The sequence below is a fragment of the Medicago sativa genome, chromosome 1, assembly GCF_051527215.1.
Source record: "Medicago sativa cultivar Bolivia chromosome 1, Bolivia_mono, whole genome shotgun sequence".
NCBI classification, from domain to species: Eukaryota; Viridiplantae; Streptophyta; class Magnoliopsida; order Fabales; family Fabaceae; genus Medicago; species Medicago sativa.
The window spans coordinates 28,490,431-28,554,989 of NC_140749.1; the positions used below are offsets into that span (position 1 = coordinate 28,490,431).

At 37.0% G+C, this 64,559-nt stretch overlaps 4 protein-coding genes, 1 long non-coding RNA gene and 1 pseudogene across 6 annotated transcripts; 5 read left to right on the forward strand and 1 right to left on the reverse strand.

Annotated features, from left to right (window-relative positions):
* The first annotated feature begins 15,054 nt into the window (after positions 1-15,054).
* LOC146954001 (uncharacterized) lies at positions 15,055-20,583 on the forward strand. Its single transcript, XR_015030669.1, has 3 exons — positions 15,055-15,390; positions 19,230-19,532; positions 20,253-20,583. It is a non-coding gene; the product is annotated as an uncharacterized LOC146954001 (long non-coding RNA).
* Positions 20,584-24,936: 4,353 nt separating this feature from the next.
* LOC146954002 (protein FAR1-RELATED SEQUENCE 5-like) lies at positions 24,937-28,365 on the reverse strand. The gene has a single exon (XM_085751391.1). The coding sequence runs from the start codon at positions 27,819-27,821 to the stop codon at positions 25,230-25,232; it is 2,592 nt and encodes an 863-aa protein (XP_085607517.1). The 5' UTR covers positions 27,822-28,365; the 3' UTR covers positions 24,937-25,229.
* A 731-nt stretch (positions 28,366-29,096) lies between these two features.
* LOC146954003 (protein NRT1/ PTR FAMILY 5.2-like) lies at positions 29,097-32,070 on the forward strand. The gene is made up of 4 exons (XM_085743451.1): positions 29,097-29,169; positions 29,256-29,378; positions 30,776-30,966; positions 31,459-32,070. The coding sequence occupies exons 1-4, from the start codon at positions 29,097-29,099 to the stop codon at positions 32,068-32,070; spliced, it is 999 nt and encodes a 332-aa protein (XP_085599577.1).
* On the forward strand, positions 31,458-33,300 carry LOC146954004 (protein NRT1/ PTR FAMILY 5.2 pseudogene; annotated as a pseudogene). Its single transcript, XR_015011618.1, has 2 exons — positions 31,458-32,024; positions 32,318-33,300. The product of XR_015011618.1 is annotated as a protein NRT1/ PTR FAMILY 5.2 pseudogene (transcript).
* A 9,045-nt stretch (positions 33,301-42,345) lies between these two features.
* On the forward strand, positions 42,346-42,738 carry LOC146954005 (uncharacterized). Its single transcript, XM_085743466.1, has one exon. It carries the CDS (start codon positions 42,346-42,348, stop codon positions 42,736-42,738), a length of 393 nt encoding a protein of 130 aa, XP_085599592.1.
* Positions 42,739-42,775: 37 nt separating this feature from the next.
* On the forward strand, positions 42,776-44,633 carry LOC146954006 (uncharacterized). Its single transcript, XM_085743471.1, has 2 exons — positions 42,776-43,526; positions 44,563-44,633. The coding sequence occupies exons 1-2, from the start codon at positions 42,776-42,778 to the stop codon at positions 44,631-44,633; spliced, it is 822 nt and encodes a 273-aa protein (XP_085599597.1).
* The last annotated feature ends 19,926 nt before the right edge of the window (positions 44,634-64,559 follow it).

Sequence of the window (64,559 nt, forward strand, 5' to 3'; positions counted from 1 at the left end):
TTCCCGACTTAAAAATTTCATAAAAATTATCAGAGTTTATCAACATAACGGAGCATCACATACATCAATACATCATTTAACAACAAATATAATACTAGGAAATACTATTTATTTAAGCAACCTGTCTTTATAAAATTCAATAATCAAATGCAGCGGAAATTTAGTTCGCAACGTCACATAAAATCTTTGGCATAAAAGGCCACAACTTAACATCTCAGATAGTCTTCATAAAAATGTTCATCATTTATTAAATAAAATACGTAACAAGGAAAACAAGCATCAGACAATCCCCATCCCGTTACGTATCAGAGCATCCTAGACGACACGATGTGAGGAGTCTACTCACGAACACAGCTAGTCTTTATTACCTGCACATTACCCACGGTCGAGGCAACATATACGCAGAAGGGGTGAGATTTCATAATCAATACATTAAGCATATAATCTAATAAAATGCATTTAACAACTTAAACATTAATAACATATCAACAATTAACAATTAGCATATTTTTCATTTCATAACAAATACAATCATCAAATACCATTACTAATTTTCATCGCAAATCATAATCAACTTAACACTCAATTTGACGACACAACTCATCTTTGACCATGCAACTCTATCAACTCAACAACAACTTGACAACACAACTCATCTTTGACCATGCAACTCTATCAACTCAGCAACAACTTGACAACTTGAACAACATGAAACTTCTTGATATGCAAATGCATGTGGTACCATTCAACAACAAAATGAGCATAATAAGCTCTTCAACGTGTGAGCACAAAGGCTGCCGGGCCTAAAGCCCCCAACTTTAATGAGCACAAAGGCTGCCGGGCCTAAAGCCCCCAACTTTAATGAGCACAAAGGCTGCCGGGCCTAAAGCCCCCAACTTTAATGAGTATGCAATGAACTCAACTTCCAACAACTTAGACAACGACGTGTACAACTCATACGACTCATAATCACGGACGACTTCTTAAATTCCAACAACATAGACCGACTCATGCAACCTCAAGACACTAACAGTCAACAACAGAAAACAGCAGCAACATACAACAATTAACAACGCTTGAATGTGTTAACATTCACATAAAGAATTAATTACATCAATATAAATATCATAAAACATCATTATAGCATTCATGCAGCAACACTTCTAGTTTCAGTCACCATAACAGACTTCTGGAGCTTATGAAAGCATCCTAAACAGCGCTCTAACTTACTTCTAAGGTCATCTCAAGACTACACGTGCGAAAGGATCGCATCGGGACAATTTTGGGCAACTAACAGCCTAACTCGCAGTGGCGAGTAACTTCACTCGCAATGGCGAGCAAAGTGTGCATTCTGGGTTCCTACGTATTTACTCGCAGTGGCGAGTTATTCTGCTCACAGTTGCGGGCTCACAGGTCACTCGCAGTTGCGAGTTGCATTGCTCGCAGTTGCGAGTTCTGGGTTCTAGCTCGCAGTTGCGAGTGTTCTTGCTCGCAGGTGCGAGCAATGAATGTCAGTACGGCCAGAAACCTAAAAATTCCAACTTTTCACTTAATCTCCTAATTCTAACCTCAATTCAACATCTAATTATCATCTTATGGTATATCTGAGTTCTGTACACTAATTTAGCATCAATCTAACATCTGTTCATGGTTCAATCATCAAAATTGTTCTTAAACCTAATTCTCAATTCTCACCAAAACTTAACCTGATCATGCTAAATTCATCCTATAGAATCATACTCTTAATAATATTGAAAATTAGTCTCACCCTTACCTGGTTATGATGAAATCGCAGCTCTCCCTCTAGTTCTCCTCTTTTCTGACTTTTCTCCCTTTTCTCCAAAAGCGTTTCACGTAAAAAAACGTTTCTAACTTATGTTTGCCCTATTTATCTTTTCGTATTACTCTTCTCACCTCTAAACTTACTCTTTACACATCACAGCCCAATTCTAATATTTTTATTTTATTTCTCATATCTTATTTTATTTAATAATAAAATAAGTCACACCAACATAACAACTTCACAACATCAATATACTTCACGTCATTCTAGAAAATCACATAATTTATCTATAAATCATGCAAACATATTTAAATTCTTAAATCATATATATATAAATAAATATATAAATCCTCATTAAATTAAGTAAATAATTAAGACGGGCGTTACACTTAACACTTTGTCAATTCACACACTACTCACCTCACAACAAACACTTCTTCTTTCAAATATGTTCTTGCGAAGTAAGCGCAATCTTTAACCCTAGAACCCTAAATCATCATCATCACCAAATGACATCATCAAGCTCGCAACAAGTGTGTTATCAGAATCTACATCCAACATGCAACAACAACAAGGTGATCGAGAATCAGGGTTAGTCATCAAACCAAAAACCATCTCCATACCGGTTGAATATCTAAATGTTCAAGTAGAGAGCCCAGTGGACTTCATCTCTCTTGAGAGATACAAGGTGAACATGGAGGCTTTCGTTAAACCTCAGAAGCTGTTTGGTTACTTCGGTATGTTAAATGGACCAACATATGAGAATCTGGTAAAGGACTTTTGGTTGAGGGCTGAAGTCTTCGATTGGGAAGCTGCTAATTTAGAAGAAAAACGGGATGTAGAGAGAGATTCTAGTCTGAAAGGAAAGACTAGAGAAGAAATGGGTTTGGTACCATTTGAGGATATGGAGATAAGGTCAGCTGTGATGGGTATTCCAGTAACCATCACTGAAAAAGCAATTTCCAGAGCATGCAGGGTTTCTGCTAAAGGCAGATTTTGGTGGGATGTCAGCAAGGATGATGTTCTGTTGGAAAGTTACGTTAGATTGCTGCTGAAGGGAAATCCTAAGGCTAAGACTATGGAAATGGAGGATTGTCACATGCTGCTCCTGAAGTTTTGCACTAATTGCTTCTTTCAAAGAGGAGGAGGGTCTGATCAACCTAATCAGGATCATCAACTGGCTCTGTACTTCATGGCCACTTTTGAAAGGATAAACATTCCAAGATACCTCATGCATCATATGTGTTGGGCTATCAAAGAAGGAATTAACAAGGGAAGAAAGCAAGTACCTTGTGGAAGGCTTCTGTCTGAAATCTTCCATCAAGGAGGTCTGTTGGAGATCCTGAGGAACATCAAGCTTGCATCTGACAGCTGCTTTAAGGTCACAACTTCTGACAAGATCTTAAACAACAAGACTTTGTATGCTATGAGAATCATTAATAATACATTGAGAATCAGCTTTGGAAGAGTCAGAACAAGAACAGATTCTGGGTACCTTATGGAAGATTGCTTTCTAAAATCTTTCATCAAGTAGGAATAATTGCAGCACTCAGTGCAACAAGGTTCTACACTGATACAATGTTGGATGCAGTGGTTGGCAAGGTGATCAATGGAAGAACCTTGAAGAGCATGAACCTGATTCAGGAGTTTACACCTCTGAAGTCAGATATCAGTGAATCCATGGTGGTCTCATAACTGAATGATGATTTCCCCCCAATCTATAAGAAGGATTCTCTTGCAGTTCAAATGGCACTTCTGAGTGATCATTATACAAGAAATGGTGTGTCTATTGGTTTAGAGGAAGTTCCTGAGGAGATGCCAGGAAGTAAACTACCTGTTGAAGGAATCAGAAAGAGAAAGAAAAAGAATATGTCAGAAGAAGAGTATTTGGAAGTGGAGGAACCTTCCAGGAAGACAAAGAAGAATAAAGCTTCTGATAAGCTGAAAATTGGTGGTTCTGGATTGCCATCAATTGATGAAGAAGTTCAGGACCTGGACACTGATGTGATCCTGAACAGGAATACCAGAAGTGGCAAAGCTGATGCTTCTGAAACTGGAACAGCTCCTGAACAACCTCATGTGCCTAAGAAGAAGAGGAAGCCTGCATTAAGGAAGATAAAGGAATCTCCTTATGTAGTTGAGGAAGTAGAAGGTGTGGAAGCCTCAACTGATCTAGTAAAAAGGGAACTAAAGAAGAAAAAGGAGGATGAAGCTGCTGCTCAGGCTCTTCAGAAGGCCTTGAAGCTATCAAAAGAGATTGAAGTTCCTGCATCTAGCTTTGTCAGAAAATAAGTTGGTGCTGTTGCTGCAGAAGCTATTCAAGCTACTGTGGATCTTCAACAACAAGTGACCTGAGAAGCAGAGAACTTATTGTTGACTGCAAGCAGATTGGTTCAGAAGGACTCTGATGCTAAGCCAGAAGAAGTTGTCAATGTAACATCAGATTCCTCATCCTCATCTTCATCCACATCATCATCATCATCATCATCTGATGATTCTGATGATGATATACCTCTAGGATAACGTTTCCCAAAACTTACAAAAAGCCAACCAACATCAACCAAGATCTACAAAAAGCCCTCTCAGACAAGCTCTTATGAGCCTATGGTCATTTGATTTATCAAAAGATAGGTGAAATGTCTGAGAGAAGAAACAAAATCTGTGAAAGATTACCCCTCTATCATCCACTTCAACCTCAAGTCATCCAACCTCTTAACATGATTGTACCTGATGAAATTAACCCAAATTCAGAAAAAGCCTCTAAAATAGCTTCTGAAGCAGTTGCTTCTAAGAAAGTTGTTTCAGAAAACCCCCAACATCAAGCACCTGAACCACAAAAGACTTCATCACTAGAAAAACAACCACCCAACACACAAATTAACCCACAAATGGCCCCCTCAACAAGCTCTAGCCAAACTGTTTCTGAACCTACTGTTCTTAAACAAACCACTTCTGAACCAGAAGCTCCTGAACTTACCGTTTCTGAGCAAACAAACTTCATTCAACCCCCAGAAACTGAACAAACTCAATCCCCATCTCCCAATCAGATTCAAACACTTATTGTTTCTGACCAACCATCAACCTCATCTGACATTGAAATTCTAGATCAACCATCCTTAAACATCTTGGAATCTGATTACCTTAACACTGAGTTGCTCAAGATTACCTCTGACATGCAAACTCTAGTGCAACTGAGAAGATTTCCCACTCTTTCTCTTGACTATGAGGCCAAATGGACATCATTGAAGAACAGAGCTTCTGAGTTAATAGATGTTGTGAGCGAGAAGTGTGTCAGGATTCAAGCTGCTGCAGTAAGAAAACTGTTGATGAATCTGCAACAATATGAGCAAACTAGAGGTTCAGTTCTTTGTCTAGCTTATGAGCCTTTCTATCTAGAATCAGAGTACATATCAAGAGAAGCAAGGGTATTCAAGACGCTTAAGAAGAAACTGGCATAATCAAAGGTTAAGGAAGATTCTCTTCTTCAGAGGCAGCAAGCACTTGAAGATTTTGTGAAGCAACAAGCAGAGCTACTGAAGAAACAGTCTGAAGAAATTGCTCTTATGAAAGCAATGATGCAACAACCTAACCATTAGATGCACACCTTAGTGTTTATTTTGTTGTTGTGTTTTATGCTTCTGAATGTTTATAGTATTTGAATTGTTTTGCTTCTGAACTTCATCATCTCTTATTCTATGTTTGCTCTAATCTATATTATTGAATTTCATGACATGATTTGCTTTGATCTATATTACTGTTCTGCCTGATACTTTTTGCTCTGATTGTTTTATTATAGTCTATACTCTCTCCATGTTTGAGTTTTTCTCACTATCTTTTTGTCTTTAGTGCCTATTTTTTCTTTTTGCTAATGACAAAAGAGGGATTATATGTGATAGTATTTAAAGGTGCTGAGCCCCATTAATGATATTTGAAAATTATTTTGAAAAATTTCTATCATTTTTACCTGAAAGGTATAAGCTATGAACAAAAGAAGGAGTATCAAATTTCAAATATCATTAAGTGAACCATTCTTCTTATCTATAATCTACTTCTTTCCATTTTGAAATATTTTTGTGCGTTAAAAGAATTTAATTAACTTGGATAGAACTTAGGGGGAGCTTACAAACCTCGTCTTAAAGACTATCAGACTCAGGGGGAGTCAGAGCTTACAAACCTCGGATTCTGAGCTTACAAACCTCAGAACCCCAAAGTCAACTTGTTAATTAGATTAATAACAATTTATCAAGTTTTAAATACTATTGTTTGTCATCATCAAAAAGGGGGAGATTGTTGGAACAAAATGTGTTTAACAATAAACCTTTGAGAGTTTTGATGATAACAAGGTATTAAAAAATTGACAATTGGACTAGCTAATATTTATTCAAGTGTACAGGATCATAGTTAAAAATTTACATCACATAAAGGTTCTGAAGAACAAATGAGAGCTAAGGAATCAAGAAAAGGAAGCTTAAATTGTCTGAAGAGAAGTGCTCCTGAAGTCAAAAAGTGCTCCTGAAGTAAAAGTGCTCCTGAAGAATGATGACGTCATCAGAAGCTGAAGTTCATCAGAAGCGAGTAGTTTAGAAGCGACTTCGTCAGAAGCTGAAGCTCATCAGAAGCTGAAAATCACCACAAGCTGAAGATTCAAGAATTAACATTTCAAAAGCTATCTATTCGAATCGAAAGCAATGCAGAAGACTGGGGATGAAACGCAACGGTCATTTTGGTGAAGATTCGAAGGCATTGGATGCTTATCTTCAAAGAGAGTTGACAAAGTAAAAACTGTACGAAGTGTACAACCACTATCCCCACTACTTTGCAGTGTCCACGCTACAAGACAAGAAAACAGCTTCAGAATACAGCTATGCCTGCAAAGATGTTCCTTCGCATTAGGAATAGATATCAAATTGGTTCTTCATAGGACAACAACCATATCAGGCAAAAGATCATTGGTGAAAGATCAAGCTTCAACAACGACTCTTTTGATGTGCTGGCAATTTCACAACGTCTCTTTCACACCTCTATATAAAGGAGTGAAGACTTAGAGATTTGGCAATGCTGAACGAAAGACTCAACATTTTTACAAGTGCCAAATCTCTGCAGAAATTGTTCTGCATTCAATTAAAATTTCTGTTTCTCAAGTCATATCCTAGAAATTCCTAAGTCTTTGAGTCTTATCTGATTTGTATTGTGAGCACCTCTGATTGTATATCAAGTGTTCAACCTCAAACATTTTTCTCTGTAATCTTGTTTGTTTAGAAGTCTCTTGCAGTTGTGCTTGAGCATAGAAGTCTCTTGATTGTGTTCTTGAGCATAGGAAGACTCTTGCGAAGTGTGCTTGAGCAAAGGAAGTCTCTTGCTGTGTGCTTGAGCAATTGTAATCATATATTACATTTTAGCAGTGAACTCTCCTTGGAAGTGCAAGGGGGCAGGACTACTTCCGGTTTGTGGAAGGAGCCTGTATAATTGTTTTGTGTCTTTCTTCTTCTCTCTCTGTTTTTATCCACAGCATTCAGATTATGATTATCACTTTAGAAGCTGTCTCACTTAGCTTCTGACCAGTGTGTTTCAGTTTTAAGAGAAATGAAGAATTTTTCAAAACACAATTCAACCCCCCTTCTTGTGTTTTTCTCACCTTCACGTCCTACATGCACCTTAAGCAAAGAAGATGAAGGATTAAAAGTAGATCAGAAGCTGTACAGAGGTATGATTGGTTCCCTGCTATACCTCACTGCATCTAGGCCAGATATTTTATTCAGTGTATGCTTGGGTGCAAGATTCCAATCAGATCCTAGAGAATCTCATTTGACTTTTGTCAAGAGAATCTTCAGGTATCTGAAAGGAACAACTAATCTTGGACTCCTTTATAGGAAATCCTTAGATTATAAGTTGGTTGGATTATGTGATGCTGATTATGCTGGTGATAGGATTGAAAGAAAGTCCACCAGTGAAAATTGTCAATTTCTGGGTGATAATCTGATATCCTTGGCTAGCAAGAAACAGGCAACTATTGCTATGTCTAGAGCAGAAGCAGAGTACATTTCAGCTGCAAGTTGTTGTACACAACTACTTTGGATGAAACATCAGTTGGAAGATTATCAGATTATTGCTAACAGTATTCCCATTTATTATGATAATACTGCTGCTATTTGTTTGTCTAAAAATCCAATTTTGCATTCAAGAGCTAAGCATATTGAAATCAAACACCACTTTATCAGAGACTATGTTTAAAAAGGAATTTCAGATATACAATTCATTGATATTGAGAATCAATGGGCTGATATATTTACTAAGCCTTTAACTATTGAAAGATTTGATTTTATAAAGAAAAATTTGAACATGCATTTTATGTCTGATTAAAGCTTGCTTGCTCCTGAATAGGATTTTACGTTCTGAAGTCAATTCAGAAGCTATGGTCCATCAGAAGCTCTTAATTGAGGTTCTAAGGAAAATGTGCTTCTGATGATGACGTCAGCATCTGAAGTCCAGAAGCTGGATTTTGTGCTTCTGAATAGCAGAGTTAGTGGAAACGTTGGAAGTTACTTTTTATGGTAACTTCTGGCCCACTAACTTGGCAAATACTCTGAGAACTTCTGATGTGGCTTATTTGTATTGGTGTATAACTTAAAAGGGCAATGATGATTATAAGCTTTGAAAGTACTAAACACTCGCCCTCTTTTTCATTAATGTTATGTTTGTTTGTCGTTTTTCTGAATTGAAAACGTTTTTACTCAAAACACTTAGACAATTCACACACTACTCATTCACAACAAACACTTTCTTTTCTCAAACCTATCTTTGCGAAGTAACCGCAAATTCTCTGCAACTCTCAACCCTAGAACCCTAAATCTTCATCATCATCAATGTCATCATCAAGCTCACATCAGAACCTTCCAGAATCAACTTCCAGCATGCAACAACAAGGCGCTCCAGGATCTGGTTCTGTAATCAAGCCAAGAACAATGTCCATTCCACTCAAATCATTGGTCATTCAAAAGGAATCACCAATGGATTTTGCTTCTCTCAAGAAATACAGAGTGGACATGAAGATTTGGGTAGAAGTTCAAAAGCTATTCGGTTATTTTCATATGTTGAATGGACCAACATATGAGAATCTTGTCAAAGACTTCTGGGTAAGGGCTGAAGTCTACAATGAGGAAGATGCGAGGTCAGAAGAAAGACAAGTTGTGTCTAGAAATCCTAGTCTGAAAGGGAAGACTAGAAGAGAAATGGGTCTCAAACCGTTCAATGGTTTGAAAATTAGGTCAGCAGTGATGGGTATTCCTGTAACCATCACAGAAGAAGTAATTGCCAAAGCATGCAGGGTGGCTCCTGAAGGTAGATTTTAGTGGGATGTCAGCAAGAATGATATCTTGTTGGAAAGCTACACAAACTTACTACTGAAAGGAAACCCAGATGCTAAGTCTGTGGATATGGAGATTAATCACAGGCTGCTTCTGACGTTTTGCACAGACTGCTTCTTTGAGAGAGGAGGAGGTTCTGACCAACCTAATCAGGACCACAAGATGGCAATATACTTCATGGCTGCTTTCGAGAAGATAAATATCCCAAGATACCTCATGCATCATTTGTGCTGGGCTATCAAAGAAGGTATCAGCAAGAATAGAAAGCAAGTACCATGTGGGAGGTTGCTATCTAAAATCTTCCACCAAGGTAAACTGCTAGAGATTTTGAGGAGATCTAAGCCTGCATCTGATAAATGCTTTAAGGTATCTACTGCTGAGAAGTTTATCAATAGCAGGACCTTGTATTATATGGGGATCATCAAGAAAATTCCTCACAATGAGAAGGGTATGGAAATATCCACAGCTAAATCAGAAATGATAATGGATTTTCCTTCCATCTCAGAGGAGAATAATCCTGAAGTCCTAGCTGAATTTGTAGCTACCCATGCCAGAGAATCAGGTGCCAACATTCTGGATGAAGTTGCTCCTGATGCAATCAAAGGAAAAAGGGCCAGAGTCATTACTGAATCAAAAGTTGCTGCTGGCAAGGCCAAGAAACAGAAAGTTGCTAAGTCTGAAGCAACTAACTACGACAGTGCTTCTGCTTCTACTTATAAGAAAAGAAGAGGTAAAGCAGATACCTCAATCACCAAGGAGAATGTGGAACAAGCTCTTGAAGAAATGGAAGCTGAAGAGCTAAAGCCTAGAAAGAGGAAGCAAGCTCCTGAATAAATTGTCAATCCAATGATGGTTGTGACTCCTGCTATGACCAGATTGGCTCAAGAACATGCTGATAGATTGATAGCAGAGAAGAAGGAAAAAGAAGAACAATACAGACTGGAAAGGGATGAGAAGCTCAAGGCTATTGGGCAAGAAAACTGTGATGAGTTCTTTGTGAAGAAAATTGCTGAGGTTAAGGTAATTGCTGGAGAAGCTGAAGATATGAAGAGGAAGCTGAAATTGGTCTAGAAATTGTTGAAGATCAAGCTTAAATTGCTGGTGAAGCTGAAGAGATTGTTGAAGAGGAAGCTCAAATTGGTCTGGAGGAGATTCAAGAACCATCAGTAGCTGGTGCTTCAGGATCTGTTTCTCAAGCTGCTGATCCAGAGTCTACCTCAGTAGCTGATAACTCAATCAAGGTAACTAAGATTTCAGAACCCTCTATCACCATCTCACATGTTGAACCCTCATCATCTAAACCTCCTGCTACTGAAGACACCACAGTTTTAGACAATCTAGAAAGTCACTACAAAGGTGAACTACCTGGTGTAACCCTAGAAAACGCCTCTGAAGTTGCTTCAATGGAAGTTACTTCGGAAATCCCCCAACAACAACTACCAAAACCACAAATGACCTCAACATTACAAATACCACAACCTCATCAACAAATAACTCTTTCAGAAAGCCCCCGACAACAACCACCTGAACCACAAATGACTTCAACATCACAAATACCTCAACCTTCACAACAATTAACCATTCCAGACTCTGAACAAATTCAACCTCAACCTACCCAACAAATGACCATTCCAGAATCTATTAATGAGACAACTGTTGAAAAATCTGTTTCAGATTCTGAACCATCTCATATTCAAACTCTTAGCGTTTCTGACCAACCTTCATCTTCATCTTTATCAGACACTGAGATCCTTAACAAACCGCCCCTAGACATCCTGGAATCTGATTACATTGAGTCTGAGCTACAAAAGATCAATTCAGAAATGCAAACTCTAGTGCAATTAAGAAGAATTCCAACTCTGCCTATTGTTTATGAGGATCGTTGGACATCATTGAAAAGCAGAGTTTTTGAATTACTAGATGCTGTGAGCAAGAAATGTGTCAGGATCCAAGCTGCTGCAGCAAGAAGACATTTGAAGAATATTCACTTAGTTGAGCAAGCTAGAGGTCCACTGTTGTATCTAGCAAATGAGCCTTTCTATTCAAAGTCAGACTATGTAACAAGGGAAGCAAAGGTATTCAAGATGCTGAAGCAAAAATTGAAAGAATCAAAGGCTAAGGAAGATTCTCTCCTGCAGAGGTAGTTAGCGCTTGAAGATTTTGTGAAGCAACAATCTGAGCTACTGAAGAAGCAACCTGAGGAAATTTCAAGCTTGAAGGCGTTGATTCAGCAACCACAACAAACCAACCCTTAGAATGCACACCCTGTTGTTTATTTTTTTGTTGGTTATTGTTGAAATTCATTTATGCTCTGAATTCTTTTTGCTTCTGATCGTATATCATCTCTTGACTATGCTTTACTATATGTTTGCTCTGATATAAATTATTACTCCTGCTCTGATTATGTTTTGATATGATTATAGATTCTAATTATAGTTTATACTCTATGCTTACTGGTTTTTCTCACTATCTTTTAAACTATTTTCTCTTCTTGTCTTAAGTTTTCTTTAAAAACTTTTTGTTGATGACAAAAGGGGAAGTATATGTGATAGTATTTAAAGGCTCTGAGCCCCATTAATGTTATTTGAAAATTAATTCTGAAAAACTTCTATCATTTTTACCTGAATGGAATAAGCTTTGAACGTAAGAAGGAGTATCAAATTTCAAATAAAATTAATTGAACCATTCTTCTGATCTATAATCTCTTTTCATTTTTAAGCTCTGATATTATTGCATGCAAATGAATTTAATTAATATGGATAGAACTTAGGGGGAGCTTACAAACCTCATCTTAAAGACTATCAGACTCAGGGGGAGTTAGAGCTTACAAACCTCAGAACCCCAAAGTCAACTTGTTAATTAGATTAACAACAATTGATCAAATTTTAAATACTATTGTTTGTCATCATCAAAAAGGGGGAGATTGTTGGAACAAAATGTGTTTAACAATAAACCTTAGAGAGTTTTGATGATAACAAGGTATTAAAAATTGTCAATTGGACTAGCTAATATTTGTTCAAGTGTACATGACCATAGTTAAAAAGTTTACATCATATAAAGGTTCTGAAGAACAAAAGAGAGCTAAGGAATCAAGAAAAGGAAGCTTGAAAGCGTTTGAAGAAATGTGCTCCTGAAGTCAATAGTGCTCTTGAAGACAAAGTGCTCCTGAAGATGATGACGTCATCAGAAGCTGAAGTTCATCAGAAGCAAGTTACTCAGAAGCAACCTCATCAGAAGCTGAAAATCACCAGAAGTTGAAGATTCAAGATTTAACACTTCAAAAACTGTTTGAATTATGTTTATTATTTTTTGGATTTTCTACTAGAGTCGTTCATCGAGAGATCATAATTTCTACTGTAAGCAACAACTCTAGAATCTCCAACTTCCCATGGTAAACTCGCAACATCTTTACTAGATACATTTCAACCGAAAGAGTGAAAGCACAATTTCTAATCAAATTCTACTAACCCCTCAAATCAGCCACATAAAATAAACAAATAAATTCTAAATAATTAAAATAATAATAAACTAGAAATTAGGATGTTACAACTCTCCGCCACTTAAAGAATTTTTGTCCTAAAAAATTACCTGAAGGAAACAACTCTAGATACGATTCCCTCATCGGATTCTCTAACTCCCAAGTTATGCTCTCTCTGGTAGGTCCTCCCTAAATCACCTTCACCAAGGCAATTTTCTTTCCTCTCAACCGCTTAACTTTCCGTTCTTTAATCCTCAATGGCACAGTCTTAACAATCAAGTTATCCCTTACTTGCTAATCATCTACTTGAATCACATGAGACAGGTCGTAGACATACTTCCGAAGTTATGACACTTGAAACACACTATGAAGATTCGACAATGACGGTGGTAACACAATTCAATAAGCCATTTCTCCTACCCTCTTTATAATCTGATACAAACCAATAAAACATGGTGTTAACTTCATAGACTTTAATGCACGACCAACACCAATAACTGGGTTAACTCTAAAAACGCATGATCTCCAACCTGAAATTCAATATCATTCCTTCGCTTATTATGATAACTCTTCTGTCTACTCTGCGATGCTTTCATCTTTTCTTGAATCATCCTATCCTATTTTGTAATCTGCTAAACAACTTTCGGTCCAATCATAGAATTTTCTCCCAACTCATACCAACACAACGGTGTTCTACATCTCGGTCCAATCATAGTCCTAGTAGTGCTTGTTTTGCATGTTTGATGGAATAGGGTGAAAAATTGCACTTGAGATCTAGGAAGCTACAATGTGGAGTATGAAGATGCATCGCCGAAGATATAGGAATATGTAGCGCACCGGATCGCCAGCCGAGCTCGTACAATAGTACGAACTCATGGGACCATTATTATCATTGCTTTATGAGTAAGTTCTATGAGCTGGTGTCAATTATTGATAGTGTACTTGCAGTGAGTACAATATAGAAAACTAGGGTTTAGTATCTGTTTAGGTCATGCCTCGTGAATTATCACTAGGCTATATCTTTTCATGACTTAGGCCTAGAGAATTTTACACTTGTGAATTGAGTGGTCAAGTTCCAGCTAGGGTTAGCAGCACTAGAGTTCTTACTCCATCTCATCTTCTTCATAGATGAGCAAGAGTGCTAGTTCTTAGTGATTTAGAGTTAGGATTACTTAGACGTTGCTTCAAGCTCACCTTATTCCTTGTTTGATTGTAATTTGTTATTAACTCTATATTATCTATTAATTTAGCTTTTCATTTATGTTTTATTTCATCTTCATCTCTGTGGTTAAGCTCATCATGAGCTAAACCCCTTTTTGACATTTAGACATGATGAGGTTATAATATTCTTCGTTTAAGATTTATAAAGCTATATTTTTTTAAAGGATAAAGCTATAGGTTATTGATTCTTTCAAACAAACTATTTTAACTCAAAATCGTTGAAAGTAAAACTTGATCACTTTTATTTTTGATGCTATAGTTTCCTGAAACTGAAATGATGACGTGGGAATGAAAAATGTTTGTTTTATATCATATTCAAATAAATTTTAGCAAATATTGTTACTACTGTAATTGAGTTATTCATAGTTTAATTGAATTTAAATAATTTTATTTTAATTAAAGATTTATAAAATATTATAAAAAAATACAAATTGTAATTACAATTTTATAAGTGAAAGGTATAATTGTAAGAGTGCAAAATTCAACTTAAAATCCTCTATCCCGTTTATATATATTTTTAGACAAATGAAAATAAATATAAATTAATATTTAGGGAATAAAAATTAATTTAATGATAACATTAAATTAATATTGTCATTTTACATTTATCAGTTAGTTGAACTGTTAATTTTACCAAACATTTCAAGTAGTAATTATCAGTCATCAGCCATAAACAATCAGCTATAAACTATATGCTATCAACCATTAACTACAAGTTATCAGCCAGCTTATCGGTCATCCATTATTTTTATCAAACAGAGACTAAATAACTATACGAGTCTTGCATAAATTTAGTGAGATCGTTACTTTTTTAAAAAAAAAAACCATTAAAAAACATGTGTTTTATTTATTTATATTTTTTAAAAAAACGTGTTATAAAATAGCTTTCTAAGTCTTTATTTATGGATAAAAATTCGATACCATCAAATCAATCAAATCATAATAAAACTGAAAACTAAAAATATAAAATTTGCCAGAATAAACTGTTGTGTGCCAAAAGTGATAAGTGGTCCCATGACAGTTACCAGTTAGAGCTAGTTGGTTAGCAATACTCCATTCTATAAAGACTATGGTATTTCTTTAATGTAAGGTAATGCAAGTGGCGAAGTCTAACATGAGGGCCCGTATAGGTACCTCATTGTATGAGGGAGTTTTTTTTAACGGTGAGATTGACCCAACGGATTGGATCTGCTCCACCTCAGCAAGAGAGCACATGCACCTCTCCACACTCAACCCAAAATCAAACTTCCCCGAAAACGAAAAAACGACACATCATCACAATTCATTTTTCAATCTCTACTCCGATCCAAAACCACATCTTCCCTACTCGCCATCGCCGGCCACCGTTAACGGCGGCGATCAGGAAAAAAAGATGACGACATAGCCACGACCATATCACAAAGCTGTAACGTCAGTTTTTGTTCTTAGATATCACCGTCGTTTGGTAAGTCCTGTTCGCCGGCGACCTTTTACGCCACCGGAGTCATTCTACTCCACCTGAGAAGACACAACGTCGTGTGTACAAATTTCCGCTTCCCCTCAAGGTACTTTTCTCATTGCAAATTTTGATTCAGAGTTAGCAGTTAAGGCAATTACTTAATAAATTTAAATATTGATTCATTAAGATTTTTTAATTGATGCTGTTGTTTGTTTTGCATATTGCTTAATTACTTGGAAGACTTACAAAAACTGAAATTAAATGTTGAATTGTGAAGATGTATGGATACAGATGGAAATTAATAATCGTAAAACATGGAATGCCAAAGATGCAATGATCTTAAAACAATAAATTATCTGTATTGGGATAAAACGAATGGGAACAGGCAGAGTCATGGAGAAGATAAGTAATTAAGTTAATGTGTGTTGTATACACGGTTATAAGTACTGATGAATAGGCATAGTCATGATTTAAGTGAGAATTTGGGAATAAATTTAGTCATAAATGCTTAGGAATTTCAAATGCTTGACAAGTTGGTATATAAATTGGGTTGGTTTAGAGAGGGTATCAGAGCTATCAGTATTATAATTGTACCCAAAAAAATAGTTAGCAGTTGCTACACCTATACCAAAAGAGAGGATGTTAGAAACAACTTGTAATTCATATCCAAGGTATGTTCACACTAATGTTGTCAAGGTTTCCGATCTTGTTGAGCAATTAAGAGAAATTGTCGATCATCCATTTGATGTCGTGTATTATGATCGAAACCTTAGAAACCAGTTGTGTGAAATTCTAAACCAAGTCCGTCCCTTAAGGTTCCATCTAAACGATGCTCAGAAAGGATTAGTAGGTTCAAGTATTGTGTTGGAAACCATGTTTTTATCCGAGATAGCTAACATCGATGATGAGACTTTAAGGGCAAACATTAAGGTTAGACAAGAATCTGCAGTGTTTGAAGAAGAATGGAGGTTAATGAATGATGAACGTTTTGCTGCTGAGCAAACAATGTATGATCTATTGACGGCCAAAAGTGCCTCTGATAATCGTATTGATGTTTTAGAGAAGGCACTTGCTGCAGAGAAGGTCAAAGCCAAAGAGATTGAGACAGAACTTGAGGCATCAAGGGAGCATTACTGGCAACTGTTGGGAAGGATTACTAGTGGACTTGAAATGCGCACAAGGTTGCAGCAATCGTTGGTAGAGGCGGAGGAAAAGTATAAACATGCCATGCTAATGAAAGAAAAAATGGTTGCATGCTGGGGAAAAATTAGAGCCTTTTGGTCGTGGTAAACAATGTAATAGTCGTAATTTAAATGGAATTTCTATTATGTTTTAAGTTGTTTTCCGTTGATTGTTGTTTTAAGTTGTGTTATGTCATGAACAATTTACTGTGATTGTTGGCTTGCTATATGTTGCAGTTCATAAGTTGTGTTTTAATTTATATTATATTCTTTGCAGTTCATCGTATGGTAATATTAATTTCATTCTGTCTTTCTATACGTTGTGTAATGGTGTGAAATTGTGAAAATATAACGAATATAATGGATCATAAATTTAATGGAATACCAGTAGATGAAAGTAATTGATAGTTTTAGTGAATAACCAGGACAGAATAAGCTTGTTCAAAATAAAGCTAAATTAGGGATAATTGAGCTAAGTAGAATAAGAGATATTGGTTACTAGGAGAGAGCATTTACTCTCTTCACAAAAAATGTGTCCCTTAACCTCATCAATTTCTATTACAAAAAATCATCAATGACATAATATGGGTCATTCCTAATGCTTAGACATCCAACTATCATCTGCCTTGGCCTTCAAGTTTCTGGCTAACTTATTTTGTTCCCACATGATTATCTCCAAGGCCACCCTCAACCTGATGACATCCTCTTGTACCTGAAACACAACCATGTTATAAGTATTGTTTGGCTGAAACATGTCCTGATCATATCTATTTATTCAAACAAATCGCCCACCAAGCCAGTAGTGTTTGGCTGAAACATGTCTTCCTTTCCCATCCATCCCAGAACCCAAACTCCAGAATGTTGGCTGAGTAAGCAAGTCATAAATTGTTAATAGGTTATACTACATTCATATTTTTGTTTTGCGACATTGATATATATATATATATATCTATATATACTTGACTCACCAGTAGTCATTAGTTACCATTCCAATTGGATCGGATATATCCCATTCACCATTAATATGTTGGGTTTGCAAGAAATATGGTGGGTAGTGGTCAAATTTCATGATTTGTGTAATGGCTTCCCACTGCAATGAGTATCGGTAATTGTTAGAGGGGAGGGTCAAAATAGATTGAAAAAAAAAATTCTATTATGTCAATGTGGTTTCTATTAATACCATTTTCTTCATCATCCTGAACCTAGGTGGGATAGCATTTGCTGCAACACATGGGTCCATGTCGTAAACCATTTGCTCTTGAATTGATACCACCATTAGAAACCAATTATCACATGAGTCCCTGATGGGAACATAAACCTATGTACATGAAAACAAAATATGTATTTAGATTACTAATAGACTGAGGATCCCTATTAATAATTGATATGTACTTGAACACAATGACTTACATATTTCAAGTCATCAAATGGCGGCATCTATATTTCCGCATAATCATTGATTAGTTCTTGAATTGACGCAGAACCAATGACATCAATCTAGTGGACAATTACATTAACAATATTGATTAGAATGAATATTGATTTGTATATAAATATAATTAACATTCGGTTATCTAGATTAACAAAGACTACTTTACCGCGAATGATGGAGGGAGTGTCCAAACGGTTTTAGCAGGGACCTGCCTCTGAACCCATGTAGTCTTCATGGCCATGATATACAGAATCTAACATTAAGATTACAAAAACATTAGGTGTTTCAGTCCCTGAATATATGATCCAATTGGATTTTATTTGTAAATTACCTCTGATGCCACAATATTTTCGGGACATAGAGTTAGGAATATCTTGCGGCTTGCTTTAATTTCTGATGCCTTGAACAAACACTCCCTTCATACAAATTGGAACACTCAGATTCAATAGACAGTATATAATGTATGGTCATGTAAGATGAATGTAAACCAATTATTGTGATTAGAAGTGAAATACCCCAAATCTTTATCTGGATGAAACACATAAGCAGCCATGCGCAGGGCTTCTTCAGGTAAATCAATTTTAACACTTGTTTTGAAGTTTGACTTCATCTGTAAATGTACATAGCATATATGAGATTAATAGTATAGGATCTATAATTATGATGGTTACAACATGTAATAAGCGGCGTGCCTTTTGGTGTCTCTGTCCACAAGGATTAAGGGGATTCACTTTAGGAGTGCTTTGCGTGGCCACTTCTTTTCCCCTCAATGTGATGTTTAACTTAGGAGTTAAGGGGGGTACTGAACGTTGTTTTTTCTTGAGGGGGTTTTCCATTGTTGCATCCATCCTCTTTTGAACTGGTGGTGCTCTACTACGAGGGGACATGCTGAACTTTGGTACTTTTGGTGTAATAGGGGATTGTGACTTGTTCCCTAAGAATGGTATTCTTGGTGTACTCTGGGCAGGTGAGCATCCAAAGCTTTGAAATTGTTTTGTTTTAATGGGGGGGGGGGGGGGGGGGATTGACCTGCAAAAAGTGATGTCCTAGGCAAGGGGTTGGTAAAGATAGGCATGGGTTTTGGTTGAATGGGGGGGGGGGAGCTGCTGAATCGCAATGACCTTCCTACGTTTGCAGGGTTTATGTTGGATTTTGACTGGCTTGAAGGGGTTAAGTTTAGGTTCAGTTGACAGGTACCAGCATTTGTATCTTCTTCTTCTTCTTCTTCTTCTGAATCAAGGTCCAAAATTACATCGCTCACATCACTTCCTTTGAAACTGCTGTTCATTACACGTTTTTTCTTAACCACCACTTCTGGTGATTTTGTTTCAGGTGCTTGCTGACAAGGCGTGTCATTTTCCTTGAGGTTTGGAGTGGGATTTACATCTGTTGTGAGTGGAGGATGAATAGAGTCTTCAATTCTGTCTAGCCTTTTTTCCATTCTGTCTAGTTTACTGCATATCAGGTTGAAGCAGTTATGTAGTAAATCTATCCTATCAGCATAATCCTGGAAATATATTATGCACAATCAATAAATAACCAATATTATCTTTGGGAATGTCAATCAATTTCTCATTGTCAACAAACAGATTCAAGTTAATGGAGAGAAACTACATGTCATTGGTGACACTTCAGGTATTCTAAACAAATCTAAAGTGTGTCCCCATTCTCAAGTAGCATGTATACAAGCTGTATTATGTTTATCATTTTAAGAATATATACCTTTTGAAACTGCAATGATTCTTTGAGTAATGCAACCACAGTGTCGTTGGTTTGACTTCCAGGCTGCATTGAAAGTGTGGTTGGTTAGTAAATTTTGTGCCATTAATGCAATGTTCATGGAACTTGAAATAAAAACGGAAAATCCATATACCATGTTGGAATCAACAGATGCATCCACGTGTACATCCTCAAAACTATCATTGTTCTTTTCTTCTCTGAAAAAAATAAAAAAAGGGTGTTAAATGCATATCAACCACCATTATTAACAGGAATAAATGCTTGTTTGATATCATACCCATTTATTTTGGTTTCCATGGGTTGAGTGTTCATCTTTTATCTCTATCAAGTATCAACCACAACTTAGTTCAGTTGCAACTATAAAACACTATGTCACTTGATTTGAGGGTCACCTGATTTGATTATAGGTGTATTGTCTTGCAAATTTGACATTAAATGTAGTTTAGAGTAATTGTTTTCAAAGCATTCCATATTTGATCTTATAAAAGCATTGTAGATAGTTCGCAGAATGCATTGGACATAGTTTCCATTACCATGCATACTTCAATTAATGAAAAGCAGAGTACAGTGCTGTTATTTTAATTTTTAATTGATAAATGTAATTAAAAATTGCAGATTTAATTTTGGTCTCCTAAAGGCGCCACGCCAACTGTGGTCATTTTGGCGAAATATTTTTCCGCCCAAAGTATTTGAAGACAAAATCTCTGTGTTGCTTGCTGCATCTTCTGCGTAAGATGGGGACAGGATAGACTACTTTGTGCTGTGTGGTTTAAGGTTATTTGAGCTGCATACGCGTGGACACTACCATCCTCTCATCTACTGACACGTGTCACATAGCTCCAAATTTGCAATAACTTACAAGTCCTATTTTCGTGTCGTAGTCTGAAAACATTCCAATTGTATGATATTAATTTAATTGCTAATAGACCAAAATCCATTTAATGCATTGCATGTGTTGTGATTAAATTTTTTTTTTTTTGAGGTGTGTTGAATGTTGACCATTAAAATTGTCTTAGGTTATTGTAAGGAGAAGTATCGCCACTTAGCCTTGGTGAGCTTTTGAAAATAATAAACCGTGTTAATGGTTAATTGTCACATATTAGCAAAATTTGGGAATAATTTTTTTTTTATTTTTTGTTGTAACAATAAGGATTGAATAACAATAACAACTTTACTTGAATTTGTCTACCTTAGTTTATTTATAAAAAATATTGGTCATAATAAAATTAATAATTATCTGCGTTTAATATTAAATAATCGGAAATAGATGGCATCAAAAATTTGACAAACAAACACATTAATTATAGAGTAGTTAACAATAACACTTGATGACAAATAACTGGTTAAGCATAAAAGTTACCTCCTAACCTTAATTAACTAAAACAATACAAAATACTACTCCTACTCCTTAATTAACTAAACTAAAACAAAATACTTAGTCAACTCTTAAACCCATTTTTTTTTTGGAAGAAAACTCTTAAACCCATTGACAACCCATTAACTGGTTCATCCCAAATACAACGTAGTTAATTGGTTTTGTTAAACAAAATCCCAATTAAAACCATAATCAGGGCGAACACCATCTTCCAAATGTCTTTTTTCCTCTGCTTTTCAAACTCTGCCCTCAGTTTGCAAAGTTCATTATCAGAAGCATTTTTTGTCTTCAAAGAGTTGATCTGGGTCGAAAATTGATTTTCCAGATAACCCAACTTAGCATCAACCCCACTTTTCACCTTAAAAACCGAATGCTCAATCTCAGCTCTAATCTCCTCGTGCTCTGCATCTTGTGACACAGCCATTAAGTTCAGATCTTGCACGAGCTTATTAATCTCATGTTTGATTTCTACTTGAGTAGGGTCTTTTGTATGTTGGAGGGTATTTTGCGTGAAATCTGGAATGGGTTCACACCAGCAAGTCCAGTTGCAAACCTTCTTTTTGCAAGTATAGAGCAGTCTATAAGGGTCTTCCTTAGAGGTTGATACTTTGATCTCTGCAATCGCACCACAGGTGCAATATTTGTTAGCATACCTGATCCATGTTGGTCGGTTTGTGCTGTTGGTAGAAGACACCATTTGTGAGTGATGAGGGGTATAATCTAAAACAAAAAAGATGATAACATTAGTAAAAGAATGAAACCAGATAAAGTAAAATGAGTAAAATAACATTGGATTCAACAACTGAAACCTACAGCCTTAGAAGACGAAGGTTTGTTCCTTGAACAAATATGCAGCAAAACATTCCTAATGATGTGGGTTAAAGTGTCTTATATAGCATTATAACCCTAAGTTTATTATATTATAAAATATAATCAAACAATAACACTAATTTTACTAATATTGTGTTAAATGAAACCAAAATAACATTAATTTAAGTATCCTATAATAACATCATTAAAATAATCCTATCAATTTTTTTTATACTCCTGGAAATAACATCATTAAAATAACACTAATTTAATAAAATTGGTTTAAGTACCTCCGGGAACCCGATCCGAGAAATTCAAGTTTCTGCATCCTTCTATGTCTGAAAAGGTCAATTTGAACGGTCGGATTGACTGTGCATGTTTCCCTCCAGATGATAGGCAAGTTCTAGTCCCCGGAGTAAACTAGTTCCTAAGTTGACTAGTTTCCGAGGGGATAGTTTGTCCGGATGGCGTACCTCCGGGAACCCGATCCGAGAAATTCAAGTTTCTGCATCCTTCTATGTCTAAAAAGGTCAATTTGAACGGTCGGATTGACTGTGCATGTTTCCCTCCAGATGATAGGCACGTTCTAGTCCCCGGAGTAAACTAGTTCCTAAGTTGACTAGTTTCCAAGGGGATAGTTTGTCCGGATGGCGTACCTCCGGGAACCCGATTCGAGAAATTCAAGTTTTTGCATCCTTCTATGTCTGAAAAGGTCAATTTGAACGGTCGGATTGATTGTGCATGTTTCCCTCCAGATGATAGGCACGTTCTAGTCCCCAGAGTAAACTAGTTCCTAAGTTGACTAGTTTACGAGGGGATAGTTTGTCCGGATGGCGTACCTCCGGAAACCCGATCCGAGAAATTCAAGTTTATGCATCCTTCTATGTTTGGAAAAGTCAATTTGAACGGTCGGATTGACTGTGCATGTTTCCCTCCAGATGATAGGCACGTTCTAGTCCCCGGAGTAAACTAGTTCCTAAGTTGACTAGTTTCCGAGGGGATAGTTTGTCCGGATAGCGTACCTCCGGGAACCCGATCCGAGAAATTCAAGTTTCTGCATCCTTCTATGTTTGGAAAGGTCAATTTGAACGGTCGGATTGATTGTGCATGTTTCCCTTCAGATGATAGGCACGTTTTAGTCCCCGGAGTAAACTAGTTCCTAAGTTGACTAGTTTCTGAGGGGACAGTTTATCCGGATGGCGTACCTCCGGGAAGCCGATCCGAGAAATTCAAGTTTCTGCATCCTTCTATGTTTGGAAAGGTCAATTTGAACGGTTAGATTGACTGTGCATGTTTCCCTCCAGATGATAGGCACGTTCTAGTCCCCGGAGTAAACTAGTTCCTAAGTTGACTAGTTTCCGAGGGGATAGTTTGTCCGGATGGCGTACCTCGGGGAACCCGATCCGAGAAATTCAAGTTTCTGCATCCTTGTATGTTTGAAAAGGTCAATTTGAACGGTCGGATTGACTGTGCATGTTTCCCTCCAGATGATAGGCACGTTCTAGTTCTCGGAGATTATGCACATCCTGCAAAGTAATGCTCTCATGTGTGTCGGGTAAGCAGTTGATAGATATCCTATTGGGGAAGTGCTAAACAAATTATAAACTCACATGATTTAGTATGCAAATAATGAATGTTAAATGAATAATTGTAATGTTCATAAATAATATTAATTTGGTTGAAGATACCATTACTTGACATCTCTTGTTGTTAGCTATGGCATATGTGACATTCTTCTCAAAATGATCATAATCAGCAATTTCTACACAATCATCTTCAGAATCAGAATCAATAACTTCTTCCTTGATTGTATTTCCCCTTGAATTTCCAACTTCATCCACCAAAACCATCATCTTGAACCTGTTAAAAGCGCCAGTATATTCAAGCCTAACACGTGTTGGTTTCTCCCAGTTGAATTTAGGTGCGACGTCCCTACCAGAAGTCATGAAATTTTGGCTTAAATTTCTCCCAAACTTAACTCGTACACAGGTGCCATTTGGATCCCTAATCCATCCATAATCATACTTTTGCAGTTTCTTGAAGTAAGATGAGAAGAATACATAACATACTTGTATCTTTGACTACAACGGTAAAAAAAAAAAAAATACACATATAAGATGTATAAGTCAGGGGCCATATGAAATTTGATAAAAGATCATTATACAAGAATATCATAACAACTAAGCAGTATTTTGTAACACCTGTTGTGGATAAACGATAGTTTCGAAGGAATTCACGAGGGTATAGTAGCTTGTTGCTTTGCATAATCTAAAAACAATTGATTGTAGTTAATTACATATAAAAATCATGTAACTAAATATTTATAAGAAAACTGTTTTTATTATATTCTTTCTATGGTTTCCACCGAATTCCATAACATGGGATAGGTAAAAATACTAATTGCTTCTACCTATTAAATCATAAATATGTATATCACTAAAATTGATTTCCACTCATTACAAAATTGCATGTTATAACCGTCGGCCTAAACTTGATAAGGATATGTGGTTTTCAGTAACAAAAAAATTTTGGAAGAAAAAACTCATATTAACTTCAAATTGATGCAAAATATCTTGCAAACCCTAGAAAAGAACCCATATTACCTTCTATGTTTTAGCCACCTTAGCCAAGACTATAGGGGACCACTATTACTATATTTACGTTGGAAATCTTAAAGACGAAAGAGACAAAATGAAAGAAAAGAGAGTAAAATTACCTTTTCCCGGTTGATTCCATTGGAAAGCGGAGTGTGTTGGTGAAAGCGAAAGGGTTTGAGTGAAATGGACGAGATTTATGTGGATAAAACGCTTTGTTGTTGGTAAGGGGAAAAGCTTCATAGAATGCTTCCTTGATTTATGGGCCTATTTGGTCCGTGTAAAGTTGGGCCTATGAATTAGTTCTATGCAACTTTTGCTAATGCTAGTGCCTTGTTTGCTAATTACCAAATGTTAGTACTTTTTTTTGCAAAACCGTTGTTTTATAATAGATTAATACTAATCAATTTCGTTGTTAAGTATAATATTAGTCTTTAAGCATAAGGCATTAAGGATAAACAATATTCCCACTGAAATGTAACTGATCACATTTATATTAAAGGTGCATTCGTTACGGATAAAAATTACACTTCATATGAGAATTTAAAGAGACTAAATTCTGACCATTAAACAAATGTAAAAGTTCATGAATTCATTAAGATTACAGTCATCCAAGGTTCAAACAACAAATAATCATGACAATGTCTGAATACTGAATATAACATTCAAACACAAATTCAGAACACTCCGCTACATAAACTCTCGCTATATAAACTCCATAAAATCCGCCGGCACATGTTCTTGAAATAAATATTTTAACAATCTAAATTCAGAGCCATTACTCATAATATTATAATGTAGGCAAACAAAACATTAAGAAAATATCCTTACATGTTGATCAACATTGTTGACAGTATCTTGAGTACCAACCGTTCTTTGAGGACATGTTTTCTTATTATGACCAGGATCACCACATGTAGAACAATGGGTGACACGCCTATTGTTTGTTCCACTAGTGGAACCAACACCACCACCTCTACCTTTGGTTCTGACAGAAGCTGGATTTTGCAAATTTTCGTCCACCGCGTCATCTTCAAGGTTTGTCGTGGTATCACTTATGCCTCTCATTTGTTCGGCTTTCAAAATAGTTGCAGCCGCAATGTCCATTTGCTCTTTGTAGTCATCACCGTTGTCAACGACTAATTTAGACAATCTCCCCCATCTAGACATCAATGCTCCGTATCTTGTAGCAAGGTGCGAGTCCCAAAATGTCGGACGACCATTTGAGCTGCTACCTAATACATCTTTGGCATTTTTTGTCCATCTACTCATTACAAGGGATTGAGGCAACTCATCATAATCAATAAAAACCAAAACTGCAATGATATGCTCACATGGAATTCCAAATGACTCCATCCTCTGACATGCACACTTGAAAATGTCTTCTGCAGGGTTAAATGATACACGCCACTCCCGGTCTGGCCTCATGTACTTATTAACTGTATAGATGTAGTACCCACATGTTTCTTTCGATCCAGATACAATCATTGCAGAAGATCGGTTGATTATAATCTGATATTTACATAATATCTCTTTCGTAAATACCTTTGCACCAGAGAGCTCAAGCTTAGGGAATCTTGTAGAGAGAACTGGCTCACCATAATCACTTTCAAAGTCTGCTTGTACCTCTCTATACCGCATGAAGTTGAGACAACGGTGATAGTGTAGTAAAAAATCTTCCAAGTTGTAACGAGAATGAACAAACTTCCCCGTCTCCGAATGCAACCCCTCGCATCTTGATGTAGTTTTGAAGCCTGCAAAAAACTGGCCCCGTATATGTGCTGTTGCCCATGCCTTTCTCTTCGTATATGTTTCTTTGATCCAATTGTTGTCGTGCAATCCAAATGAATCAACAGTTTCAGCCCACTTCCTGGAAAATTCTCCAATCTCATAGTCACCCAACATACACTTCCTAAATTGACCCACAAATGCAGGATCGCCTATGTTGGACGTTGCATTGCGAATCAAGTGCCACGCACACAGTCTATGATAAGCATTTGGAAACACTCGTTTTATGGCCTTCTTCATAGCTAAATCACCATCAGTGATCACAGCAGTTGGCGACTTTCCAAACATTGCTTCCAAAAACCGTGAAAGCACCCAGACATAAGTTTCTTCCTTTTCATCAGCAACAATAGCTTCAGCAAAAATAATAGTAGAGTTATGATTATTCACACCAGCAAACACAACTAAAGGGCAATGGTATTTGTTCTTACCATATGTTGCATCAAATGCGACTACGTCGCCATAAACTTGGTAATCAAGACGACTTTTTCCATCACACAAAAACAGGTGTTGTAGTCTACCTGTAGAATCAGTAGTGTGCTTGAAAAACATCATGGGATCATTTACAGCCAATCCACGAAGATAACTTAATGCAGAACTTGCATCTGACTTTCGCAAACGCCGTTGTCTCGCTATTTGATTATACAGATCTTTCCTCCGGAAACCAATTTTATCATATCCTCCTGCTTGATTTGCAAATGAAGCATATATGCGATTGGGTAAAATACCACTTTTTAACATATTGTTCATTTGCATTATGTCTGAATCTGTCATTACACGGTGTGAAGATAGCAGTCCACAATGTTCCTGCGATACTAGCGCATGGTTGTGCCGGTCATCAAAAACTGTAGCATACCAGCGTTGTGTCGTAATGTTTATGTGCACCCGAAACATAGCTTGACATCCACATCGAGTATTAGGTTTTTCCTTACGCTTTCTATTCGCCTCACTTAATCCTCTTTTTTCCCTATATCCTTGTTTATGGCAAACAAATGTGCGTTGCACTAGTTCTCCCGTTTTGCAATAAAGCAACTTGCCTTTGCGAACTGAAAATCCATTCGCTCTTCCATATGATTTATAGAACTCATATGCAATGTATAGGCTTCCAAACGCAATTCTCCTAACAAATAGAGGCCCTAAACCACTTAGGTCCAATGCCACAACGTCCTCAACACTATCAACTTGGACATAGTGGTCTTCATTGTGACTTCCATCTTCTTCCATGTCACCATAGTCTACCCCTTCTGCATCACTTCCATCGTCTTCAATGTCAGCATTGTCTACCCCTTCTTCATCACTTCCATAGTCTTCAATGTCAGCATTGTCTACCCCTTCTTCATCACTTCCATCTTCTTCCATGTCACCATAATTGACCCCTTCATCAAAGTCACTAATGTTTCCGGATTGCCCTCTACCTCCATCTTCGTCAAACTCAACACTGTCTTCGCCTTCATAATCACTTCCATCATATTCCATGTTACCACTGTATCCCCCCTCCTCAACCCTAACCTCTTCTTCAGATTCTCTAATGTCTACCCCTTCTTCAGGACTTCCATCACCTTTTTCAGGCCCAATAAATTGCTCACAGTCAAAAGCTCGGTATCCCATGCCCCTAAACATCAATTAAATTTGGTTGTTAATTCTATATTAAATTGTCGTTCTATTATCAATCATACAAACTCCAAATCAAATCAAATAATCTAATAACCTAAAATTTCAAGGATTCAAACAATTTCGAAGGAAATAAAAAGAATCGAAGGAAAGAAAAAGAATCGGAAAATTACCAGTTGCCGGTGATGGTGAGTGACTAAGAAAGAGTTCGATCTTCAAATTTTTCATGGAATAACTTTCGTAGTTATCGTTCTTTGAGCTCAATGTTACTTGCGATTGTTATATTTGAGTGAGAGAGAAAGGGTAAATGGCTCGTCGCAGTACCGGCGACGGTGAGTTGGGAAAGAAATAAAGAATTTTAGATCTGAAAAGAAAGAGGTATGTAAAGCATTTTAGATGGTGGTAGGTCGCAGTTGGTAGTGTTTGAGGAATACTTTTGATGAAATCGCCGGTGAGAGTGGCGAAGACATTGCCGGTGATTGGGAGTGGAGAGTGGGGAAGAAATAATTTTTGACCTTAAATTATTTGAATGTGGGACAATAATGAGTTATGTTTTTGTTGGGATGTGTTAGAGTGTGGAGAGTTCCTTATGTTTAATCTAGACCACATATCTAATCCAATAGTATTTTTTACTACCTCACCGGTGAGGGACCTATCCGCTCCCTCGTCCTAGCCGTCACCAATGCAAGTATATATTGTAATTCTCTTATTGCATTGAATGAAACAGTACAATAGAGCTTTCAAATTTGCAGAAAAATACCATGCTTGTTATGGAAACAAGTCCATTTTAGTATAATGATAAATTGCTTAAAAAAAGAGATAAACAAATACTGACAAGAGAATATCAGAAAGCATAAGGGGAATGAACTCAAGATAGAGAGAGACGGGGGATCTTCAGTAATTTTCCAACAAGATTTCTGTTGGGACATTTAACACGTATTCCTCTAATTCAAGAATAGTCTGACACATTTGAAATAGCTCGATGGTGTTGACTTGTTATCTTGAAGTGTACTCCTCTTAAAATCTCATGTTCATTTTTGCAGGTGTCAATTTTAATGGGCTGAATCCATACAGAGCTATGTTTTGATTTTAAACGAGCCCCCATAAGTGGACGGTAGAATTGAGCTTCTTAAATTAATCGATTCATGTTCTCGATACCGAATTTTTTCCTAGAAAAAAAAAAACCCTAACCACTCCGTTTATGCCATATATCCCACATGATTTATGTAGGGATATTTCACACGTATTCTTCTACTTGGTTCCACCATTTGCGGATCATTAGCCATGTTTGCCCTATTTTCACTCATGACAGGTCATTTTAAAACTGAGTCCAAATTGGCTTTAAAACTGAGTCCAGGTTTGCTTGGGATAACTAGTTAGTTATAGCTAGAAAAACAAGTAATATTACTTGTTCTTACTCTTGATTTTGTTCTCCATAAAAAGAGTTTAGCATGGAAGAGGGAAGGGTAGTGAGTGAGTTCACACAAGATGGAACTGTTGATCTTAAAGGGAAACCTATTCTCAAATCCAAAACTGGTTGTTGGAAAGCTTGTTCCTTCTTTGTTGGTATGCCATTTCCTCTTCCTCTCTCATCTATGGTCATTTTTGTTTGTTCAATTTTTTTTTGTTGAAATAATGAATGCTGTTAAAAATGGTTTTTTAACAATGGAGTGATAATTAAGATGAAAAAATAGTACCCCCCATTAAAGGAAACCACCCCAAGCAAAGAAACCACTACAATTTAAAACCTCAACTTAAAATATGATTAGTATGTGTCAAACTTTTTGTATCATTTTTAAGTACTCCCTCCGTCCTTTAATGTAACCCCCTTTGCATTTTTCACATTTCTTAACAAAAGTTGCCAGTGTAATTAATGTGTCTGTTTTGTGTATTAATATTACCAAATTGTCCTTTGTTTGTATGTGTATTAAATTTGACTATTCATATTTCAAGACAAGTTAGTAGTATTAATTAGGGGTATGTTTAAGAAAAAAGTAATAAATGCATCTAGTAATTTAAAAAGGGGGTTACATTTAAGGACAAAAATAAAATCAAATAGGTGGTTACATTAAAAAACGGAGGGAGTATTTCATTTGAATTGTGCACAATTTTTAAGAAAATGATTAGTATGTGTCAAACTTTTTGCTTCTACAGCCGTAAGATGCAGTTGAGATTTGATTTGATTTGTTGCCATTCTTTATGACCTTAATCACAGTAATTCGAAATTAATGGAGGAGTCAATCTTGATGGAGAGTTAGGTAAAGTAGCTTTGCGTATAAAGAGATGCACTATCAAGAATGCTTGTTTACTGTTTTCTTGGTAAAAAAAATGGTTAAATAAGTTTTTGGTCCTTGAAATGTTTTTAAATTTCAATTTTTAGACTTTCTAATTTTTTTTTATCAAGTTTTAGTGATTTAAACATTTTTCATCATCACTTTTGATCTATATATTTTAAGCAAACTGGACTATACATTTTCAGTAAACTTATGTGTATAACCATTACTTTTGGATATGGCTTTGCACTAGAAAATTAGAAATACCTTAAGTTGACATCTCCTTTCTTTAGCAATTTAGAACGTAATAAATGTTTCATTTAACTTTTAAAAGCAACAAATAAATAGCTACACTTTTTTTTTATTGCAATATCACGACAATTAAAAAAGAATAAAAAGAGGTTTGTAAAACCTAGCTTAATAGACAATGCTAATATTGTTAATATGGACATCTTTATTCAAATTCTAATTAACCCAAGAGCTCGCACTTTTGTGTGTGTTACAAATGACGCTTGCCTTTCGTCTATAAACCAAAAAAAAAATAAAAAATTAATAAAGAGAGTATTAACTTCATCAAGGTACGAATTTAAATCATTTGTAAAACATTGGACCACACATTGAATTATATGTTTTTGTTGATGAAATTGCATTGAATTATATTGTTGATAATGATATGTATTTTTTATGCAGTGTATGAAGTATTTGAGAGAATGGCTTATTATGGGATATCATCAAATTTGATCTTATATTTGACAAATAAGCTTCATCAAGGAACTTTGGCTTCTTCTACCAATGTCACCAATTGGGCTGGCACCATTTGGATCACTCCAATATTTGGTGCTTATGTTGCTGATGCCTACCTTGGCCGTTATTGGACTTTTGTCACTGCCTGGTATATCTTAATTTATTACCAGCTTCATATCATTATAATTTTATCATTTATATTTTTTTAAGGTAAATGTTAACCGGTGCCCCTGGAACACTGGTTAAGGAAGCAAATATAATAGTTTTTGCATTGAAAATTGTGTAATCAATTCTTTAAAAGTCAAAAAAGTGTCATTTTTAATTTAATGTTTCCTTTTTTAGATACCTTAACCAGTGCTCCAGGGGCACCGATTAACATGACCCTTTTTTTAAAATATTAAAACTCGAGGTCGATTTTTAGAATAATAAGTCTTGGTCAGATTTTACCCTTCTGGCCAAACTCCATATTACTAGAACTCTTTCCCATAATAACCGGAAGATTAGCACAAAAAAATATAATAAAAGATCAAAAGAGAAATGTTAACTTATACCTTAAAAGCACATCTTAATAAATCAAATATAGAAATATTTTTAATGTTGGATGAATGGTTCAAATGTGCAATTGGCAGGGTATGTCTATGCTTACACTATCAGTTTCCCTTCCAAGCCTAAAACCACTTGAATGTCATGAAATGGATGTCACAAAATGCAAGGAAGCTTCCACATTACAGCTAGTAGTGTTCTATGGTGCACTCTACACTCTAGCAGTGGGAACAGGTGGAACAAAGGCTAACATTTCCACTATTGGTGCTGATCAATTTGATGAGTTTGACACAAAAGAGAAGAAACATAAACTCTCATTCTTCAATTGGTGGATGTTCAGCATCGTCTTTGGGACTCTTCTTGCAAATTCTGTCTTAGTCTACATACAAGATAATGTGGGTTGGACTCTTGGATATGCACTTCCAACTCTTGGACTTGGAATATCTGTCATAATATTTTTGGTAGGCACACCATTCTATAGACATAAATTACCTGCAGGGAGTCCCTTTACTAAAATGGCTAAGGTCATTGTGGCTGCTATAAAGAAATCGAATGTGCCTATTCCTAGTGACCCTAAAGAACTTTATGAGCTAGATTTGGAAGAGTATGCAAAGAAAGGAAATGTTAGAATTGATTCCACTCCCACATTGAGGTATAAGTTCCTTCAGCATTTTTCCGCTACCCTAATTTCGATTTAAATATGGATTTTTTTTGTTCGCAAATAAATATAAATAAATATTTAATGAGTTTTAGTTAAGGATGAAATCGTTCATGAAAACTCAAGTTTGAATCTTGACGGGAACAATATCCTTAACTAGACTTTACATACTTCAGGACCAAACTCCAGATTACTAGAGTCCTCTTTCCCTAATGCCTCAAATTTGCAAGACTTATATTCACATTGTAATAATTTGAATTTTGGTGTAAAAAAATATACATATGCAGGTTCCTCAACAAGGCATGTGTCAAGACTAATTCAAGTACTAGTGTAGGGAAATTGTGCCCCATTACACATGTAGGAGACCAAACAAATGCTAAGAATGATCCCAATTTTGGCTACAACATTAATTCCTAGTACAATGGTTGCCCAAATAAATACACTATTTGTGAAGCAAGGAACAACACTTGATAGAGGAATTGGGAGTTTCCAAATTCCTTCCGCAAGTTTAGGTACATTTGTGACACTATCAATGCTCATAAGTGTTATACTTTATGACCGTTTCTTTGTCAAGATTATGCAAAGATGGACTAAAAACCCTAGAGGAATTACTCTCCTTCAAAGGATGGGCATAGGTATGATAATTCACATAATGATTATGGTAGTTGCATCTTTCACTGAAAGATATAGGCTTAGTGTAGCCAAAGAACATGGAGTAGTTGAAAATGGAGGATTAGTTCCATTGAGCATATTCATTTTGCTTCCACAATTTATACTTATGGGAACAGCTGAAGCATTCGTAGAGGTTGCTAAAATCGAGTTCTTTTATGACCAAGCTCCAGAAAGCATGAAGAGCCTTGGCACTTCTTATTCATTGACTAGCTTAGGCATTGGAAGTTTTATTAGTACTTTTCTTCTATCAACAGTTTCACACATCACTGAGGAACATGGTCACAAAGGGTGGATTTTGAATAACCTCAATGCTTCTCATCTTGATTACTACTATGCATTTTTGGCAATATTAAACATCTTGAACTTCATCTTCTTTTGTATTGTTACAAAGTTCCATGTATATAGAGCTGAAATTTCAGATTCCATAAAAGTGCTTGCAGTAGAATTGAAGGAGAAGACAAGTGTTGTGTCATACCAAGTGACTCCAAGAGATTAGTTTATTGGTTCTTGGGTAGTATTGTAACATTAAATTAAATGTATAATAACATCCAAATGTATTTTTAAAATTAGTTATTGGATCCATCATTTTCTTTTGGGACTGCTGAGCATTGAGTAATTTTATTTCTTGACTTAACTTCTTTTGTGTTTAGAAACTACACCTAACCAAAGGAGAAAAAAGTTAATATTTGAAGTCTTATTATTAATCCTTAAGGTTTGCAGCAATTTAACCTAATATTTTCCCGCTCATTTGCTGTATTAGGTTAGCAGTAATTTAATCTAACAAATTTCATTTAAAAAAATGCATCGCACCAATTTCATTCCTATTTTCTTGCCTTTTTTTTTTGTACACATATTTAATACTAAAAAAATGCATCGCACCAATTTCATTCCTATCCTATTGGATATATCCTTATTCGTATGTCAATCCCTTTACAATAAACATGTGCGGAGCATGGGTCAAATATCTAGTACTAGCGAAAAGACGGGCACTCACGTGCCTGTCTTTCCGCTCTTTTTATTGCGCTAACGTTTAAAAATTATGAACAGTGTTTTTTTTTTATGAAATTTTGATTTTTATTAAAACTTAAAAAAATTTAAATGTTTGATGTTTTTAAGTAATAAAAAATCAAACTAACCAAGATTATCTATTTCAACGACATCAACAATTTTTTTTATTAAGAACGACACCGACAATAATACGATATAACAAAAAAAAATATAATCTAAATTCTTTTTTTAAAGACACCAACAACAATTTTATTATAGAAAAAGTTGTTTGAGGGTATAATTGGAATGATGAAAAAGTAAGTATAAATATACTCATCTAGTTTGTTACATTTTTTAAATAATAAAGGGAAAAAACAAAAAAAAAATATTTATATCGTGTTTGTTACATTTGTTTTAATATTTAAATGTATTCTTATCTATTTGTTACATGTGCTATTTGTATTGAAAATTGAGGGTATTTTTAAAAGGAAAAAAATCAAACCCAAAAGTGCTGAAGGGGTAGTTTTCTTTATATATAGTATAGATAGATACAAGTAAATGTATAAATGAAAAGGTACTCCATCCCTTTTATATGACTTTGCAACAAAAAATCACGGAGCTTAAGAAAAATTGTTAGAGTTATAATTTTTTTTCAAATGTGTGAGCTTACTACTCCTCCGTCTCATTTTAATTGTGACGTTTGTATTTTTGGCTCTGTTACAAAATAATTTTCACTTTAGAATATTAATGTAACATTTATTATGTTTTTTCACTAATATACTCTTATCTATTGGATTATTTTCCACTAATAAAGGCGTTATGTAAACGATAATCATTTTTCCATTGAAATCAATTCAACTAATGATTTTTTTTAAAACCGCGTACAATTTAAACACGACAATTAAAATGAGACGAAGTGAGTACTAAATTACTCTTTGTTATTAAATGTTAATATTTCATATATCAAGACAAATTGATACTAGTAATAAGAGATAATTTTGAAAAAAGAGTAATAAATGCACCTTAAAATTTATACATAGTTTTATTTTTATGGATAAATTTTAACTTTTTTCGGAAAAGATCTTATAATTAGGAATGGATGAATAAATATCTAATGTTTCTAAGTCTTTTTTTTTTTAACAAACAAAAATGAGATATAATATAAACAAAGTTGGATTACCCTGCACAAGACATGCAAAAGGGAAACCAACCAAAAGTATATACAACAACCAGGTGCTGGTAAACTGAAAGCACCAGCAAAAATCTAAAGCAAGTTAGACAGAAACTCCCATAAACAGTAGGTGTTTCCACCAATGATGAAAACTATAGCTAAAGGTTGCCTGTTTAGATTTCAGCCACAAGAAAGAGTTCAACTTAACCTTTTCAACTAAAATAGAAGAAGCTGAGACCATATTTTGGAATACACGGTTGTTCCTTTCCTTCCAAATAGCCTAAACAGTAGCAAACCAAATAATTGTCAAGAAGGAGTTAGTGACTCTAGGCAGTCCTGCCATTTTAGTAAATTGGGTAAAATGATGTCGAATGCCACCTGAGGGAACCGAAGAAATACCCAACCAGTGCATCACATGACCCCAAAGAGAACTGAAAGTGTCACATCCTAAAAACAAATGAGTAGCAGATTTTGTTGCACCACAACCAGACACACAAACCGAATCTTGTAACTGGATGACACGTCGCTGCACCAAATTGTCTCTAGTAGGAAGTCTATTGTGAAGGAAGCGCCACACAATCAGAGATACCTTTGAAGGAATATGCTTATGCCAGACGTCATCAACTAAAGTCCTATCCACTTGATTACCATTGTTAGTGAGAAAGTGGTATGCTTCCCGCACCGTGTAACCATAAGAGGGATCTAGCAACCAACGCCAAGTATCTTGAGCATTATCCTGCAAAACAACATTATGAAGTAACACATAACACTCCCTCACACTCTCCTCCTCCTGCGCCGCCACTCCCACCCCCTCCCTCCAACCTCCCAACCAAGCCTAGACATATCCTCCACTGAACACTCCTTACTGACTGTTATATCAAATAGGCGGGGAAATTTAAACCGCAGAGAAGTATCCCCTACATGTATCATGCCAAAATAGAGTATTCCTACCATCACCCACTACCCTTCGGATGTTCTCATCAAACCACCTCCCTACGCCCTCCCCTAATCCCTCACGAATACTACATGCACCCCGCCACCACGAAGAACAATGGCTGCCCCCCTCCTTCAACCGCCCCCTTCCTCACCATAACGGGCTTTCAGGACTCTATACCACAACCCCTCCTTATCAATCATCATCCTCCAACACCATTTACCCAACAAAGCAAGATTAAAAACTCCCACCCTCCTAACCCCCAAACCACCATCCTCCTTAGGAGTATAAATAGACTCCCATTTTATCCAGGAAATTTTCCTAATATCCTCACCCCCACCCCAGAAAAAAATTAAAAATAGATTCAATAGAAGAAATTATACCTGCAGGGGTTTTGAAAAAGGAAAGAAAGTAACCCGGGATGGAGGACAGGACGGACTTCAGAAGAACCAGACGACCGCCAAAAGAAAGGAACTTATTGTTCCACGACGATAAGCACAAGACAATGCGATCGACAACAGGTTTCCAAAAGCAAAGTTTCTTAGAATCACCACCAACAGGCAAGCCCAAATAAACAAATAGTATAGTTCCTCTACGACAGTTCATTACAGTAGCAGCTTTCGATAACCAGGAGTCAGGTACATTTACTTCAGTCAACATACTTTTATGGAAATTTACCTTCAAGCCTGAGACCTCCTCAAACAAGAGCAAAACAGCCCTCATGGTGCGGACATTCAACCAGCTCTTTTCACCTATTATAAGAGTATCATCCGCAAACTGAAGATGAGTTAAACGGACATCACATGTGCGCCCCACACCATACCCTCGGAACTTATTCGCACCAACCATGGCATCCATTAACACATTGAACCCTTCAGCAGCCAACAAGAATAAAAAAGGGGACAAAGCATCTCCTTGACGAAGACCCCTCTGAATCGGAAACTCTTTCGTCAGATTACCATTGACTAAAACCGATGTCGTGGCCGACCCAACGCTTTTAGAAATCAACTTCCTCCAAATTCTAGGGAAATTCATATTTATCATTACCGAGTCCAGATACTTAAGATCAACTGAGTCATATGCCTTTTCAAAGTTTACTTTGAACATAAGCAACTCTTTATTCAAACACCTAGCTTCATCAACCGCTTCGTTAGCTATCAAGATACCATCTAACATCTGTTTCCCCTGAACAAAGGCGGATTGGGACTCAGATAGCACAAAACCCACCACTGAACGAAGACGATTGGCGAGAACTTTAGCAAACACCTTATACAGACACCCAACCAGGGATATGGGTCGAAAATCATTGAGCCGTTGCAGACTATTGACCTTAGGGATTAAAGCAATAAAAGTAGAATTTATTCCTTTTGTCAATTTCCCGTTTCGATGAAATTCCACTAAAAATCGCAAAAAATCATTTAAAAACGATCATTTAGAAAATAATATCACGAAAATGCCATATTTTTTGAGAAAGAAAAATTATTAAGAAAAAAGAGATATTAAATCAACAAGTACACAACATGTAAAAGAACTACATGTTAAAAAAACAAACATGTCAAAAAAACTAGAACAGAGGAGAGGATACTCCTCAATTTTAAAATAAATTGGGTCTTATTTATCCAACAAATGCGTAGCAAATTGAATTTTACTCTTCTATCTTTCAAAATTGATCATTCCTACCCTAAACTTTCAGAATTAATCCCAATGCAAGCTAACCTCCGCTTGATGCCCGCGGAAGTTAACTTATGTTGCTTTCTGTTTTACATCAGAACAGTAACCACTCCTGCAATTGTGTTTCAAAGGCTAAGCAAATCGAATTTCTCCCTCCAAGTGCGAATTTCATCAAACTCAACCAAACCAACTTCAACTTCTACTTCAATCACAAGTACGTGCTTATGATCCTTTTGCATTACCTTTTTTTTGTTTAAATGCTTGATTTTTTCGATAAAAGTTGTGAAATGTTAGGTTTTTAGGGTTGACGAAATTGTTTGATTTTTTGCATCTTAATGATGAAATTACTTAGAAATTGAATTGTTAATGTTGATTAGAGTAAGTTTGAGTGCAATGTGGTAGTTTAAAGATTGAAATAACACAATGAACTCATAATATTTATGTTGAACTCTAGGTGTTTGATAAAATGTCTCAATGAAAAATTGATTGATTTTTTGCATGTTAGTGATCAAATTACTTAGAAATTGGATTGTTAATGTTAATAATAGTAAGTTTGAGTGAAATGTGGTAGTTTAGAGATTGAAATGACACAATGAACTCATAATGTTTATGTTGCACTCTAGGTGATTGATAAAATGTCTCAATGAAAAATTAATTTATTTTTTCATTGTTTTATTTTGTGTAGATTTGTCTGATAACCCAAATAGGATAAGACTTTATAAGGAGACCATGACCACCAGTGCACGGGCAGAGAGGCGAGTTGCGCGCCCTTTTACCAGATAACCCTACACAACATTATGAGGAGGACCCTCACTACTACGCTGCTCAAGAGCACTACTACGAGCAATCTCGGTATGAGCAGTCGGCTCAAGAGGAGGGAGAGGCTGACCATGAGCAGCATGGGGTACCGGAGGTTTCACGTGGACCAGATGGTTTTCGCGGAAGCCGTAGTGACATGTCGCTTCTACCGTCGTTCGGTACACATGTGGCGTGCTTGCTTTGGAGTGACGCCGAAGTAATTAGAATTTTTTTATTTTATTTAATCAATGGTTTTTTACGATTTAATTGAAATATTAAAATGTTTATTTTAATTATTGTTTTTTATTATTTAATTGCTATGTTAAAATCTTTAATTTAATTATTGTGTTTTTTACGATTTAATTGCTATGTTAAAATGTTTATTTTAATTATTGTTTTTTATACGATTCCATTGCTATGTTAAAATGTCTATTTAAATTATTGTTTTTTTAACGATTCAATTGTTATGTTAAAATGTTTATTTTTTAATTATTCAAATGTTTATATTTTAACGGTTTGTTGTTTGTATTCTTTTTTGTATTTCAGTTTTGGAGGACGCATTGGGTGAAGCCTTCCTCGCATTGAAGGAAGCTTAAGGATGGCCAATTGACAGTCATGGGAGAGAGTGCATAGTTAATGGATCCGATCTTGCCCCGCTTCTTCAGACTAGGTTTGTTAGCATCAACAGGGCCCTCATCACCGCATTGGCAGAGAGGTGGCACGAGGAGACTATCAACTTTTTTTTCTTTTCAAAAGGTGTGTCTAGAGTAGACATGTACTTAAATATATTAAACTGAAAAGTGGGATACAAAGAGGGGGGCCAGACCTAACCCTTAAATGGAGACCAGCAACTTCCATCTACTTGTTGGGGAGATGACCGTCACACTCAATGATATGACATGTCTTCTACACATCCCCATCGAAGGGAGGCTCATGGAGTACGGCGACTGCAGTTACGAACTAGGTATTGAGTTGATGACTACTCTGTTGGGTGTACCTAATGGCGAGGATGTTGTGGAGACAGACACATAGTGAGGTGGAGATGTGGCTATTCCTTGGTTGAAGAAGTTGTATTAGAGATACCTTAGTAGGTGTAATGAGTTGGAGGACCCGACTGATCCAGAGGTGGAGGTGGACGTGGAGAGAGACCATACTCAGGAGTATTGTTTGAGGGCTTTTTTGTTGTTCTTGGTCGGTGTCACCATTTTCACATTAGTTTGATATGGATCGAAAGGATGAGGAATTTGTATAGGGTGCACCAGTGGTCTTGGGGTGGGATGGCATTAGCTTATATCTACACCCAGCTTTCTGAAGCAACGGTCCCAACGATTGGCTCCATTGACGGATACATGTCTCTACTTGAGTTAGTAATTTAATCTGTTGTATAACATATTATAAATGTGTTGATGTGATTGTTTTTATATATAGTTATGATGATGAAATATTTGTTTGTTTGTATTTGTAGGCATAAGCTCTGGAGATCTTCACCAAATTATATTCATGGCAACTGTAACGCCACACTAAACATATCTAGAAAGTTTAGCATGTACATTATCTTTAGTACTGGATACATTAAAATTTACAACTGAAATACTTCGAATGAATAATTATATACAACAATACGCATTCGTACAATCAATGATACAACACTATCTATCCAAACATAGTAAAACACTCTCAATCCATGAGATCATCCTGCAGCGGGTACGAACGAGTCCTTGCTGATTATCCATTCGGCCATAAGCTTGCCACATCCTGCTAAACCAACTTACTGATCTGAAACAAAAAGGATTGGGATGAGACATAATGTGTAACGCCCCATTTTTATTTAATTATTTTTAGTAGATGTGTGAATATTTTTATATGACTTTATTTGTTATATATATGATTTTATGTGAAATATATGACTTTTGGTGTGATGTGTTTTATTTAAATATATGTTGTTACTTAATAAATAGGAGTAAAATATTATTATTTTGGTTAATGGGAATTAAGTAGTAATTATGTGAGTTTAGTGGGAGTTAAGTGAGAAAAGGGGATGTTATAGTTTTTGAGTAAAAGAAAGAAAAGTCAGACAAAACATTTTCACGTACAAACAAGAAAAAGGGAGTTTTTGAGAGAATGAAAAGAAAGCTAGGAGAAGAGCTAGGAAGAGAGAATCCAACCATTTCTTGCTGTAGATTTTACGGAGTTAAGGTAAGGGTGGGATTCCTTTCAATAATATGTATATATAATTGTAATTTTTGATGAATTGTTGTTCTTGGTTTTAGGGTTAGAAGTTTTATGTTAATTGAGGAAAATATGATGAATTGTGTTGTTTGATGCATGTTTCTATGTTGTTTTGGTTGCTATGTTGTATATAGAACCTGTAAACATTGTCCTAATTCAGTTTGGGTGATTAGGGGATCAAAAATTGGGTTTTGGGGTGAAAAATGGTGCAAAAATCGTAACAGCCTGTGCCAAATCGTGCTCCGATTTTGCCAAATCGTGCTCCGATTATTTACGAATGAAAATGCAAATTTTGACCCAGAAAATCGTGCTCCGATTTTCCAGATCGTACTCCGATTTGACAGTTTTCCTTGTTTCGCGTTCTTGCGTCTTTTTCACCCGTTTCTGTTTTGAATTAGCTTTCGGTGTAAACATGAAAGTTGTAGATAATTGAGTTAGCTTCCTAATGGCTTTGGAGTGACTAGAAAATTATTTGTAGATTTTGAATTATGATGTAAATAGTCGAGATGGGTCTTGAGAAAACTTAAGAAAAACTCAGCATACTAATTCCGAGTTAGTCCAAAAACTTATGGTTGGTTTCCCAACTTCAAACTTAAGTATTAGGGATTCAGTTGAAGTGTTTTACGAGTATTTGGCTTATGTCTTACTGACCAAACTCGATTTGTTTTGAAGAATGTTTTGGTTTGATATGAATGTAATCAATTAATGTATATGTGCTATGTCGATGAATTTCGTTGTTTGGTGTCATTGTGTCGATGTTGTTTAAGTTGTGGGGTTATGTGTCATAAATGCTTAGGCACATTGTTTTTGTCGTAGATGTTGTTGGAGTTATATGTTGATATACACTAGTCGAGTCCATTTGCATACTCATGTTCTGGAGGGGGCTTATGCCCTGGAATGCTAGTCATTCAACTGGTGGGGGGCTTATGCCCTGGAATGTTTATCATTCACTTGGTGGGGGCTTATGCCCTGGGATGCTTTAACCATCCAAATTGGTGGGGGGGCTTATGCCCTGGAATGCTTAGCATTCAACGCGCGTAGTTGGTACCACATGCATAATGCATTAGTTGTTGTCGGAGTTGCATTGTCTTAGTTGTCGTTGTCGGTTGAAAAGTTGGTGTCCATTGTTGATAATGAAGTTTGTTTTGTTGTTGATGTTGTTTAATATTGTTGAAAATGAATATGATGCTGAGTTATATATATATATATATATATATATATATATAATGCTTCTAATTGAATTGTTGTTGTTTTCCTTAATTTAATGAATTATATATTATTATTATTGGAAGTGTATCTCACCCCTTCTGCTTGAAATTGTTGCCCTTCGTATGGGTAACCTGCAGGTTCTGAAGATTAGTAGGTATGGCTCAAGTGTCTAGGGCTCTGATACATATTAGGATGGGGATCGTCGCGAATGTTTTCCTTATTCTTTATGTATCGTATTTATGCAAGTATTTTATTGTTGGAGGTTTACTAATGTTGAAGAATAATATTGATGAAAATTATGATTTTGTTGAGGGCTTTGTGCCAAGTTATGTAGACGCTGGATTATGTTAAGAAGAATTATTTCCGCTGCGATATTTATGAGGTTGTTGGTTGTTTAAATAAATAGTATTATTTCTATTTATGATGAAATTTTGATATGTAGTGTAATACCTCGTTATTTGTTTGACTCTGATGTATATTATATTCAATATTACGACGTTGGGAGAACGGGGTGTTACAATTGGTATCAGAGCAAGTTGGTCCGTCCGGCCAACTAGTAGAGTCGTGTCGAGCCTAGTAGAGTTGTGTGACAATTCTATGTTGTCTTTGTTGTTCTGATTTGCTTTGCTGTGTAGAATTTTAGAATGGCTGGAAGAAACGATGTTGCCCTTGTTGCCGCTTTGCAAGCTATGGCCCAAGTGGTGGGGCAACAACAGAACAATGCTGGGGCTGGTGCTAATGATGGTGTAAGATTGCTGGAGACCTTTTTGAGGAATCATCCACCAACCTTTAAGGGAAGGTATGACCCAGATGAAGCTCAGCAGTGGCTCAAGGAGACAGAAAGAATCTTTCGGGTTATGCAGTGCAATGAGGCTCAAATGGTACGCTTCGGTACCCACATGTTGGCTGAGGAAGCAGATGATTGGTGGGTGGGTAAGTATGCTTCCTGTTCTAGAGCAAGATGGTGCTGTGTTAACATGGACTATGTTCAGAAGAGAATTCCTGAGCAGATATTTTCCGGAGGATGTCCGAGGTAAGAAGGAGATTGAATTCCTTGAATTGAAGCAAGGAGACATGTATGTGACTGAGTATGCAGCGAAGTTTGTTGAACTTGCTAAGTTTTACCCGCATTATACGGCTGAGAATGCTGAGTTTTCGAAATGCATTAAGTTTGAGAATGGTCTGCGTGCTGATATCAAGCGGGCCAATGGTTATCAGAAGATAAGAAACTTTTCTGAATTGGTGAGCAGCTGTAGGATTTATGAGGAGGATACGAAAGCTCATTACAAGGTGATGAATGGCCGTAGAGGTAAAGGACAACAGAGTCGTCCAAAGCCTTACAGTGCCCCTGCTAACAAGGGTAAACAGAGGATGCATGATGAGAGGAGGCCCAGAGGTAGAGATGTCCCTGTTGAGATAGTTTGCTACAAGTGTGGCGAGAAAGGCCACAAGAGTAATGCATATAATCAACGTGAGGAGAAAAAGTGTTTCTGTTGTGGGAAGAAGGGACACACAGTGGCTGAATGCAAGCGTGGTGACATCGTTCGCTATGATTGTGATGAAGAAGGTCACCTTAGTTCTCAGTGCAAGAAGCCTAAGAAGGCTCAGGCTAGTGGGAGAGTGTTTGCATTGACCGGTACTCAGATGGTTAATGAAGATCGACTTATCAGAGGTACTTGTTTCTTTAATGGTATACCTTTAATTGCTATTATTGATACTAGAGCTACACATTGTTTCATTGCTATTGATTGTGCAAATAAGTTGGGTCTCGTTATGTCAAGTATGAATGGGGAGATGGTTGTTGAAACTCCAGCTAAGGGTGAAGGTGAGAAAAACACAAGAAGGGGGGTTGAATTGTGTTTTTGGAAAATTCTTCGTTTCTCCTAAAACTGTACACACTGATCAGAAGCTAGGTGAAACAGCTTCTGAAGTGATAAACAGAATCTGAACGCAGCGGAATAAAACAGAGAGAGAGAAGAAGAAAGACACAAGCAATTATACTGGTTCCTTCCACAATCCGAAAGTAGTCCAGTCCCCCTTGCACTTCCAAGGATATTTCACTAGAATGTAATATCTGATTACAAATGCTTAAGCACACAGCAAGAGACTTTCTTTGCTCAAGCACACTTTGCAAGAGTCTTCCTATGCTCAAGAACACAATCAAGAGACTTCTATGCTCAAGCACAACTGCAAGAGACTTCTAGACAAACAAGATTACACAGAAAATTGTTTGGGGTTGAACGCTTGAAATACAATCAGAGGTGCTCACAATACAAATCAGATACAGACTCAATAACTTAAGAATTTCTAAGATGAAACTTGAGAAACAGAAATTCTAAGTGAATGCAGAACAATTTCAGCAGAGGTTTGGCCCTTGTAAAAATATTGAGAGTCTTTCGTTCAGCATTGCCAAAACTCTAAGTCTTCACTCCTTTATATAGAGGTGTGAAAGAGACGTTGTGAAATTGCCAGCACATCAAAAGAGTCGTTGTTGAAACTTGATCTTTCACCAATGATCTTTTTCCTGATTTGGTTGTTGTCCTATGAAGAACCATTTTGAAATCCATTCCCATTGTGAAGGAACATCTTTACAGGCATAGCTGTTATTCTGGAACTGTTTTCTTGTCTTGTAGCGCGGACACAAAACAGAGTAGTGGAGAAGGTGGTTGTACAGTTCGTACAAAGTACAATGTCAACGCCTTTTGAAGATAAGGTTCCAATGCCTTCAAATCTTCATCAAAATGACCGTTGCAACCATTCACTAGTCTTTTGCAGTGTTTTCGAATCCAATAGACAGCTTTTGAAGTGTTGATGTTTGAATCTTCAGCTTGTGGTGATAATCAGCTTCTGATGAGCTTTAGCTTCTGATGAGGTCGCTTCTGAATTATCCGCTTCTGATGACTATCCGCTTTTGATGACCTTCAGCTTCTGATGACCTTCAGCTTCTGATGACGTCATCATTCTTCAGGCGCACTTTTGTCTTCAGATGCTCTTTCATATTCAGATGCACTTCTTTTCAGATGCTTTTAAGCTTCCTTTTCTTGATTCCTTAGCTCTCTTTTTGTTCTTCAGAACCTTTTCATGATGTAAATTTTTAATTATCGTCCTGTACACTTGAACAAATATTAGCTAGTCCAATTTACAATTTTTAATACCTTGTTATCATCAAAACTCTTTAAGGTTCATTGTTAAACACATTTTGTTCCAACAATCTCCCCCTTTTTGATGATGACAAACAATAGTATTTAAAAATTGATCAATTGTTGTTAATCTAATTAACAAGTTGACTTTGGGGTTCTGAGGTTTGTAAGCTCAGAGTCAGAGGTTTGTAAGCTCTAACTCCCCCTGAGTCTGATAGTCTTTAAGGTGAGGTTTGTAAGCTCCCCCTAAGTTCTATCCAGGTTAATTAAATTCATTTTAGCACATAATAATATCAGAGCTTAAATAAAATTGAAAGAATTAGATTATAGATGAGAAGAATGGGTCAATTAATTTTATTTGAAATTTGATACTCCTCCTTTTAGGTAAAATAGAAGTTTTTCAAACAATTTCAAATATTATTAATGGGGCTCAGAGCCTTTAAATACTATCACATATACTCCCCCTTTTGTCATTAAGAAAAAGAAATAAACAAAAAGAAGAGATGAGAAAAACATAAGATAAAGGTTCAGAGCAATATATAAACATATAATTAAACATATAAACCATCTAAAAATAATCAGAGCATAAAGACTCATCAAAATTATCAGAGCAAAAACTAAAATAGTCAGGAGCGAAAACTAAGTTAGAAGCAGAAATAAAGCAATAAATATCAGAAGCATAAAGAAACAAAAACAAGCTCTAGGTGTGCAACTAAGGGTTGGGCTTATTTTGGTTCTCTAGGATCTTCTTCAACATCTCTTGTGTTTCTGCATATTTTTGATCCATCTCTGACTTGTTCTTCTCTTCCCTGATTCTAGCTTGTTCCATATCAGCTTCCAACTTCATCAGCTTCAGCTTCTGCTCTTGTAGCTCTGTTTCTAGCTCTCTATTCCTTTCCTTCAACACCATATTCTCCTGAACTAGAGCCAGATCAGGTGCAGCATTGCTCAGATTTATCTTGGAAAGGAGTGACAAGTCTAGATCCTTGGGATAAATAAATTTAGGAAGGAAATCCTCAGGTTCTCTTCCTCTAATACTCAATGAATTCTTCACATAAGTTCCAAGGACCTCTATGTCTTCCAGATTTTCTTCCACACCATTCAGCCAGTCCTCCAGCTTCTGCTTAGCTTGCTCTTGAGCTTCAGTACAGGAATCATGCAGAGCTGAAATGACGTTTACTACCCTTTCCTTCAGTCTCCTCCACTGCTTCTGATAACTTACTGTATAACCCAAGTTATTTCTTCCTTTTATCAGTTTAAGTGCCTCAGAAGCAATGTCTTCCCACACATCTTGTAATATCTGAGAATCCAGGAAAATGGTGGGTGGTGAAGGTTGTTTGGAAGGTTTTGGTGGGGCTATAGGGACAATGGCTTGGTTAGATGGTGATTGGCCATTTGTAGTTAAAGGTTGGCTCGTTGAGGGTAGGTCAGTAATAGGGTCTATCACCATGTCAGAGGCATGATCATCTTGATCATCCTCAATGTCAATGTCCATATCAGAGACACCATCATAGCGGGTTATCTTGACAATTTGTATGGGTAAAGGAATGGTAGAAGATTGGGTTGGCTCAAGAACAGGTTGTTCAGGAGCAACTGGTTCAGGTCCAGGTTCAGGAACTGGTTCAGGAACAGTTGGTTCAGGAACAGGTTTAGGAACAAGAGGTGGTTGATGTGGTGGTGAAGTGGTCTTTTGTGGTTTAGGTTGTTTTTGTTGTGGTGAAGGAGTCTTTTGTGGTTCTGGTTGTTGTTGTTGTTGGGGGCTTTCTGAAATGACTTTTTCAGAAGCAGCTGCTTCAGAAGCCATTTCAGAAGCTTTTTCCGAGTTTGAGTTAAAGCTAGATTTGGGTAATTCACCTAAGTAATGGCTTTCTAGGTGATCTAGCAGTGAAGTGTCTTCAGGTGGGATAGAAGATGTGGTACAAGATGTGTGTAAGTCATTGGATACCTGAGGAATTCTGACTAAGTCATCAGCAGCTTCAGAAGTAGACTTTTGAACACCAGCTTATGAAGCACCAGCTCTCTTTGTAGCCATATGTGCAGTTACATCTGCAATCTCCCTTACTTCTGCCATCTTCTCCAAAAGAAAGTCTTCATTCTTATCTGGCCCAGTTTCTTTGAGCTTTGCATCCCTCTCCTGAATGTAAAGAGCTTCCTTTCTCTTCTGATCAGCTAACATCTGATCAGCTTCCTCTTTAGCTTCTTTCTCCATGTCAGGAGTCATAACAAACATTGGAGTGAATTTTGATGTAGCAGCCTTTTTCTTTTTCTTCTCAGGCTCAGCCTCTTCTTGTTCTAGCTCATCAAGAGCGTCATCCACTTTCTCCTGAGCGTATATGATTTTAGATTTTCCTCTTTTTCTCTTAGCAACCTTCTGTTGCTTGGCCTTTCCATCAGTGACTTCTGATTTAGAAGTAACTTTGGCCTTCTTTCCTTTGACCTTAACAGGAGCAGCTTCCTCCTGAGAGTTGTCACCTGACTCTATGGCATAAGCAACTACTTTTTTAGCTAAGATTTCAGGATTATTTTCCTTAATGATGGAAGGAAAATCCCTGATAATCTCAGATTCTGTTGTAGTCATTTCCATCCACATCTCATCTTTAGGAACTTTCTTGATAAAATGCATGGAATTCAAGGACCTGCTACTGATAGTCTTCTCAGCAGTAGAAACCTTGAAGCATTTGTCAGAAGCATCCTTTGTTCTCTTCAGAGTCTCCAGCACTCTACCTTGGTGGAAGATTTCAGACAACAATCTTCCATAAGGCACTTGTTTCCCCCCTTTGTTGATGCCCTCATTTATTGCCCAGCACAGATGATCCATAATGTATCTTGGAAAATTGATCTTCTCAAAGGCAGCCATGAAATAGATTGCCAGCTTCTGTTGATTATTAGGTTGGTCAGACCCTCCTCCTCTCTGAAAGAAACAATCTGTGCAGAACTTCACCAGCATTCTGTTGTCAATTTCCATTTCTGAAGTCTTGGCTTTTGGGTTTCCATTCAGAAGTAAGTTGTAGTAGCTCTTCAGCAGGACATCTTCCTTCTTTACTATCTCTTGAAATCTTCCTTCAGCAGCCACTCTGCATGCTTTTGCTATAACCTTCTCAGTGATGGTTACTGGAATACCCATCACTTCAGACCTTATCTCTAAGCTAATGAATGAAGTATGGTTCTTTTCCACCTTCTTTGACACAGCCTGTATCTCTACCTTTGAATCCTTCTCTTCGTAGACTTCAGCCCTTACCCAGAAGTCTTTGACCAAGTTTTCATACGTCGGCCCATTCAACATCTTGAAGTACTCAGACAGCTTTTGAGCTTCTACCAACGCTTTCATGTCCACCTTATACTTTTTCAGCGAAGTAAAATCCACTGGTGATTCCTTCTGAACGATCAGTGATTTTAAAGGAATGGACATTGTTCTAGGTTTGCTTACGGAACCAGATCCAGGTGCTCTATGTTGCATACTTGAAGTTGATTCTGGAGTTTTTTGTTGATTAGAGCTTGATGACGCCATTGATGGAGATTGAAGATGATGAAGAAGATTTAGGGTTCTAATGTTTTTGAGAGTTGCGCTTACTTCGCAAGAGGTTTGAAAGGATGAAGTGTTTGTTGTGAGTGAGTAGTGTGTGAATTGTCAAAGTGTTAAAAGTAAAAACGATTGCAATTCAAAAGAGACAAACAAACATAACATTAATGACATTGGGGGCGCGTGAAAGTACTTTTCAAAGCTATTAAATCATCATTGCCCTTTTTAGTTATACACCAATACAGATAGACCACGTCAGAAGTTCTCAGAGTAACTACCAAGTTAGTGGGCCAGGAGTTACCAAATAAAGTAACTCCCAACGTTTCCACTATCTCAACTATTCAGGAGTATAAAATCCAGCTTCTGAACTTCAGATGCTGACGTCATCATCAGAAGCATGTTTTCCTCAGAATCTCAATAAAGAGCTTCTGATGGACCACAGCTTCTGAACTGACTTCAGAACCTAAAATCATATTCAAGAGCAAGCAAGCTTTAATCAGACACGAAGTGCATGTTCAAATTTTTCTTTATAAAATCAAATCTTTCAACAGTTAAAGGCTTAGTAAATATATCAGCCCATTGATTCTCAGTATCAATGAATTGTATATCTAACATTCCTTTTTAAACATAATCTCTGATAAAATGGTATTTGATTTCGATATGCTTAGCTCTTGAATGCAAAATTGGATTTTTAGACAAACAAATAGCATCAGTATTATCACAATAAATGGGAATACTGTTAGCAATTATCTGATAGTCTTCCAACTGATGTTTCATCCAAAATAGTTGTGTACAACAACTTGCAGCTGAAATGTATTCTACTTCTGATGTAGACATAGCAATAGTTGTTTGTCTTTTGCTAGCCCAAGATATAAGATTATCACCCAGAAATTGACAATTGCCACTGATTGACTTTCTTTCAATCCTATCACCAGCATAATCAGCATCACAGAATCCAATTAGCTTATAATCTAAGGATTTCCTATAAAGGAGTCCAAGATTAGTTGTTCCCTTCAAATACCTGAAGATTCTCTTGACAGCAGTCATATGAGATTCTCTAGGATCTGATTGGAATCTTGCACACAAGCATACACTGAATAAAATATCTGGCCTAGATGCAGTGAGGTATAACAAAGAACCAATCATACCTCTGTACAGCTTTTAATCTACTTTAGCTCTTCATCTTCTTTGCTTAAGGTGCATGTAGGATGCATTGGAGTGTTCATCACTTTACAATCTTCAAGCTTGAATTTCTTCAGAAGCTCCTTTGTATACTTTGATTGATGAACATAAACTCCATCATTGCATTGATTGATTTGAATGCCTAGGAAGAACTTCAGCTCTCCCATCATTCTCATTTCAAATTCATCCTGCATTAACTTAGAGAACTCCTTGCAAAGAGATGCATTAGTAGAACCAAATATTATATCATCAACATATATCTGTGATAGGCGTTTGGCAAGTGCACCAAATACTATCGAAGTTGTAAAAATATCGATCCCACGAGGACTGTTTTTAACTTCAATAATTCAATTTCGTTATATAATTAGGATGTGTAAAGTTTATTTTTAGTTTGCCACTAGGCAGAAGATTTGGTTTGATTTTATGAAATCAAATAAAAGAAATTAGATTTGATTAAGAAAATATGAGAGAAAGATGAGATCAGATCCGTCGAATCCTCTAAGTTCCCCTAATTGGTCTACTGCACCTATTTGTTATGAACCCTCTTCTAGTTTACGATGATTAACAAATTAGCCCTAATCAATCCCTTGAGTTAGGACCCTCTTCTTAAACTACAGCCCCTAATTCCTTAGGTGGTCTAATAATTCTTGAAGGTTTTACCGAACGTTAACCTATTATCACTAACAAACGATTATCTATTCCTAGACTAACCCTGTTTATTAGAACAATTCAATTAGGTCTAAGTTGAAAGCCATGGTCAGTGGTCATTCATTCTCACGAAATCAAGTTATATGTGATCAAGATATAAAAAGCATGAAGAACAATTGAATTGAATAAACTAGAATTGAATTCATAAACAAAATAGAGTTTCACAGCAACATGTGTCAATTAGGGTTACAAAGATTCATCTCGGATCTAATCTCTAAGAGATTTAGCTACTCATAATCGAGTTTACAAATAGCATAATCAATTAAATAAGTAAAACAAACATGAATTGGTAAAAGGTTGAAGAAATCGCCCTTCTAGCCGTCTCTGATGTCTTAAAATCGCACTTTGCTCTCCAAAATCGTAACCCTTGTTCTTCAGATTGAGTGCAGTATTTATAGAAGTCATGGGCCTGACCCGTCAAAATCGCGCCGCGCCATGTATATAAGCGTGCCGCGATTTCCCTCAAACAGGGAGGATGTAATTTTGCTTCAAAAATCGCAGCACGGCTTGAAATTGGCGTGGCGCGATTTCCTTCGAACAGACTTCAATATTTAAGCTTTTTGCACTCCAGAACAGTATAAATTGCATGAGAACTCTATCAAAATGTCACAATAAGTCCTAAAAATTACGTAATGACAGCATGTCATCACAACCCCAAACTTAAACCATTCCTTGTCCTCAAGGAATTTGCTTGCAACAGTGACAAACGACAGAAAAATAACAGTTACCTGACAAAACGATAGTACCCAAAAGTTCATTCTCCTTCTAGCTAAAGATGAGCTAGTTTGACTTGTTCGCATCCACCAATTCACAACTCCACGCATTCAAATTGAAATAGGGTTCTACCAGTCGACATGCAGGTCTACATATTACCATACGCTTGAAAAGTTTCTAAACATCAATCAAAGTCAATATCATTACACACTTTTGAGGTCTTTAGGGTTATAACGGGGCTTAGGTGAAGGTGGGATATATTTTGATAAGTAGGCTACAAAAAATTTGAGTTAGGCATTCCTACGGAATTTAAAGCACAAAGTTCAATCCTTCATTCATTCACCTTGTGGAAATACAATCAATGCAAAGGTACTAGAGAACATTTTTAACATTTAGGGACAATCGAGTTTGAAGTTACTCGGATTTTCAATGTTTTGTCCCTTTTTCATCATTCAATTTCTTTTTTTTTTTTTTTGATACACCATTTTTGTGTGTATTTTGCATGACAATTTCCTATTTCTTTCATTTTTTTTCTCTTATTCTCTAGTACCCCCACCCCAAACTTAGTTGGTTGCAAATTCCAATAGCAACCCCAAACTTAATCTTTAGCAACATTCTACAATGCCTTAACTCAGAAAATACATTAAGGGACAAGTCCTAAAAGTCTCTAGGCTTGTAATGTAGTTTGTCACCGAACAAAAAGTTCTAATCCTACCGGCTCACAATTGGTTAAGAAAGGATAAATTCAACAAATTAAAACAGGGTAGGCTTCAAAAAGGCTCACAGGACCAAGCACTTTTGCCTCAGTGTGTAATGGACAAAGACCAATCAATAATAGAGAAACAATGCAAGTTCTAGAAATGTAGTTGCATGCAAAACTAATCTAAATATAAGTAAATTGAGAAACAAATTTGGCAATGAACCTTATGGCTGAGATTTCTGGGAGTATGTGACTACCTAGCAACGCCGTACACTTCGCCTTTGAATCAAGTCACCCCTCCTTTAGAACTTTTGGAATACCGTTTCATCAAACAACTGTTACTAAACTGGAATAGGTCACATGAAACAAAACAAATTCATTAATAATAAACAAGTGCAGGAGCAATTACAATAGGGAAATAAGTTCAATGGACTTCGACATTAAAAAGAAAATAAAGAAAATGAATTGAAAACAAAGTAAATCTAGTGGGTTGCCTCCCACTCAGCGCTTCTTTATCGTCACTAGCTTGACTGCTAAGGATCCTCAGAGGTCCTTCAGAATGAGTGCCACCCTTCCTTTTGGTAGGTCGCCACATAGGTATGGTTTAACTCTTTGTCCATTTACTTTGAAATTTCGATCTCCTTCAGGTGTCACTAGTTCAACAGCTCCATATGGTGACACACTTTTGACCAAGAATGGTCCAGACCATTTTGACTTGAGCTTCCCAGGAAACAGCTTCAACCTGGAATTATACAACAAAACTAGTTGTCCACAGTTAATATCCCTAGGCACTAAGTTTTTGTCATGATACCTTTTTGTCCTGGCTTTATAGATGAGCGCATTTTCATACGCTCTAAGCCTCATCTCCTCAAGTTCATTAAGTTTCAAAATTCTTTTCTTACCAGCGGCTACTTGATCAAAATTTAAGGCCTTAATCGCCCAATAAGCTTTATGTTCTAGCTCGACTGGAAGCAGACATGCCTTCCCATAGACTAACTGATAGGGTGAGAACCCAAGATGGGTCTTAAAGGCTGTCCTATATGCCCACGGTGCATCATCTAATTTCCTAGACCAATCTTTCCTATTCGACGCAACTGTCTTCTCCAGAATCTGTTTCAGCTGTCGGTTTGAAACCTCTGCTTGACCACTAGTTTGTGGGTGATAGGGAGTTGCAACTTTGTGCTTAATGTTATACTTTTTGAGCACATTTTCAAGAAAATTATTGCAAAAATGCTTCCCCCCATCACTGATCTATACTCTAGGGGTTCCAAACCTAGTGAAAATATTCTTTTGAAGGAAGTTCACAACCGTTTTGGCATCATTAGCAACACATGGTATCGCTTCAACCCACTTTGTGACATAATCAACACAGACTAGAATATGGAGATAAGAGTAAGAGGAAGGGAATGGTCCCATAAAATCAATACCCCAATAATCAAATGGTTCAACTTCAATGATTCCTTTTAGGGGAATTTCATTCCTCTTTGATATGTTACCTGTCCTTTGGCATCTGTCACATCTTGTGACAAAGTCGTGGCAATCTTTGAAAAGGGTGGGCCACCAGAATCCACTTTGCAAAATTTTTGCAGCTGTTCTTTCTCCACTGTGGTGGCCTCCATAAGCTGAGCTATGGCAGTGCCACATGATACTATGTGCTTCCTCACCTGCAACACAACGTCTAATCAAACTGTCAGTACCTACCTTAAACAGATACGGGTCATCCCACAAGTAGTGGTTTGCATCTTTGAAGAACTTTTTCCTCTGAGGGTACGTCAGATCATCAGGAACCATGTTGCTGGCCTTAAAGTTGGCCATATCAGCAAACCAAGGTCTTTCTCCAATAGCAAACAGCTGTTCATCGGGGAACTCGGCCTTGATGGCCTTCTCCTTCTTTGTCACCTCATCATTCTCCAGCCTTGAGAGGTGGTCAGCTACCACGTTCTCGACTCCCTTCTTGTAACGAATATCAAGATCAAATTCTTGCAATAATAGGATCCACCTCAACAGTCGTGGCTTTGAATCCCCTTTTGTTAAGAGATATTTAAGAGCTGCATGATCTGTAAAAACAATGACTTTGGAGCCTATTAGATAAGAACGAAATTTTTCCAACGCAAAGATTACAGCAAGCAATTCCTTTTCAGTGGTGGAATAGTTAACTTGATTTTCATTTAAAACCTTGCTTGCATAGTAAATTGCATGGAAAAATTTGTTCTTGCGTTGGCCTAGGACTGCACCAACAGCATAATCACTTGCATCACACATAAGTTCGAAAGGTAAATCCCAATCGGGTGCAATGATTATTGGTGCAGTCACCAACTTGTTTTTAATCAAAGAAAAAGCATTTAGACATTCAGAATCAAAATTAAACTCATTTTCTTTGATCAAGAGGTTACAGAGGGGTTTGGAAATTTTAGAAAAGTCTTTTATGAACCGCCGATAGAAACCGGCATGCCCCAAGAAACTCCTCACTCCTTTAACATTGACTGGTGGAGGAAGTTTCTCTATAACCTCTATCTTAGCTTGGTCCACCTCAATGCCTTTAGCACTTATTTTATGCCCCAAAACTATACCTTCAGTTACCATAAAATGACATTTTTCCCAATTCAAAACAAGGTTAGTTTCGGTGCATCTTTTAAGTACAGCATTTAAATGGAACAAGCATTGATCAAAAGACTTACCAAAAACAGAAAAGTCGTCCATAAATACCTCAATGTTCTTCTCTATCATATCAGAGAAGATGGAAAGCATGCACCTTTGAAAGGTTGCCGGCGCATTACACAGCCCAAAGGGCATCCTTCGATAAGCAAACACTCCAAATGGACAAGTGAAGGCAGTCTTTTCTTGATCCTCCGGAGCCACTGCAATTTGATTATACCCCGAATACCCATCCAAGAATCAATAAAAGGCTTGGCCAGCCAATCTCTCAATCATTTGATCCATGAATGGTAATGGAAAGTGGTCCTTTCTTGTTGCGGTATTCAACCTCCGGTAGTCTATACACATTCTCCAACCAGTGACGGTGCGGGTAGGTATCAATTCATTTTTTTCATTTGCTACCACCGTCATTCCTCCTTTCTTGGGTACCACATGAACTGGACTTACCCATGAGCTATCTGAGATAGGGTAGATCATACCTGCATCTAGTAACTTCAGCACCTCTTTCTTCACCACTTCTTTCATTGTTGGGTTAAGTCTCCTTTGAGGTTGAACCACCGGTTTGTATTCAGCCTCCATATGTATTTTGTGCATGTAATAAGCTGGACTAATACCCTTCAAATCAGAAATGTTCCACCCCAAAGCTCCTTGATTGTCTCTTAACACCCTCATTAATTTTTCTTCTTCCAAAGGTGTCAAGGTATTGCTGATGATTACTGGTTTAGAGGCATCCTTAGTGAGAAAAACATATTTCAAGTGAGAAGGGAGTTCTTTTAATTCTGGATTTTTCTCTCCTTCGCCACTCAAAATAGGAGCATCCATAGAGTACTTACCCATTAATTCTTCTATTTTTACCGGACCCAACTCTTGCTTGCTTGCTTCTAGTTGCTTCACACAATCACTTACTTCAAAATCTTCATCATCTCTACATCTTGCTATAGAATTCACAATTGCACGTTCAAGAGGGTGTGTTGGTTGATGTTCACAAGAGTCATCTTTAACTATTTCTTCAACAATGTCAATCCGGTAACACTTGGGAATTTCATCTTTGTGCTTCATGGCCTCAAATATATTAAACACTACTTGCTCCTTATGGAATCTCAACATTAACTCTCCTTTCTCAATGTCAATCAAGGCACGGCCAGTAGCAAGGAAAGGTCTTCCTAGAATGAGTGGCATATCCTCATCTTCAGCCATATCTAAGATCACAAAATCTGCTGGAAACACCAAGTCATTAACCTTGACTAGCACATCTTCGAGCACACCGAAAGGATAAGAGATTGACCGATCAGCTAAAGTAATGGTCATTCTTGTTGGTTTTGGTTCCCCACACTTAAGCTTCTTCATCATTGAAAGTGGCATCAGGTTGATACTTGCTCCCAAGTCACATAAAGCTCTTCCAATGTCTACCGGTCCAATTGAACAAGGGATAGTAAAAGCACCAGGATCCTTCAACTTAGGTGGCAGCTTCTTTTGAAGAATAGCACTACAATTTTCAAAAAGTGCAATGTTCTCATCATCCTTAGGCTTCCTTCGTTTAGTCAACAAGTCTTTCATGAACTTAGCATATAACGGCATTTGATCAAGAGCTTCGCCAAAGGGAATATTCACCTGAAGTTGCGAGAAAAGTTGCATGAACTTCTTGAATTGACCTTCATCCTTTTCTTTCTTCTTCGAAAGGTGAGGGTATGGAAGCTTCACATATGATGGAATAACCTGTGGTTTGTCTCCATCCTTTAATATTTGACTCTTCGTCTTCCTCAAGATTGAATCTTCATCAATTAACTTCTCACTTTTTTCTCCCTCTATTTTTTTCTTCCTTTCTTTTTCAACTACTCCATGATCATTTTCTTTTTCAACTACACCCTCATCATTTTTTTCAACTACATCATTCTCCTCCACCTCAACTACATCATCAACCTTCTTTGGAGCTTTTGGAACTAAAGGTGTCAAAACCTTTTTGCTCCTCAATTCAATAGCATTACAAGACTCATTCTTAGGGTTGTCTTTAGTGTTACCTGAGAATCCGCCTTTGTTTTGTTCAGCCAATTGCTTAGCTAATTGCCCCAGTTGAGTTTCAAGCATCTTCCTAGAAGCTTCATTGTTCTTTCTTTCAGCTTCTTGACTCTTCTTCATCTCTTCAAAGTTGCCTTGAGTCATCTTCATGAAGTTCATCATAGTTTCCTCAAGAGCTGATGGCTTCCTTTGTTGTTGTTGAGGAGGAGTGAGCATCTGAGAGTTCAAAGCATTGTTATTTAAGTAGCTTAGATTTGGATGCTTATTGATGCCTGAATTGTAGTATTGATTCTGCCTTTGATAACCTCCCATGAAGTTAGCTTCTTCACTTGATCCTTCTGGAACACATTCACCGTTGGGATATTCTTCACCACATAAGTCACACTTGACTGCAGCTACTTGTTGTTGCTTATGAGCCAAAGTGAAGCCTTGAAACTCCTTAGTTAGAGCTTCGATTTGTTTGTTCATAGCTGCTTGGTTAGCAAGGATAGCAGTTTGCTCACTTACCCCAAACACTCCTCTTTCTTTCTTCTTAGCTTGATCACGATACTCATTGCCAGCTATGATTTCAATTAGAGCTTGAACTTCATGATCAGTTTTGCTCTTGAGACTACCTCCCGCGGAAGCATCTAAGAACATTCTAGTGTTTGGTGTTACCCCCTCAGTGAAGATTTGGAGGTATTGCTTCTCGGTGAACTCATGATTCGGGCATCTCTTAAGAAGTAAGTTAAATCGCTCCCAAGCATCATACAATGATTCACCTTCTCCTTGCTTGAAGTTAGAGATCTCCATCTTCTTTTCCCAATATTTAGACATAGGGAAATATTTCTCCAAGAACTTCAGCTCTAACTCTTCCCATGTTTGGATAGTCCCGTTTGGTATTGTTAGCAACCAATCTTTTGCTTTTCCCGTCAAGGTGAAAGGAAATAGCCTTAGTGTCTTTTGTGCTTCCGTCACGGTGGCTGGTTGCACACAAAACTCGCAGGTTTCAGCAAAGCGGCTCAAGTGTTCATGAGGACTCATAGCTTTAGTCCCATCGAATTGCTTGTCCCTCAAACCGTTGAGGACAGTTGTCTTGATGTCGAAAGCTACGGGGTTAGCTGGTTGAAAAGTATGGGTCAGTTGACCGCGATGAGTGGCTAACCCGTAGTCTCCTAGCTTAGGTCTCGGTGGTACAACTCCTTCTCCTTCCATAGTTGCAGATTTAGGAGAAGAGATCGTTTCAGATTCAGTTGAGAGTGGCTCCGGTATTTGTTCTTGAACACCCGGTGCAACGGACTGAGCTAACCTTTGCGACCGGATAGCTTTCCTAAGTGCTCTAGCAGTCCTTTCAATTTCCGGATCGTACTCTAAGTCGTCTGAGCTCTGTTTACCTCGCATAAACAACAAAATACCTTAGTAGCACTGCACAACGCAAAGTAATCAAGTGAATATAAAAGCAGAAAAATAAAAATTAAAAACAGAAAATTAAATTGCAAAAACCCTAAATTATAACGTAATTGCCTTGTTGAAATAATTCAACAGTCCCCGGCAACGGCGCCAAAAACTTGATAGGCGTTTGACAAGTGCACCAAATACTATCGAAGTACTAAAAATATCGATCCCACGAGGACTGTTTTTAACTTCAATAATTCAATTTCGTTATATAATTAGGATGCGTAAAGTTTATTTTTAGTTTGCCACTAGGCAGAAGATTTGGTTTGATTTTATGAAATCAAATAAAAGAAATTAGATTTGATTAAGAAAATATGAGAGAAAGATGAGATCAGATCCGTCGAATCCTCTAAGTTCCCCTAATTGGTCTACTGCACCTATTTGTTATGAACCCTCTTCTAGTTTACGATGATTAACAAATTAGCCCTAATCAATCCCTTGAGTTAGGACCCTCTTCTTAAACTACAGCCCCTAATTCCTTAGGTGGTCTAATAATTCTTGAAGGTTTTACCGAACGTTAACCTATTATCACTAACAAACGATTATCTATTCCTAGACTAACCCTGTTTATTAGAACAATTCAATTAGGTCTAAGTTGAAAGCCATGGTCAGTGGTCATTCATTCTCACGAAATCAAGTTATATGTGATCAAGATATAAAAAGCATGAAGAACAATTGAATTGAATAAACTAGAATTGAATTCATAAACAAAATAGAGTTTCACAGCAACATGTGTCAATTAGGGTTACAAAGATTCATCTCGGATCTAATCTCTAAGAGATTTAGCTACTCATAATCGAGTTTACAAATAGCATAATCAATGAAATAATTAAAACATACATGAATTGGTAAAAGGTTGAAGAAATCGCCCTTCTAGCCGTCTCTGATGTCTCAAAATCGCACTTTGCTCTCCAAAATCGTAACCCTTGTTCTTCAGATTGAGTGCAGTATTTATAGAAGTCATGGGCCTGACCCGTCAAAATCGCGCCGCGCCATGTATATAGGCGTGCCGCGATTTCCCTCAAACAGGGAGGATGTAATTTTGCTTCAAAAATCGCAGCACGGCTTGAAATTGGCGTGGCGCGATTTCCTTCGAACAGACTTCAATATTTAAGATTTTTGCACTCCAGAACAGTATAAATTGCATGAGAACTCTATCAAAATGTCACAATAAGTCCTAAAAATTATGTAATGACAGCATGTCATCAATCTGCACAACAAGAATATCTTTTCCAAGGGTCCTTCTGAAGAGTGTTGTGTCAACCTGTCCTCTTTTAAAATCATTTTTGATTAAGAAATTACTTAGTCTATCATACCAAGCTCTGGGAGCTTGTGTCAAGCCATATAGTGATTTCTTCAGTTTAAAAACATGATCAGGATATTTAATATCCTCAAAACCAGCAGGTTGTTTGACATACACTTCTTCTTCTATAACACCATTAAGAAATGCACTCTTGACATCCATTTGATATAATATTATGCCATGATTAACTGCATAGGAAAGAAGTAACCTGATTGCTTCCAATCTTGCAACTGGAGCAAATGTTTCAGTATAATCTATGCCTTCTTGTTGACTATAACCTTGTGCAACAAGTCTTGCTTTGTTTCTTGTTACTTCTCCTTGCTCATTCAACTTGTTTCTGAATACCCATTTTGTTCCAATAATGTTCTTGTGCTGAGGTTTGGGTACCAGATCCCACACATCATTTCTTTGAAATTGATTCAATTCTTCTTGCATAGCTAAGATCCATCCATCATCTGAAAGTGCTTCATCAACTGTTGTAGGTTCAATCATTGAGATCAGTCCAATCATTGAACCTTCTTGTCTGAAGTATGATCTTGTTCTTCTTGGACTATCTTTGTTTCCAATGATTAACTCCTCTGGATGTGAAGACTTGTGCTTGAATGTGTTTCTGGGAGGATCTGCTTGATGTGAGTCGTCTTGTGCTTCATCAGAAACAGCTTCATCTTGTGCTTCTGATATGGATTCAACTTCTGGACTTTCTTCAGATTCAGCTATCTGATCAGGTTCTGGAGTATCTTCAGGAACATGCAACTCTTCATAACTTTCACCTTGCTTTGAAGTTTTATCTTCAAGCTCTTTGTCATTAAATTTAACGTGCGTAGATTCTTCAACACAAAGTGTTTCTGAATTATACACTCTGTATGTCTTTGACCTTTCGGAGTAACCTAAGAAGATTCCTCTTTGGGCCTTGGCATCAAATTTCTTTAGGTAGAGCTTGTTATTCAAAATGTAACATGTACATCCAAATTGATGAAAGTAAGAGATATTGGGTTTCCTTCGTTTAAAGAGTTCATATGTTGTTTTCTCCAAAATAGGTCTGATATAGATCCTGTTCTGGACATAACATGTTGTATTCACTGCTTCTGCCCAAAAATGTTTTGGTAAATTGTTTACATGGATCATGGTTCTGGCCATTTCTTGTAAAGTTCAATTCTTTCTTTCTACAACCCCATTTTGTTGTGGAGTTCTAGGAGAAGAGAATTCATGGACAATTCCATGTTTTTCACAAAAAGCTTCAAATGGCTCATTTTCAAACTCTCCACCATGATCACTTCTGACTTTCAAAATCTTTGATTCTTTTTCAGATTGAATTTGAGTGCAGAAACTACTGAATACATCACAAGCAACATCTTTACTCTTCAGGAATTTCACCCAAGTCCATCTGCTGTAATCATCAACAATGACTAATCCATATTTGCTTCCATATAAGGATGCAGTACTCACTGGTCCAAATAGATCAATGTGAAGTAGTTCCAAGTGTCTGGAGGTTGAAACAATGTCTTTGGTTTTAAAAGATGATTTCACAATTTTCCCTCTCTGACATGCACCACAGAGTGCATCTGAATGATAGTCAATGTCTGGTAGGTCTTTGACAAGTTGTAACTTACTAAGCTTAGAGATTAATCTCCAGTTAGCATGTCCCAACCTTCTGTGCCACATCCATTTCTTATCATTCACTGACAGAAGGCAAATCACCTTCTGGTCAGCCAGTTCAGAAAAATTGATTTTATAGACATTTTCTACCCTCTTTCCCTTGAACACAATGGATTTGTCTTCCTTGTTGATTACAGTACAGTTGGCTTTCTCAAATAATACATCATAACCATTATCACAAAATTGACTAATACTTAAAAGGTTATGTTCAAGACCATCTTCCAACCATACATTATTAATTGAGGTAGAGGAATTACCAATAGTTCCTGTACCTATGATCTTGCCAAACTGGTTGCCTCCAAATTTCACATTTCCTCCTTCCTTCATGGTTAGGCTGAGGAAACTGGACTTCTCTCATGTCATGTGCTTGAGCAACCGCTGTCTAGGTACCATGATTTTTGTTTCACCTTTGCTCTTAGACATACCTGCATCATTGACATTTTCAGATTTAGGTACCCATTGTCTTATGGGTCCTCTCAGGTTAGTACTGGATGTTTTACTCTTCACTTCTTGTACCTTGTGTTGTAAGTTGGGTTGCTTCTGATTAACCATCACCTTAGGTTTTCCAACCTTTGGTTTTGGTACTTCAGAAGCAGTAATTGTCTTCTTCTGAAACTTAGACTTCAGAACCTCAGATTTTGGTTTCACCAGACTCTGAGGAACAGGTTCTGATCTCTTTAGAATCCTGATCTTTGAAGTCTTGGAATCTGAGTTGATCATAGCCTTTGGCTTAGAGTTCTTTGGCTTTGAAGTAATCTTAGCCTTAGAGCCAGAAGCTTCAGGTTTTGATTGAACAGCAGTTTCCAACTCAACACCTTCAGGTACAAAGAAGGTGTTCAATCCTTCCTTGATGCATTTACAACATGCTTTGAGACTGATTTCATTAGGTTTCCCTCCTGAAAAGCCAATCCCTTTGCCATTGTTTCTGTAAATGTTGTATATCATTGAAGCCACTCTGCTTCTGTCAATGCCAGACATGATAAAATCTTCAAGAGCAATTTCATGGTTGCTTAAAGGTTTTTCATTACACTTTTCTTGTAGCTTCTGACATAAGAACCTGAGCTTGTCTTCATATGTTTTACAAATAAAGTCAAAGCCCCTAAGTCCTTCTTCAGAAGCTTTCAGATCCAATAGAGTTGATTTTTGTTGTTTCATTAAATCAACATATTTTTCTTTTAAATCCTTCAACTCATTGGTTCTTACTTCAAAATGTGTAAGAAGTTCTTTAAGTGACTCAACAAGTTCATTTCTGGAAATTTTGGAATATACCTCGTTTTCATCTTTTGAGTCTGAATCTGATCCAGCTTCTGAAGTTGTTGTTGCTACCAGCCCAACAGCTATCTTTGCATCTTCATCAGCTTCCTCTTTATCAGATCCAGATTCACTCCTAAATCATCCCAGGTTGCCATTAAACTCTGCTTAATCTGCTTCTTGAATTTGCTTGGTTTGAATGTTGACTTCTTTGACTTGTCCTTTGACTTTTCCTTCTGAAGATCAGGGCAATCAGCAATGAAATGTCCAGCCTTCTTACAGTTTAAGCATCCCTTCAGATCTTCTTTCCTTTAGCTTCTGGAGTTACTCCTTCTGGTCAGAAGCTTCCTATTCTTCTTAGCCAAATACTGAAGTCTGTTGGAGAGCATAGCCATCTCAGCAGCATCTGGTTCAGAATCTGAACATGATGGTTCTTCTTCTTCAGATTCAACCACTTTAAGAGCTTTTGATGACTTGCCTTTGGATGGAAGGGCTATTGATTTACTCTTCTTAGCAGACTCATGTTCATTAAGACTTAACTCATGAACTTTGTGAGAACTAACAAGATCTTCGACACTTAAAGTGTTTAAATCTATAGCTTCCTCAATGGCAGTCACATTGGTCTCCATCTAGCAGGCAGACTCCTGAGTATCTTGCTCACATGATCAGAAGCAACATAGCTCTTTTTCAATATCTGCAGTCCAGAGACTAAGGTTTGAAACCTTGAGTACATCTCCTCAATAGTTTCATCATCCTTCATCCTGAAAACTCATACTGATGTATAGCATAAGAGCCTTTGCTTGTCTGGCCTTCTTGCTGCCTTCATAGTTAGCACAAAGAGAAGTAAACATTGCTTTAGCAGTAGACTTGTCACTCATCTTCATGTACTCTGCTTTAGGAATAGCAGTGACAAGTGCTCCTCTGATGATGTGATGCTTCTTGTAGATCTTCTTCTGAGCAGGAGTATGTTTCTTTCTATCAACAGCAGCTCCTTCTTCATCAAGAACCAAGTCATTACCAACACCTTCTTCTAGTATGTCCCAGAGTTCTTCGTCTAAACTCATGACATAACTATAAAAGTTGGTTTTCCACCAAGAGAATTCTTCAGGGTCTCCGTTGAACTTTGGAATCTTTCCAACACTGGATTTCTTACTATCACTATAATCATGTGCAACATTATTATAGCTAGTTTGACCAGTAGGAATAGGAGATTCACCAGACATGTTTTTCTCAGATCTTGGACTGTTACACTGTTAGGTGTTATCAACAGAACCAAGGCTCTAGATACCAATTGAAGGTGAGAAAAACACAAGAAGGGGGGGTTGAATTGTGTTTTAAAAAATTCTTCGTTTCTCCTATAAACTGAACACACTGGTCAGAAGCTAAGTGAGACAGCTTCTGAAGTGATAAACAGAATCTAAATGCAGCGGAATAAAACACAGAGAGAGAGAGAGAGAGAGAGAGAGAGAGAGAGAGAGAGAGAGAAAGAAGAAGAAAGACACAAAACAATTATACTGGTTCCTTCCACAATCCGGAAAGTAGTCCAGTCCCCCTTGCACTTCCAAGGAGATTTCACTAGAATGTAATTATCTGATTACAATTGCTCAAGCACACAGCAAGAGACTTCATTTGCTCAAGCACACTTTGCAAGAGTCTTCCTATGCTCAAGAACACAATCAAGAGACTTCTATGCTCAAGCACAACTGTAAGAGACTTCTAAACAAACAAGATTACAAAGAATAATGTTTGAGATTGAACACTTGATATACAATCAGAGGTGCTCACAATACAATCAGATACAGACTTTAAGACTTAAGAATTTCTAAGAATAGAACTTTGAGAAACAGAAATTCTAAGTGAATGCAGAACAATTTCAGCAGAGGTTTGGCACTTGTAAAAATGTTGAGAGTCTTTCGTTCAGCATTACCAAATCTCTAAGTTTTCACTCCTTTATATAGAGGTGTGAAAGAGACGTTGTGAAATTTCCAGCACATCAAAAGAGTCGTTGTTGAAGCTTGATCTTTCACCAGTGATCTTTTGCCTGATTTGGTTGTTGTCCTATGAAGAACCAATTTGAAATCCATTCCTAATCCAAAGGAACATCTTTGCAGGCGAAGTCGTATTCTGGAGTTATTTTCTTGTCTTGTAGCGTGGACACAAAACAGAGTAGTGGAGAAGGTGGTTGTACAGTTCGTACAAAGTACAATGTCAACGCTTTCGTTCATATTGCAAGCAAATGCCTTCAAACACCTTTGAAATGACCGTTGCAAGAGTCCACTAGTCTTCTGATGTCCTTTGATGAAATTCGATCCATGAAACAACTCTTGAATCCTTGAATTTCGCAAATCCAGTTGATCTTCAGCTTCTGGTGAAATGACTTCTGATGAGGCAGCTTCTGATGATGTAGCTTCTGATAATGTTGCTTCTGATGATGATGTGGCACTTTAAGACCTCTAGTCTTCAGGAGCACTAGTCTTCAGGAGCACTTTACTTCAGGAGCGCTTTTCTCTCTTTAGGAGCAAATTGACTTCAGGAGCGCTTTTTGTCTTCAGGAGCATATTGCCTTTAGGAGCGTGTAA

Coding starts and splice junctions, on each gene's coding strand:
- LOC146954005 (XM_085743466.1), top strand. CDS start 42,346: ATGGCTGGAAGAAACGATGTTGCCCTTGTTGCCGCTTTGCAAGCTATG.
- LOC146954006 (XM_085743471.1), top strand. CDS start 42,776: ATGTATGTGACTGAGTATGCAGCGAAGTTTGTTGAACTTGCTAAGTTT. Junction 43,527..44,562: donor AACTCCAGCTAAGGGTGAAG/GTGAGAAAAACA, acceptor GATGAGCTTTAG/CTTCTGATGAGGTCGCTTCT.
- LOC146954002 (XM_085751391.1), bottom strand. CDS start 27,821: ATGTTTAGGGGCATGGGATACCGAGCTTTTGACTGTGAGCAATTTATT.
- LOC146954003 (XM_085743451.1), top strand. CDS start 29,097: ATGTTTGCCCTATTTTCACTCATGACAGGTCATTTTAAAACTGAGTCC. Junction 29,170..29,255: donor GGCTTTAAAACTGAGTCCAG/GTTTGCTTGGGA, acceptor CTCCATAAAAAG/AGTTTAGCATGGAAGAGGGA. Junction 30,967..31,458: donor TTGGCCGTTATTGGACTTTT/GTCACTGCCTGG, acceptor TGCAATTGGCAG/GGTATGTCTATGCTTACACT.